Here is a 65559-nt window from a genome sequence, read left to right on the forward strand (position 1 = left end):
CAATAAACAAATGCAAAAGAAAAAGGTTTGAATTTTTCTGGGCTCTCTTATACAGATAACAGCAGTAACACATACCGGGTGTTACAGAGAAGACTAAGTCATCATCAAAATTAAGCTTTCTCGGATTAGCTCAGCTAACAAAGCGAAAGTCGTCGGCGTTCATTGTGTTCATTGGTGTTGGCGTTGACAACTTTCTTGGTGATTTCGTGGAAATGAAGGGCGCATATAACTGGCCACCTGTGTAAGTGGGCGCCTCAATAGCGCTTTGAGGTACGTGATGGTGGTGAGAGAAAGATGTGGGCTGCATGCATTAGCGCTGACAACGTTGTGGCAGACACGCGGCACTGCAGCAATAGGCCGCAGCCTGACCAACCTCTCGCGATCAGCCATTAATTCAAATGCCACCTGCCAGGGCGGCAGGTTGGGCGCACTGCTCATCCAGTGTGCGGAACGCACTCAACGCTACAGACGCTAAGCCGCGTCTGCTTGCACGATACATCACAGCTCTCGCTCTCTAACAAGGTTCAGCAGTAGTTGAGCAACAGCTAATATTTTTTTATCCAGCTGATACTCGGCTAGATAACGTGGTCAGGCAGCAGCCGCTGCACGGCTGCGGAGCCCCTGCGCAGAGACGGCGAAGACTAGGCTTGGCGGCGCGGCGAAGTCACTTGCTGGGTTGCTATGGCAGCGGCGCAGCAAGGACGTTCAAGATCAAACGTGAGGTGACGGCGAAATCGCTCCGACGAAAGCAGGAAAAGCTTTCGCTTTTAAAATATGGATTTTTCGGCATAGTATACCAGTGCCCGCAAACTGTAGCTAACCGGTAGTTACCCAGTAGTTAACAGGCAGTAAAACGGGAGGAAGCTGGTTTACTAATTCTGATATTAACTTTTAACTATTAGTTAGGCGCCTAGTTGCAGTTAGAGGTAGGTTACTAATATCCGTATCAGTTTTTAGAATTTCGAAAACGCGATTACCCCCATCGCAGTGGCTCGACAAAATTTGGCTACATCATGCGATGGCTCAGTGGTTAAGGTGCTCATCTGCTGAGCCGGAGTACCCGGGTTGGCACTCAACCGCAGCGGCTGCGCTTCTATGGAGGCGAAACGCAAAAGGCACCCATGCGCTGTGCAATATCACTGCACTTTGAAGATCCCTAGTTGGTCGAAATTATTCTGGAGCCCTCCACAACGGCACCTATTTGTTCCTTTCTTCTTTAACTCCCTCCTTCATCTCTTCCCTTACGGTGCAATTCGGGTGCCCGCCGAGATAGGCGGGACAGTTACTGTGTCATTTCCTCTCCTCAAAAGCCAATTTTCAAGAACCAGTTAGCGCCAAAATGCATGCGCTTTCGAAAGCATGCAAGCAAAGAAACCTTTCCAGTGCGCGTAACTAGTCGAAACAGCCAAATTTTGTCGATCCATATGGCCAAAGGTAACCATGTTTTGGAAATTCTAAAAACTTATATGGCTATTACAAACTACCGACTACAAATCTAAAATACGACTAAGCGCCTAACTGCAATTGTTAAAAGTTAATTATTAAAATCTAGTTAACCAGCTGAATAGTTAAAACGATTCACCGGAACCAATTCACACTGGTAATACTGTGCCGTAAAAGCCATATTTTAAAGCCAAAACGCATATTTTTGAAACGTCTTCCAGGTAACACCTGGTATTCAGAGTCGCTCAGCTAATGCTAAGGAAAGCTTGAAGAAACAAATGCGCGCGCTGCAAATATTCTGCACTTGCAAGGTTTAGGTTGTCATCTGTTCTATCCAAACATATTGTTGTGCGCTTATTTTTATTCCTCGAGATGAGAAAGCGAACCAGCTGCAGGTTTTTTTTTTATGTGTCAAATCTTGCCGCTTCACTCCTCTGTCAGTAGGTATGCTATACCGTTTTACATCGCCCACGAGCGATTCCTCTTTAATTCGCTCGCCTTGCATGCTTTGCATCATGTCTACTTGTGAATGACAACGTATCCGGTAACACTGGCATGCGTACATTAGTAAATAAAGTCCTCACTTGGTCTACATTTATGTTGAAAATGTTGAGCTAAAGTTATGAATAACAAGAAAGATAGCGCTACTTGTTAATTACGTACTTCAGAAATATTATGTCCAGCAGAAGGCGCCTGCTGTATTTCTGCATTATTCGGACCTTTGCATGTTATCTCTTTAAGCTTCGCTAAATTATCTGCAGTGCCTTGCATATCCTTTGGAATAATAATACATTTGCTCCGACCTCTCCCTGTACTGCTTTTTTCTGGCCAAATGTTGTAATTTTACCTAATAAAATGTGAGAGCACTACGTAAACCGCAATTAGCACCATGTAAGCGAGGGCCTTAAGCTGTTTGCATGCTATAAACATGAACGACCGGTCGTTGTGTACATTTTTTATGGTCGTTGTTTTATGAGGGTTTAACGCCCCAAACCGACTCAGGCTATGAGAGACGCCGTAGTGAAGGGCTTGGGAAATTTCGACTACCTGGGGTTCTTTAACATGCATCGACAACGCATAGTACACGGGGCTCTCGAATTTCACCTGCATCGAAATCCGACCGCCGAGGCCGGGATCGAACCCGCATCTTTCGGGCCAGCAGCCGAGCGCCATAACCACTCAGTCACCGCGGCGGCGTGTCACGTGTCGCCTGTGCAATGTTGAATGCTAACTGTGATGGGTGGCAATTCTATGTAGTAGTAGTAGCGGTGATTTTATCCAAATAATAAAAAGAAAAGAAGGGAAAGATTTTTCCTGCTGCGAGCACCTGAGCTGGGGCAGCGCAAATAAAGGGATATCACGCAGATTAGAGAAATGAAATAACTATAGCCATAAACTATAGGAGGGAGAGTGGTCAGGAACTATGTACAAGTATTATCTTTACAAATTCGCAGTTATATGTCAGAAAAAAAACGAAGAAATTTTGAGGACACTGAAGACTGCTTGTGAAATCATGGAATGCGAAAGAATTAATGTTTAATCGTGGCCCTCGTGGATAGCTCCAAACGAAGACGCGTCCTTTGTTTGTTCTTGTTCCCAGATCATTACCCGCCGCGGTGGCTCAGTGGTTAGGGCGCTCGACTACTGAGCCGGAGTTCCCGGGTTCGAACCCGACCGCGGCGGCTGCGTTTTTATGGAGGAAAAACGCTAAGGCGCCCGTGTGCTGTGCGATGTCAGCGCACGTTAAAGATCCCCAGGTGGTCGAAATTATTCCGGAGCCCTCCACTACGGCACCTCTTTCTTCCTTTCTTCTTTCACTCCCCCCTTTATCCCTTCCCTTACGGCGCGGTTCAGGTGTCCGCCGATATGCGAGACAGATACTGCGCCATTTCCTTTCCCCAAAACACCAAAGCGTGCTTGTGGCCTCGAGCGCGTTTGGTTCGCAACCTAGTGGTTGTGTCGAATTCTACCTAAGCCTCTTATCTTCTTTAATCGAAACGATGACCCCACACTGAATTTCCGTGACAATCCTTCCACACAAACCAAATCCACAGTGACTGCACACGCATGTAAGCTCTACGCTTGTCATGCTGTAAGAATAAAAAAAAAGTTACCAACAAGCTCTACAGACCGCCCTGAATTGTGTAATCAGGACATGCAAACAAACACAAAACGTAACATGGACCGAGGTGCTTAAAGAAATGGCTTGGGAAGGTTGTTACCGTTTTGGCAATGACTCTCTCGACCAGGTGGTACATCAAAACTTCAGCAGAAGAAAGTCAATGGACGCAGGGAACTGGCTAACCAGATGCAGCTGATGACAGACAGTAGCGAGACAGCCAGGTCCTGAGGAGCTTAAAGGATGCGGGAGACGAGGGCAAGGTGTATGGGGGGCGATGGCGGTTACATGGAACTGGCTAAGGGAAAATCTTCCTTCATTGGCACCGCCGAAGATGCAAGGGATCTAAATCTAGCTCAGAACGATCTCCCATGGCTCCGGACCCTGGTTTTAAAGACCTAGAAACCCGGCCCACCTCTTGCATCGCCCAATCAACAGCAAACTAACCCATCATTGGTTTACAAACTTCATTGCACGCCCTCCAATTTCGGCAAGGTTCAAACCCTCTCCCTGAAATACACAGCACATCTAAATTGCTATAAGAAAATGTAATTCCGGGAATGAACCCTCGAAATGCTTGGGCCAACAGGTTTACGTGCCACGCCCCATTCTTCCACAGTATTACTCAAACTCTCTCCCTTAAAAAGTAAAAAGAGAAACATATGAAAATACATCAAAACATTCCCATGCGGCTCCCAGCTTTACGCCAATTACCGATATTCAACCGATCGCTACCGCTGCGAGTAGTAGACTACTCGTCTTCGGGACGACTGTTGACAGGCGTCCCCGCAAAATCTGGAAAGAGGCGCCAGCCTGTCGTTGCTGCCTCTGAACACGCTTCAGCGTTTCGTTAAGCAGGCCCGCTTCTCGGGACCCGTTGGTATGCCCCATCCTCTGACTTCGACGCCGTCGCGGCTTAGACGCGGCGTCTGCTTGCCGCGTCCGCGCTGACCATGCGCTATGCTACGCTATCACTGCGGTGGTTTCCTTAGACGGGCGAAGGGGGGCGGGCGGTTTCGGGAAAACGTCTTGGCTCCTTTCCTCTGGCTCGGTCTTTGCCTTCGCCGGTCTACGCCCGCTTGCCTCGCCATGCACGCTTCCTGCTGACGGGGATTAACAGGGAAATCGCCGCATCTCGGCGCCGGGCTGTCGACAAACCCTCGGATGGTTCGAACCTCGGCTTTTTAAGCCCTCGTGTTGAAGACATCCGGGTCAGTGGCTGCAAACCATGGATGTAAGAAGCGGGAAGTGTCCCCAGGGAGCGATTAACATTCTTCCCTGTCTGTTGGATGTGCCACGACTCAAGTAGAAGCCTCCTGTGCGGGTTAGCTTCGGTTTCCTGTACATTAGTGCCGTCAACGTCCATTCGGTGGTCGCATGTCTCGCAGTGTTCGGCCGCAGCGCTGCGGTCACGGTTCATTTGTCAGACGTCCGCTTTGTGTTGCCTCATTATTTCGGCGAAGTTCTTCGTTTCCCCTATGTACGATTCCGGGAAGACCGAGCAGGACATTTGGGTGACGGCCGTTTGGGGGGGGGGGGGGGGGAGAAGGCGTCCGATGGTGGTAGTCGTAAAGCCACTCAATAGACTGTGCGTTGTTAGCACCCTTCTTTACCGAGAATGCGTGCCACCGTCTCGCTCACGCCTTTCACGTATGGAATGCAAAACGTTTCCACTTCTGGCGTGTGTTTCTTCCATGCACATGCACATGTGTTCGCCCCGGCTAAACCATTCTTATTTTCTGAGAATTGAAAATTGTCCACCCACCCCTTCCACCAATGCAGACACCTTTGCTGCGCCTTCGAAGCTGATTTCCCGGACTTGGCCGAATCACCTTTGACTAGGGAACAGTAGCACAGTTAGTGCGTGCCTTTCAGTGTCACTTTGTACAGCGCCCAGAAAAAAGCCTAACCAAGCCTGTCCTAGCACAGAAATCCTTCAGTGGTTTTGAAAGCCGCAGTCGTGATAACGTTTGCCGTAAATGAGAGGTTTTTTTTTTAGTTTTAAATGTCTTTCATTGGGCCGCAGCCAAATTTGCGTTGGTTTTTGTCTTTTGCTAACTGATAGTATGTCTGTGTATTTTCAAACAACTATATTGACGGGATCATAGCATGCAGCGTGCCCTTGCCATCCGCACTTTCGTACGCGCTGTTTTTGTGAAGATGTTTAGGATCACCAAATAATTCTACACATGCTGGAAATATATCTTCCAGTCCTACAGCATCGCCATCGTGGAGAGACATGCTGCAGCGAAGACTACACCACACACATGCAGCACCAACTTCCTTTTATTACAAGAGTGCCGTATAGACATTAGGCTTTTCCATAAAAATCATGGGAGTCATGGACGATTAACAGAAAATCAACAGCTCAGCAGATACAAATCAACATAAAGACAAACTTTCGGTTAAAGTTATGCACACATGAGAAGACCCGTAACCGTCACAGCTAAGTACACTTAGCCTGTGAATATGCAGCATTAAGAAGACAAAAAGAAATAGTTACGAACAATAAACGACTCAAACAAAGCATGCTCCTAGCAAACGCCCGGGAAGATGCCCGGCGCGCCAAAGAAAAGCGCGGTGATAAAGTAGAAGCTTCAAGGCACAGCCGTGCCATAAAACTAAGAGAAACACGCAATAACAAATACCAAGCCCAAATAATGCATAAAATAGAACCGAAGCGGAAAACGTAAGAACCAAAAAACGTTACTGGTTACATGTCTTTCTGGTCGGTGCTTACGGTTTAGTATACGCGTACATTCCTACTAAATCTGAAAGAAGCGAAAAACGCTTTCTTTTATTGGTTTCCTTCCCAGTACCCACCTGTGATCAAAACGGTTACTATGAACTATTTCAATATCTTTAAATGGCTTGCTTGCTGATGCTAACTGGAGATGTAATTCTTCCCCAAGGGCCTACCACCCGCTCCGAGTCTTCACTCTTACAGATGAAATCATTTCAACTGCAACAGGTAATTTTAGTCGGCTCTTGATCAAATAAAATTCACGTCGTGATAACATAGTTTTCCTTGACTCTCTGAGTCGAAACATTCCTGCAAGAAACTCAAATATACTGAAAGCTCTAATAATTTGTTTTTCCCTTTTTCCGCTGAACACATTCAGGTTGTCAGGGCTCAGATGCAACCACGTCCTAATGAACTACGCTCAGTAATAGGTAAATTATAGAACTTTAAAATAAGAAAAATGCCACCGCTACGTCAGCAGTTCATTTCGATAGCATCATACGTGACGACAACTCATCCGCGAATCGTTCAGCTCGAAAAGAAACTAACTTCGCTTGCTTCGTTTTCAGCCTCGTCAAAACTAGATTTACAACAAGCCTCGTTACACCTAGCCTCGTTACAACTAGGAATACAGCATATATATCTATCGTTCATAAGGATCAGGGAATTAAGTTACGTTGTTAGGAGAGCGTGAGGGGCGATGGCCGCTCAAACCATCCGCTTCTTCCTTTTCACCACCGCTAGCAGCATGCTCTATCAATGCAGCTCTAATCATTCATGCTATAGATACGTTCTCACCTCAAGTCGTAGCCATGCCCGGTACGCGAATTTCTACAAATGCTTTCTTTGAGCTGTCCTTCGGGCTGTCTAAAATTATTCCATCGGCAGCTATAAGTGCGCAAGCACTAATCCGGAGGTTGAGAGCCTAGAAAAATCATCTCTTGCCTATGTATGTCCACTCCGTCCCGAGCATAGAAAAAAAGAGGCAGAAAAGGCAATCACAAATATCCACGAATGGGAGTCGAACCCGCGGAGACGCGAACAAAGGCATTTTTCATTGCGGCACTGAGGCTTCAATTTTGGATTTCGACGTGGCCTCTTTGTATGTCTGAAATTTACTTGACCTGAAATAAAATAATCGAAAATGTTTTACGGCCGCGAGTGAGTTTCGAACCCGAGGCGGCGAGAACGCATACGTTTTGCTGGTTACTGCGTTAAGCGTGGCCCGCATGGAGCGTTTTTCCGGGCGATTCGCCGGCGTCGGCGGCAGCGGAGCGCTTTTTTGCCGCCGTCGACTGCCATACCGCCGCAGCCGAACATTCTGCGTTATAAAATACCAGTCTCTTGCGCTGTATTTTGGATATCGTCGTCTTCATCAGCTGCATCTATGCGCAACGTAACCGAACACTGAAACAACACTGAAAACCGAAGTGCTAGCACTCCTAGTTGCAACTGGCGTAACCACGCTAACTCGTTCGAAATTGATTTTGGTGGCACTGTCTACCTGTGCCATGCGCTGTGCTTTTAACAAGGCTGGTGGAATTCCTTAGTTTGGCGGAAGGCAGTAAAGAATCTTCTGCAGAAATTCTGATGTCTTTTTTGGGAGATTTTTGTCTGCGTGTGGAGAAACCCTTTGCCAGGACTGACACATTAGCGGTTGTAAGTTTTTTTTTTTTTGTGACAGCCTGGAGGCAAGAGTGCGTCCATGACCTTTCCGGGCCGTTTTCGCAGAGGCGCCGACTGTGTCGTGCAGCTCGTGCTTCGCACCATAGGGAACAGAAACATAGCGCATCCAAAAAGCAACCATGGACTGCGCTCCACGATTCGAGGAAAAGTAAAAGGAGAAAAAACAAGAAAGGCAGGCAAAGGCACAGCAGGAGACCCCTCCCCACTGTCCTTTTCTTCCTCCCTCTTACCACCCTGCTACCGGCTGCCCGTGTAGCTCTTGAAAAAGAATTTCTCCGTACCTATGCACCTGCTCCAATCATCCTTGGCCCTTTCCGTTACCGCCTCTCCACGTTCTTCATCCGTTTGATGCTGCGTGTTGTGCGTCTTGTTCCCGTAGCCTTTTTGGGAGGAACCGTGCTGAAAATTGTGCCCTATGGGTAGGGTGGAATTCAAGCAAGTTTTGGTTAAGACGATTCCCAATTCTTGCATATTTGTTTTAAAATCAGCGACAACAGCAATGACACATCGCTTTGAGCATGCGGCTCGAGGACGGTGTGTGATTCGTTCCGCAGTGTCGCCGTGTACCCACTGATTTCCAATGGGTAGAAGTTTTCTCGAAGCCTGGCGCTTGGTTTCTTTGAGTTGAAGTGCTCGGAAAATGGTCTTCCACCTAACATTGTGTTGAAGAAAACACTTCAACCCATTGCGCTTGGTGCGAGGTTGCCAGTGCGCCATTAAAACTCATCATCAGCAAAAGAAAACATTTCTAGGCAATGGATACCCAAGATTCTTCACTCGATGTATCATCTAAAACTGAAAAGGATGCAACGAAAACAACTCGATATGCTTATGCTGAGGACACGCTGGTGGCAAAAACGCGTATGCAGTTAGTACGTAAAGGGTGTCTGCGAAACCTTGGCCAGTGTTCTCAGAAAGGAAGGGATGCAAACTACACACAAGCCGCACATCATTATCGGAGGCCTCTTGTGCCACTTCAAAGACAGTCATCCCACCCCAAAAAAGGCCTAGAGGCGCCAACTCGAATGGCCCTTCCTGGGCGTACGCGCTCAGCGTCCGCGCTCTTAGCGTAAGCCGAAACCGGTCTGCGCATGCGCACTGCAGGAGACGCCAGCAAGCCTAGGTGAGGCGTCCGTGCTAGATGTCGGCATCAGCGCGCGGGCGCTCGTGTACGCGTTGGAAGGGGGGTCCGGTTTATAACAATGGAAGGATCGCCGGGCTCTCGGTGGCTCTTTTCTTCATGGCTTGAAGCTATTTCAGGTTCCCCGAACTTTTCTTCGCGGTTTAAGTTGTTCTTTCATCGCCCCCCAACCCCTTCTCTCCACGGCTTGAAATTCTCTCCGTCCGCTCAACAGGGGAAGGGAGCCAGCACCAGGAACATGGAGATGCATGGCACATTTAAAAGTCGCTGGATCGTTCCGTGGAAACGGCTCCCTCTTCTGACTCCCGCGGTTTGTGCGCTTAAAAAGCCGCGCTAACTCCCCGGGAGTCACACATCCAAGAAGTAGTAGTTTGCCAACAGCTTCAGAGGCAACAACAAGTGACGAGAATACAAAAAGGAAGCTAAAAATGTTGCCGGCCCAGCGATTGCTATCTAATCCCTCAAGCACTGGAACTGCAACCGGTGGAATTAAAAGCAAAGAGAGAGGATAGCGAAAAGTAGATAGGAGAGCGGCAGAAAAAAAACGAGGGTAGGTTGGAACTTATGCAAAAAAAAAAATATATGCTCGCGCCACTCGTGCGAAAGTGCTTATGGGTATTGTTGCACATATTCGCAACACGGTAGATTCACTGCATATTCAGGGCCGCGAGCATGTAGCATCCTGTCGCTAATGAATCACGCTAGCGGCGCATTGCACAAACGGGTTGGGTGGAGCGCCGAGTCACCGTACTGGAGAAAACCAGTAATCTTTTAAACATCGTGTTATCCGACAATAACTTCTGTTCATTTCTTAGCAGATTTAAATTATAATCAAGAACATTTAACTAGAGTTTGACTCTTGATTGCTGCTCTGGGTAACGGCGTAGTTACTGGCTTGCCGAACTGATGGCACACTCTTCAGAATAGTTCCCAGCATGCCACTCTATGAAGTCTTCGTTAGCGGTTCATCCTTCACGTACATCTTTGACAGAATTGCCGAAACTAGCATCGATTACAGCAATGGTAAACCCCTTCTCGACGGCGAACGATCGAATCGTGAGAAGCACTTTACCAACCTAGACAAAAATGTGAACTGCCACACTACTAATTGCTACATTGGACAAATAACCTACTGGCATAAAACGCAGCATCAGATTTGCCGCCTTTTATGTGCAACACATGCAACATTCACTTCAACGCATCCTTGCTGCACTTGCACCACATCGACAAAAGATTGGAAGAGCTTTCTGCTATTGAGGCTAATAACATGAGTGTTGAAATGTAGACATTAAGACACGATTTTACAATTTTGAATGCACAGTGCAAGAACCATATACAAGTATCGGTGAGTGAGCTCTAAGTATGAGCGTCCGGGAATTACAAATTTCACTGCTTGAACGAAAGTACCTAGAAGCTTCATTGCTTAGCACTGTTATTGCGTACGCAATTCCACTATCACCTATGCCGGTGTGGTCACTGTACGCGCTTAATGAAAAATGTACCTGTCAAGCAAAAGAGTCTTCTTATAATTTCCTCTATATACCTCATAGAAGGCACACGCTTTCTTGTAGCATTTTATGTAGCAGCCCATGGCCATAGCCTCCCTCCGGTGGGGGCACTTTTGATAAAACTGCGCATTCGTACGGCAGGCTCAACCTCCCAAAGCAACCTACCAAAGCAGGGACACTGTAGCAGGGCACGGCCGGAATCGAGCCGCCACCGCTACTCGAGCCCGGCCGCGAGCAGGGACGTGTGCCTTTCCAACGCACCGAGAGGGCGCCACACGTTTCATGAAAAAGCTGATGATGCATGATCAATAGTGAAATAGCGCAGGAAGACTTTTACGCCATTGAAATGTAAAATACCTTATACTTCCTTAAAGGTAGGACATTACCCTACGTGAACCTGCTAGAGCTTGTCGATATATTTTAAAATAGGGCTGTAGTGAGCGATAAATTGAAGTCAAGTGGGGTATTTTTCAGGACCTCGCCATAGGCTCCATGCTGTCATAGATCATTGCTCATGGCAAACGCAATATGTAAGCTACATCGATGAAACTCGACTAAATGAAACTTTAAGATGCATTTAACATCTAGGCGAGAGAGCTAATTTCTAACTGTTATGCGCGATGAAATATCAATTTTTATTTTTCGTCGCCATTGAGTTACGCGCCGCCGCGCCGCCGGCTGTCGCGATATGGCGCGACCGGTTTTTCGAGGCGCATGGTCCAGAATCCTGGGGATGTTATGCATTCCCACTTCCTTTAGTTCGATAATGAATCGTAACCTAATAGCCCAGCTTGCTACACTTCTTGAGTCGAGCTGTGCTCTCGCGCCACTCAGCCTCCATGGCGCAATCGGCTAGCGCGTTCGGCTGTTAACCGGAAGGTTGGAGGTTCGAGCCCTCCCGGAGGCGATCTTGTGTTTTTGTTTTTCATTTCATCCCCTCGCTCTCTTTTTAGTTTTCTTCTTTAGCGCTTCTCCGCACCTTATGTTTCGCTGTTCTTATATGCTTCTTCTCTGCCTTGTTCGTCTCTATAAAAAATGAGCAAGCTCTGTTACGCTGCTTCTGAATTTTATGCATCATCACTTCCTTAGTTCGATAATGAATCTTAACCTAATCGCCCAGCTTGCTACACTTCATGAGTCGAGCTGTGCTCTCGTGCCACTCAGCCTCCGTGGCGCAATCGGCTAGCGCGTTCGGCTGTTAACCGGAAGGTTGGAGGTTCGAGCCCTCCCGGAGGCGATCTTATATTTTTGTTTTTCATTTCATCCCCTCCATCTCTTTTTAGTTTTCATCGTTGGCACTTGTCCGCACCTTATGTTTAGCTGTTCGTATATGCTTCTTCTCTGCCGTGTTCATCTCTATAAAAATGAGCAAGCTCTGTTACGCTGCTTCTGCATTTTATGCATCCCCACTTCCTTTAGTTCGATTATGAATCGTAACCTAGTTGCCTAGCTTGCTACACTTCTTGAGTCGAGCTGTGCTGTCGTGCCATTCAGCTTTCGCGGCGCAATCGGCATTCTGTTTCCGGCAGCCGAGCTGATCGGATCGCAGTATCATGGGCTCCAGCGGAGCGCCGACAGCGGCCTTCGACGGCCGCGGAAACAGGATTGAAGACTGTGAAGATAAGGATTACCAATCAATTTTCCGACACTGCCAACAGGACGTGTTGTTTTCAATACGGTTCTTCTTCACGGAGACATGTGAGCGAGGCCGTTTCGGGTCGAGGATTTCTGTGACGCCCTGGCCGAGACCGGTACGCTCCCCGACCTGGTCGCGTTGGGGGCTACCAAATCAACCATGTGTGGGCGGTTACCCTGCGGAGCACGGAGGCAGCAAATAAGTTGCTCGCCTTCAATGAGCTGCAAGTTAAGAGACGCCGCTGCCTCATCATCGACCCGGAAGACCAGCAGGTAAAGCTGCGGCTACACTGGATGCTTCATGGAGTGGCCGACGACGACATCCGGACGGCATTAGCGCCATTTGGCAAAGTGACCGACATTACGCGAGAGCGGTGGCGGATCCAAGGCGTCAATGACAATAGCTCAACGACAAGAACTGTCCTAGTGAAGTTGAAGCCCGGTCGGAAAGTGGAAGACCTACCACACCAGGTACGCGTCGCCGGAGATTTGGCTCTTGTCGAGGCGCCTGGACGTCCAATGCAGTGCCTGCGCTGCCATGGTAAGGCCACGTGCGGCGTGAATGCAAAGTTCTCCGCTGTACGAAACGTCGGCGGTACGGTCACGCGGATACCGACTTTGTCCGCACTTACGCGGTTGCTACGGGCGCTATGTCGAAAGAGGACTCTGCGGAACTCCTGATGGACGTAGCTGAGGCCGAAGAATCTGCACAAGGCATAGGGGAACCCGAAAAGCACGCAGGCGCGACTGACTCTTCGGGACCCTCTAGCAGCGATGGTGTGCGGATGCCTGAAGGGGCAGAATCTTCGACAAATGGGATGGAGGCGTCGAGTGATGAAATACGCGTGTCGGCGCTCCAAGAAACCGACCCAGCGCTCCAAGAAACCAAGCTAGCGACTCCGAACGAGAACCATGACAAGAGCGGCGCCTTCACTACCAGTGGTCCTGCCCCAGCGAAGAGACCACATGCCCAGACCGGAGCCGATGGAGACAAGGCGGCAGCCCCCAGTGTCGAGGAGCCACCGGCAAAAACGACCCAAGGACGGCGGCCATCCATCCGGCCACGACCTAATGTGTCGACGGAGAGGAGAACCCTCCACAAACCGCCCCCGCAGCCAGGCCTTGAACCAGCACCTGATGGCTCCGGTGTCAAAGACGTCTAGCCACGCGCTAGACTGGAAGGGTAAGCACCATGTTCCCGGCCTCTTTCTTCTTTACGAAAATGGGTCCTGCGTCCCCCGTAAAAGTCGGTACACTTAATGTCAGGGGACTGGCAAGCAAGAAGAAGCAGAGCCAGGTATACCGCATTTTAACTGAGCATGACACTGACGTCCTGGCAGTGCAGGAAACGAAAATTGACGGGGAAGATGAGACCGGGAACATGGTGCGACGTTTCACGTCAAGGTTTTTGCACTAGTGTCCCACGCTATAGGCACGTCTGCGGGCTGTGCCATTTTTGTTAAGAATGTACCGGGACTTGAGGTTCAGAGATATATGGCGTGTAAATCGGGTAGGTGTGTTTTGGTTGACTTCGTGTACAACAAAACATATTGGCGCATAATTTGTGTGTACGCTCCAAATGCGGTGGATGAAAGGAGAATCTTTTTTTCAAAACCTACAAAAGTAATTAATTAGTGAGAAATCCCTGATCGTCATGGGTGACTTCAATTGCGTCCTGAGAGGTTGTGATAAAACCAGTGCACGGGCGTTTAGGGACAGAAGCACTGAGGCACTCTCAGAAGTTATAGCGACGTGCAACCTCGATGATGTGGCGGAATGTTTAGAAGGCGAGCGTTGTGTGAGGTTCACACATTTTCAGCGGTCAAGCCATGCACGGCTAGATCGCATTTATGTGTCGCCGGACGTTATTTCAAAATGCAGTACCTACAGTGTAGTACCGGTATCATTTTCTGATCATTGTTTAGTGAATAGTGTGGTATAGGGACAAAGAAAAGAGGACATCAATTTTCTTTTGAGATGTGGAAATTAAATAATAGGCTCATTACAGACGACATCTTTAGCAGGAAAGTAATTGAAGAAATAGGCAAATTAGAGACGAGCGGCGAACTGAAAGTATGGCAGCAGTGGGAACTTTGCAAACAACAAATAAAGGTAGCAGCGATCGAAAGGTCAAGGTGTATACGACAAGCGGAGAAGCGTGAGGAAGAAAATTTAAGATATTTACTGGCTAAACTTGTCGAAAAAGAAAGCGAAGAGCCTGGAAAATGGATGGACGACATTAGAAAAATAAAACACAAAATTGAACTCTTCGAAGAAGAACGCTATCATGGCACGCTTGTGCGGGCTAGGGCGCAAGATGTAGCAGCTGGGGAGACACCGTCAAAACGAGCGCTTGGAATTGAAAAAACCCATGCTCAGCGAAACATCATTGAAAAGATTGATTGGGGTGGGGCGTTATCTGGAGAAAGCGGTCATATCCAGCAGGCATTTCTTTAATATTATCAGGTGCTTTTTGCAAAGCAAGAAGTGGGTGTGAGCGCATTCAAGGAAAAGTTTCTTGGCGCTTTACCGCGATTAGATGACGAACAGAAAGAAAGGTTGGAGCTGTCGATAACAGCGTCAGAGGTCCAGCATGCGATAGAAAATTTGAACCTTGGAAAATCTCCTGGACCTGATGGATTAAGTGCGGCTTTTTACAAAGCATATAAACACGAAATAGTGCCAGTACTGACAGCAGTGTATAATGAAGCCTACAAAGTAAATGAATTGCCTCCGTCTTACGGTAAATCCCACACATTGTTAATTCCTAAATATGATGAAGCAGAAAAGTTACAACAGGTCACAGCATATCGCCCTATAGCACTCACAAACGTAGATTATAAAGTTTTCGTGAAGATTTTAGCCCGTAGACTACAGTCAGTTATTCAAGATATAGTCGGTCCTCACCAGACGTGTGGGATCAAGGGACGCTCTATTGTTCCCAATATTCATAGAGCGAGGTGTGTGCTTGAATGTTGTAATCATACAAATAGCGGTGTAGCCATACTTCAGCTAGATCTTGAGAAAGCATTTGATTGTGTTCCGCATGAAATCCTGTTCTGCATACTCGACCATGTAAACGCAGGGTCCATTATTCGCGAGGGAGTGGCCTTGGCGTACCGGAGCTGGACGACAAGATTAATTGTGAATAACAGTTTAAGGGCCCCCCATCGTCCTGCAGCGTTCGGTGCACCAGGGTTGTCCCCTTAGCCCCCTTCTATTCTGCATTTACATCGAAGCGTTTTGTGTGAATATCATGAAAAATGAAAAAAATTCGTGGCTTCCAGCTTCAAGCGGCAGAATTTAAGCTGCTGACCTATGCGGATGATGTCGCAGTGTTCACAGTGAATCGGGAAGGTGTAACCGAGGCCGTGGCATGTGTAAAAGAATTCACCAAAGTCACAGGCAATAAAGTGAATTGGTCAAAGTCCCTAGGGCTTTGACGCGGAGAATGGCCAACGAAGCCCGACAATTTTGCGAGCATGTCCTGGGTGACGACCCCAGTAAAGTACTTGGGCGTCCCACGGTTATCGCGATAGCGAACCGTACTGGAGAGAACAGACGCAAGCCATGCGTGAAAAGGTGGAGAGGTGGAAAGGGCAACATCTGTCAATTTTCGCAAGGGCCACAGTGTGTAATCTGTTTTTTATGCCTAGGTTGTGGTACGTGATGCAAGTGTTGCATTGTTCAAGGATGAACGTACAGAGACTGCACCGGATGTTTGCCGTTTTTGTATGGGCTGCTGGCTGGGAACGATGCAGCCGGACGAATCTGTTTATGCGGGTCAAGGACGGTGGCCTGAGTCTGGGGCACTTATTTCTGCGGCAGATCGTAAGCAGATTTTTTTTGTGCGTGATGTAAGTGATCCGTTCTTGCGCACTGTGTGCCAATTAAGGCTTGGAAATGCACTGCGGATTTTGTTGTCTCAACCGAACGTTTATCGGGACGTTTTTTTGGATACTTTAGAGAGGTTGTCGCGAGTGTTCGATTACTGCCTGTTCGGTTTTGGTATGAGCATTTGTCTTCTGTGAGCAGGAAGAAGTTGTATAGAGACTTTTGCGATGTAGTTCTTCCACAACCTATATACAGGGCCATATACAGTGGAGGCCTGGGACGCGACGTACTTAAGCGTGTGAAGGCGATGCTGGCGCCGCCAAGTGCAAAAACATTCTTTAAGTTACATACCGGAACACTACCAGTAAAGACATTTTTGGAGGGGAAGCATTTATCTCTACCTTGGGGATCACATTGTTTAATCTGTAAACAACCGGAGACAATAGACCACGTTTTTTGCATTGTTGGGAGGGGGTATACTTCTGGGACATCTTGCAAAGGACTTTAAAAAAGGAATTTCCGCTAGACTCTCATGGAATACGGCACTTGCCTGTAGAGAGTGAGGATGGGACACCATTCGAGCTTATGCTAATGGGCCTCCACTGTATTTGGCGCTCCAGAATGGCATGATATCATTGCGATACTGATGCACGGCCAGCAAGGATCTATTTTCAGGAGTGTATGTATAAGCATACTGAAATTCAGAAACTCGCTCCTGAAGCTCCCGAGTGGCTCGAAAGAGTAGAGCCTTTGGTGGCGCTTAAAGATTTTTGAGTTTTAATATGTAGAAGCCACAACCCACCAGGCGGATAGAGTTAAGTATTGTTCATTGCGCCGTGTAAGTGTATTTGTGTATTGTAGTTCTTGCCGAAGCCAGGCAATAAAGAAAAAAAATCCGTGGCGAAATAGGCTAGCGCGTTCGGCTGTTCACCGGAAGGTTGGAGGTTCGAGTCCTCCCGGAGGCAATCTCATATTTTGGTTTTTCATTTCATTTCCTCTCTCTCTTTTTAGTTTTCATCGTTATCGCTTGTCCGCACCTTATGTTTCGCTGTTATTATATGCTTCTTCTCTGCCTCCTTCATCTCTATTAAAATGAGCAAGCTCTGTTACCCTGCTTCTGCCATTTTATGCATCCCCCCTTCCTTTAGTTTGACAATGAATCGTAACCTAGTCGCCCAGCTTGCTACACTTCTTGATTCGACTCTGCTCTCGTGCCACTCAGCCTCCGTAGCACAATGATACGACTTCCGGCCACCGAGCGGGACGGACGTGCGATGACGGGCTCCGTTGGAGCAGCTACAGCGGCCATGTCTGGCCGCGGTAACAGGGCTTTTGCTTCGAATGAAGAATATCAGGTGATTCTGCCTACCCTTCCTTCAGAGCGTGTTGTGTTAAACAGTTTTTTTTTTGCAGGCTGAAGTGCGGACCCGTCCTTATCGGGTCGAAGATTTCAGGGATGCGCTGGCTCAGCTGATGCTGCTCCCCGAGGTTATCGCCTTGGGGGCGTATCGCATGAACCATGTATGGGCTGTTACTTTCGCGAGTGCTGAGGCGGTGACGAAAATTCTTTCTGCCGGCGAACTGGAAGTCAAGGAGCGCCGCTGTCTGGTCATCGACCCGGCAAACCACGACGTCCGCGTCAAGCTGCACTGGCTGCTGCACAACGTGCCCGACGAAGACGTGAGGGTAGCCTTTGCACCGTACGGCAAGGTGAGCGAAGTCACCAAGGAGCGGTGGCGCATCCAGGGTGTCGCCAGCAAGGGGTCGACGACACGCTTGGTTTCACTGAAAATGAACCCTGGCGTGAAGCTGGAAGACCTCCCTCACGAAGTCAGGGTTGGCGGTGAGTTGGCTCTCGTGATTGTACCGGGCAGAGCTCCGCTGTCTCTGCTCTGCCACGGTACTGGGCACATTCGCCGTGAGTGCAAGGTTCCACGATGCGGCGCCTGTCACCGGTACGGGCACGAAGAAAGCAGCTGCGTACGCACGTACGCCAGTGCTGCCGTCCCATTCAATACTGACATTTCGTCCGAACTTGTCATGGACGAGGCTGACGCTGAAGACGCTGCAGCAGAGGCAGGAAACAGTGCGTAGAAGTTGAAATCCTCAGCTGTGTCCCCTCCGGAAACAGCCACAAGCGTAGAGGAGCCCTGCAGTAAGCGGCAGCAACAGGTAGCGCAGCCTGCAGAAGTTAAGGCGCCAGCGGACAAAGTCTTGAGCAGTGGGGCGTCAGCTCCCGTCGTTCCCCAGCATGGTGACAGCATGTAAGTGTCAAATGCGTCAACCAGCAACCAAGCAGGAAAGCGACCGCTCGAGCACAGTGCGGATGGAGAGCCCATAGTGAGCGAAGGCGACAAGCCACCGCAGAAGACTGTTGGTGTCAGGCGACCGACGTTGAAACCGCGGCCGAATGTACAGGCCGATCAACGAGCGGCGGCTAAGCCGCCGCCTTAGTTGAGTGAGTGCGCTGTGAGTGGTTTCTGTGGGCGTGAGATGGCCTTTTTTGGTGACGGACTGCATGGGCTGATTTTCCACTCCATACGCAAGAGGTACTTGTGCAAAAGACGTTGGATTACCGCCACCGCACCCATCGAACACCTTAGACTAGGCAAGTCACCCGCACCGTCGCCTTGTGTCCCGAGGTATGCACCATATGGCTCCTGTACCTAAACTAGATGGCTTCTACACCTCTTAGAGCGTTGCGTATTGCAACAATTAGTGTCAGGGGACTGGCTTCCAAGAAGCGTCAGTACCAACTAAGCCGGCTGTTCGTTGATAATGACCTAGACATAATAGCCGTACAGGAAACGAAAGTCGAAAGACAGTAACAGGCGGACCGTAAGGTGCAGCCTTTTACGGCACGCTACAATGTTTGCGTGTGCCATTCTCCTGCCACATCAGGCGGTTGTGCTGTATTTATTAGGAATTCTCTGGGAATTGTCGAGCAGAATTTACCTGTGTCAAACTGGCCGTTTGGTTGTAGTTGATTTTTCTTATTGCAATTTGCTATGGAGGGTCATATGCGTGTATGCCCCTAACAGAGAGAACGAGCGCAATGAATTTTTTGAGCGCCTTGACAAATGTGTGCTGTGAGCGGTTAATTGTGCTTTTGGGTGACTTTAACTGCGTTTGTAAAGCAGAGGATAGAATTACAAAAAGACTCCTTCGTGACAAAAGTGCGGAATTGTTGAATTCGATTGTGCAAGAAAATGGTTTAGATGATGTTGCTCAAGTTCTTTCGGTAGCGCCGCATTTTACTCACTTCCAGGGTGAAAGTCACGCCAGACTTGACAGAGTACATGTGTCGCTTGATCTGATTCCGTTGTGCAATAGCTACGAGGGGAAACACATGTCATTTACCGACCACAGCTGAGTTACGTTTACCCTGGGGAATAAAGACAAGAAATCTCGTTTCTCGTGGGACCTGTGGAAGTTTAACGCACAGTTACTCGAGGATGAACGCTTTGGCATTAAAGTTAATGAATGCATTAAAGCATTGCTATCATCAGAGCCTGGGAACTGGGTAATTAGGTGGAAAGATTTCAAACAGCAAGTGAAAATAAACGCGATTGAAAGGGCAAGCATTATATCCCACGATAAACGTGTTAAAGAAAAAGAACTACATTGCCAATTTGACTTGCTCGTAAGCCTGGAAAGTTCCCAGCCGGGAAGATAATTTAACACCTGCTGACGGGCTAGATGGTGCATTGCAGATTGAGGGAATAATAAGCGCACAGGACAACACACACAAGAGCAGAGGAAGACACGGACTGGCGCTAACTCACATCTGATTTATTTTCAGCCACAGCAGAAAATATATAAAAGGGGGGAAGACATGCGCAGTACACAAGATAAAAAGAACACAAGGTGACAAGGCAACCATATCACATCAAACCACACGTTCAAGAAACCCGATTTCTGCTTTGTAGAGTTTAACCGACGTATCACTGACACATTTGTCGCCCAATTTCCTGATATGAAAGGCTTCTAGTAACTCGCGCGCGGTTTTATCTCGACCTTTACATAGAATCTTTATAGCGCTCAGTCGTGGTTCACACCCTGTGCATTGGCGCAGTGAATAGCGAAATTCGTTCCACCTCCCCTAATAGCCCTCAAATGATAACCCCGCGCGATCATTAATGCAACGCCCCGTCTGGCCTATGTAAGCCATCCCACATGTCAACGGGATCTCATACACGACTTCGGTGGAGCAGTTTACAAACTGCTTGGCATGCTTTTTTCTGCATCCGCTCGCATTACCATCTCGCGAAATGCGTGAGCACAGCTGGGCGAGCTTCTTCGGAGCAGAGAATACCATTGGCACACCATGTCGGTTCGCCACTTTCTTCATGTGGTGGGCCACCTTGTGTACATACGGTACCACAACAGGATTAACAGGGAACTTCTCCCGTGCAATCTCCTTCCCAAACATGGCACGCTTGGTTTTTTGTAAAAGGCCTTCCGTCACAGACACAATGACCTCGCAGGGGTAGCCAGCAGACATTAGCCGATTTACTTGCTTGTCAAAACTAGACTGCACAGAGTGTGGGCATGACTTCTTGAGGGCAGATTCCAAGCATTGGAAAGCGATAGCTCTCTTCACTGTTTTTGAATGTGCCGACAGGTAGGGTAAAAGTTCCTTCTGTGCCCGCGGTACGTACTCCCAACATACGTGCCCATTATTTAAGGTAATGCTAATATCTAAAAACTGCAACGAATTCTGAGAAGGCAGTTCATGCGTGAACACTAAACCCTTCCCATTTCTTTTAAAGTCGTTAATAGCGCTACCCACCGAGTTAGTGTACGTCAAAACATGCAATTTATTAGGAACAATAAGATAATTATCCACGTATCTGAACACCTTCAGCACTCCCATCCCACTAAAACTTCGCTCATGGGACCGGTCCAGAAAAGATAAAAACACATCACAAAGAATCGGCGCAACGCAGGATCCTATACAGATCCCTTTTCTTTGAAGATAAAATTTGTTCTCAAAAGAGATAAAGGTAACATTGAGATAAACCTCCAGTAAACGCATAAAATCGTTCAGCGACAGACCGCAGGAGTTCTGAAAATCTAAAACACCGTTCCCTTCAATGGCATCTCTCACCGCATTAAACAGGGCTTCATGGGGCACAGAATAAAACAAATCCTCTACATCTACAGAAAACATGTAGCCAATCGACTCTTGACTATCAAGAAAACTCACCACTTGAGTTTAGTTCCTTGTTCTAAAGGGGTCATGAATCATAAGAGATTTTAGGTGTTTCTTAAGGTACTTGCTCAGCGCATGTTGCCAAGCACCATTCTCACTAACTACGCATCTAAAAGGAATATTTTGCTTATGGGTTTTGGCCGTGAAAAACACAGACAGAGCACTGCACCTAGTATCCATAATAGCATTAGATAACCTGTCTAGCTGCAACTCTTTGCACATAGCAACCACCTTGCACTTTACTCTGGTGGCGCTGGATTTTACTTGAATGAAATTCTTGGCGATCGCCTCCTTTGCGCTCTTGTGGAAATCATCCTCAGTCAGCACCACGAAGCCTCCTTCTTTGTCAGAAATAAGGAGTCGTAGATTATTGGCTTGGAAGAACGTCACAACTTTTCTTAACGCATCCTTAGAGCGGCGGTCTGTAATTCTTGTGGTCTTCATCAGTGCATCCACCCCGTCAAGCAGGCATCTTTCTTGGTTTTCTCCTGGCGCTTTCCTAGCAATTTTACGGTTCAGCGCAAGCATCTCATGTCCCGCAACACTTGGTTCTTGACAGAACTTAGGACCCTTGTTTAAAATGTTGGTGACGTCCCCTGGCACGACCACATCTCTAATCACAGTCAAATCCTTCTTACGTTGACACCTGCTTTGCCTTGCCTTAGTCGAGTGCAAGGCATTGTTTAGAGTGTGGACCCAAAGGGATTCCGTCAAATTAGCTGCAAGGCGACTAATGGAACGTAGCTTGATACCGGCCAGCCATCCGGGATCCAGCGCATAACACAGTATCCGCAAATAGTCAGAACATCTTTGTACCTGGCGCCGCAGCTCTGCCCTCAACAACTTGCAGAAGCGTTTCAAAAAACCAGAAGGTGGCTTGAAAATTCCCAGAACAGTGCTTACATCCAGCGGCACAAGACCCTTTCGTAGGCAGAAACCGATGTATCTTGCACGGCAGGTTAATCCGACAATAATAGACACACACATGTTGACTTGCGACGGGGAAGCAGAAGGTGCACATAAAAAGGAGCCCACATTGTCTGAAAGATAGTTTAACAACACCTGCTGACGGGCTACATTGTGCATTGCAGATTAACGGAATAATAAGCGCACAGGACAACACACAAGAGCAGAGGAAGACACGGACTGGCGCTAGTCCGTGTCTTCCTCTGCTCTTGTGTATGTTGTCCTGTGCGCTTATTATTCCGTCAATCCGGGAAGATATAAGAAATACGAGATACAAAAAGTAAACTTGAGATTATCGAAAAAGACAAGTATACAGCTGCCATGATACGGGCCCGTGCTGAACGTCTCTGGCTTGACCAAGTACCTACTAAACGCTCGCTTAGTGACGAAAAGAAGTACGCGACTCAGAATGAAGTAAGACAAATCAGGTACAAAAACGAGGTAACGAATGATAACAGAGTGATTCAGTTGGCGTTTGTTGAGCAGTATCGGGAATTGCTTGGGCGGCGACGGCTTGAAGAGGGGTTTGCAAACACGTTCTTGTCCCGTATGCCAAAACTAGGAGAAGAAATAAAACAAGGGCTGGAGGTACCAATCAGCGTAAGCGAAGTGGGAAGAGCAATCGAAGAGCTGAGTGCCGGAAAATCTCCCGATCCTAACGGCCTAGGTAGTGATTTTTATAAGAAGTTCAAAGCCGAACTCACCCAAGCTCTTCACTGCGTCTTCACCGAAATTTATGAAACAAAGAAAATGCCACCATCATTCAAAACAGCCCACGTGGTTTTAATACCCAAGAGTGAGGATCAGGCTAAACTGCTGTCCGTTGGGGCTTATCGGCCGATAAGCCTAACCAACGTTGACTATGAAGTGTTTATGAAGATTCTTGCCAACAGACTGCAAAAGGTTATAAAGGACCTTGTAGGGTCCCACCAAACGTGCGGTATTAAAGGTCGCACCATTGGAACAAATTTGCACATTGCTAGAACTGTTCTTGAATGCTGCGATGCCTCCGGGGGCCGAGTTGCCATGAGGCAGCTTGACTTTGCAAAGGCCTTCCATCGAGTGTCGCGCGACATTCTTTTCGCCATTCTAGAATATGCCAACGTACGCTCTGTGATAATGCAAGGTGTACAGATGGCGTACAAAAACTGTGTTACCCGAATTATTTATTTATTTATTTATTTATTTCATAAATACTGCCGACTGCCCTTTGGCGGTCAAGGCAGGAGTGCACAAAGGAAAAAAATTTTAAAGTGGTAACAACAAAATAACAGCGACAAAGGGCGATTACAGTACGAGGACAAAATTCAATAAGACCAACGGGAAGCAAAAAAAAAGTACAGGCAAATCATCCGACGTCAAACAGACTAAGTGAACAGAATAAAAACAAGGAAACCGAAATACACTGTGTACTAGACACGCTACTGCGATACATGAGCCGAAACAGCAGACAAGAAGGATTCTGAAGATACCAGGTTGGTGATATCGCTTGGCAGTCGGTTCCATTCGGAAATGGTGCGTGGAAAGAAGGAACAAGAATATGCTTTTGTTCGGCATCGTGGCATCAAGATAGTCCTTTCGCGTTTGTTACGGGTGAGGCGTGTTGTGTTGTATTGCATGTAACTCTGAAAATTCAGTTTTGTTTTATTATGTATGATATTGAACAACATTTTTAGTCGGTGCTGCTTGCGACGGGATTCAAGAGTGGGAAGCCCAGATCTGTTGAGCAAATCAGACACCGAGACCTGCCGACCATAAGCGTGGTAAATAAACCGGAGTGCTTTCCTCTGGACGCCTTCAAGATTTTTTATATCCGTTTTTGTGTGCGGATCCCATACAGCGTCGGCGTATTCGAGCACTGGACGCACAAGTGATGTGTATGCTGTCAGTTTAGTTTTGCTCGTGCAATGCTTTAGGCGGTGCTTTAATAATCGAAGTTTTTTGGACGCTGCTGAGACAATGGACTGGATGTGTACGCTCCAGTTCAGGTTGGATGTCATGGTTACCCCAAGATATTTCACTTGAGTCACTGAGTTGATCGGAAGGCCATTGATTTTGTATGTGCATTGGAGCGGTTGTTTCTTTCGTGTTACTGTCATTTTTCCGCATTTTGAACTGTTTATACCCATTTGCCAAGTACAACACCAGCTGGAAACTGCTGTTAAGTATTCGGCTAGGAGTGTCTGGTCTTCGACTGATGTGATATTATGGTATATAACACAGTCGTCGGCGAAGAACCGACAGCGTATGTGTGAGTTGAAGGACAGGTCATTCAAATAAATAAGGAAGAGAAGCGGCCCAAGGACTGAGCCCTGGGGAACTCCTGAAAGTACCGGCGCTTTTGTGGAGTGAGATTCAGATATCTGAACAAACTGATGCCGCTGTGTAAGGTAGGAATCTAACCATTGTACTACTTGCCGATTATTTAACCACCACCTTATTTTTAACAAAAGATTGCCATGCGATACCCGGTCAAACGCTTTTTCGAAGTCAATGAGAATTAAATCTACCTGTCCATTATTGTCTAGTGACATCATAATTTCATTTGTGATATGAATAAGCTGCGTCACTGTCGACAAGCCTTGCCGAAACCCGTGCTGGCTTTCAATAAAAAAACCGCTTCCCTCTAGGAATGAACTTACGTGCTTGAAAATAAAATGTTCTAACACCTTACTGGACGTACATAACAAAGAAATTGGCCTGTAATTCTTCACGCAAAGCTTGTCTCCTGATTTGTGAATGGGTATCACCTTTGCTGTTTTCCAATCGTTTGGAATTTCTCCTGTCCTGAGACTTTCAGTAAAAATAATGAAAAGGTATTTAGCGCACCACTCAGCATATCTGTACAGAAAAGCGTTAGGAATATCGTCTGGTCCAGAGGATTTTTTCTGTGTTCAACTGCAATAGAGGCGAAACAATACCCTCCTCGTTAATAATTAGGGCTGGCAGATTGAAATGGCTAGTTCGAGATTCGGAGACTGAGTTGCTGTTACTCAGGAATACAGAAGAAAAGTGCTCATTGAAGGCAGTCGCTAAGCAGAGGGAGTCGGTAACAACTGTGCTGTTAAGGAGAAGTTTGTTAACCGGGTCTTTTTTCTGTGACAGATGCCTCCAGAACTTTTGGGGGTCAGTTTTTAGAAAATTGTGCATCTTGACATTAAAAAAGGGGTACCGTGAAGATTTTATTTTTGAACGCAGTTCAGCCCGAAGAGCCGGCAAAGCACCACCAACTTTATTGCTTGACCTTGATAAGCGCTTCACACGACGTTTTAACTGTATGATCTCGCGTGTTATCCAGGGACACGCCATTTTCAGCTTCTTATGTTTAGCGGCACGTACTTGTTGATACATTGATGAACCGTACTTTTGAATTCTAACCACAAGTCGTTCACACTTGTACGCCCATCAGTGTATTTTTTAGCAAAGGATTCATACGTCAGTTCAAGCTGATCTAGAACGCTTTCATCCTGAGCATTGTTAAAGTCGCGAAACGCTTTTCCTTCCTGATGAACAATTACTGGTCGCATCAATTCGCTTTTAAAGAGCACCGCTTCATGGTCTGATATTCCGGGAAAGACATCTGTCGAAAAGCCCAATTGACTAACAGGGTCTGATATAAATACCAGGTCACGAAGAGAACTCGTATTTGCTGTAATGCGCGTAGGTTTCTGAACAACCTGGTTTAAGTTATAATTAAAAGCTATGCTGAGCAAAGCATCCGAGTTAGCACACAAAGTTTGAGCGCACAGAGAATCCCAGTTGATGTTTGGCAAGTTAAAATCGCCGCATACGATAACATGGCTATAGCGCTTTGTATGTTCATTTAAAAAGTCGTGCAAGTTGTCCAGTACAGAAGTATCAGCATTCGGTGGTCGATAAATAACACCTATTAAAAGACTAAGCTGAAAAAGACTGAGAACAACCCAGACCATTTCAGTGTTGGTGTGATGCGGTATCAGCGTATAGTCGATGCCTTTCTTTATCAGAATAGCGACACCGCCCCCTCTTGAAGTGCGGTCGCGACGAACGATTTCGTATTGCTCGGATGTGATAACTGCATCATTCGGAATTGCATCATGAAGCCATGTTTCTGTTAGAACAGCGGCGTCAGGATCGTGTGTGAAGAGGAGGCTTTCAAGTTCGTCGATTTTATTTACTATGCTTCTAGTATTAATATTAAGCATTGAAAAGGAATTCAAAGATGGCTGTGCTCTTAGTGCTCCTGAGCTCTGTGTGTTACTCTGTGCGGACACGGGTTTGGAAACAGACCATCACTTTGAAGCGCAGGGAACTCTTTCATTGCAGGCGTCGTCCCATCGATACAGTTTGCCATTTATTTTAATTTTGTCAAACTTGAGCATGACCTTCTCTTCTTTCAACCTTTGCTCTTTCGCACTTTCCCAAAGCTTCTTTCGTATTGATTGAACGCGAGGGGAGAAGTCCTCGGATATACTATAGCCTGTGTTTTTCAGATTTTTACAGCTTTTGAGAATTCTCTCCTTGACCCTCCCGTCAACTAGCTTAAAGATAACCGGTCTGCATTTGTCCTCAGCCGGCTTTCCTATTCTGTGGATACGTTCAATAGCCACATCCGAAATTTTCAACCGGTTCAGAAGAACATCCTTGCAGACCGTGTTCTCAAGGTCTTGGGGCGTTTCGTCCTCAGTTTCTTTAACGCCAAACACAATTAGGTTGTTCCGCCTGCTTCTATTTTCTAGGTCGTCTACTTTCATAAGTAGACTGTCGACAGTTTTTTCCAGTGATTCTACTTTAGAGGTGTAGTCAGTAACCGTTGCGGAAATATCGTCTAGCTTCTTTTCGATAGCAGACAGTCTGGTGTTAGTAGAGCTTGCATTTTGTTTCAGCTGTTTAAGATATTCCATTATTGTTTGCAGCATTTCCTGTGTAGAAGGACCTGGGTTTGGTTCTACGTCACCACACATAACAAGCACGTCAACAAAACAATGATACATTGCTGTAAAGAGCGTAACTAACGACCGTGGGCAAGGCAAAAGCAGTGGGCACACATTGTCACTGCGGTAAGAGTAAACAGGTTGTTTGTCTCTTACCTGGACAAAAAACAGGAACGGATTTGTTAACCGCATGGTTCCAACGCCTCCGCCGTGCCCACTGGTCGCGAACCGGGCAGAAGCTTCTCTTTTATGCGCTGTGACTGGTGACGTAGTCGATGGTGGCATGCGATGCGCAGGCAGTAGTGGTGTCCAGTTGCGCAGTCCTATCACTTTGGTCTTCGCGATGCATTCCGATGAAGAAATCACGCCGGAAACACGATGGTCGGTCCAATTTCCAGGGCTGTCGTAGTACGCCCCCTGTGATGTGGGTTCCACGTTCACGAAAAACACGGCCTGAACAAAAAACAGGAACGGATTTGTTAACCGCATGGTTCCAACGCCTCCGCCGTGCCCAAACAGCTGACTGAACCTGTGCCTGTGTGTTCTTCGGTCAGGCAGGGTTGCCCGCTCTCGCCTCTGCTCTTTGCGATCTACCTTGAGCCTTTTCTGTTATCACTGTTACACAATGATGAGATCTGCGGTTTCACTCTTCTGTCGGCGCAAGTAAAAGTGCTTGCTTACGCTGATGATATTGCTGTTTTTTGCGCGGATCAAGAAAGCGTTAAAGAAGTTGTGAAAGTTGCGGGGGAATATTGCAAAAAGACTGGGTTCAAAATTAACTGGGGTAAGTGCATAGGTTTTTGGCAAGGTGATTGGGACAGCACACCTGCCGTGTTTGCTAACATGAAATGGACGACCTCTCCTGCGAAGTACTTGGGGGTACCCTTGGAGCACTATAAAAGCAGTACGGAGCTGTGGGGTGAGATAACGCAGAGTGCAAGGAAAAAAACGAATGGATAGAAAGGACGTGACCTTTTTGTGTTCACGCGCGCACGTGTGTGCAATGTATTTTTAATACCCAGAATTTGGTATTTATTGCAGTTCGTGCTCATTACCCGAGCAAACCTGCAGAAGCTGCATAGAGTGTTTGCTGTCTTTATTTGGGAGCTTAAATTGGGAGCGAACAAGTCGAGTTAATCTGTTCTTTCCGGTCAAAAGGGGCGGCCTTGGTCTTTCTAATTTGTTTCTGAAACATGTTGTCTCAAGATTTTTGTTTCTACGTGATCACACCTATCCTTTGTTGCGCACAATATTGCAGGTGCGCTTAGGCAACTGTTGCCGGAATTTGTTGTGTCCAGTTACGCGGCCACGAATCGTGCTGTAACAAGTTTTTTGCGTGAAGTTGTGGCAGCCTTTCGCACTTTGAGCGCTCACATTTCTACACAGTATCTATGGGCTGTACCTAGGAACAAACTGTACAAAGATTTGCTAGACATCTTTATACCTGCTCCCTTATACCGTTCCTTTTACTGCGGAGGCCCAGGCAAAGATGTGCTAAAGCGAGTTAAAAAGATGCCAGTAAGACAGACTGTAAAATCCTTTTTCTTTAAACTTCATACTGGTACCATTCCGATGAAAACATGGCTAAACGTTAAAGGCATTTTTGTGCCATGGGCCATCGACTGCATACTCAGCAAAAAACCAGAGACCATCGAACATGTTTATCGACTGCTGGGACTCGATTTTTCACTGGGACATCTTGCAAAGAACATTAAAAAAAGAACTACCTGTAATTCCTTATGGCATCCGGTTTCTACCAATAGAAAGTGAGGAAGTTCATTACGACATGTTTATGCTACTGGGCCTCCACAGCATCTGGAAAACGAGAATGGCGGCCAGGCACGCCAACGCAAATGTGCGACCAGTGAGGGAAAACTTTATAGAAAGTGCAGTTTTCCTGAGCGATGTTCTCCGCAGTCAACCCCAGCCGCCGGACTGGGGGGCAGTTATGGATGAACTGATTGATATGAAAATGTTCTAACCCATTGTCTCGGCCAATGTGTGGCTAGAGATTTTTATTCCTGCGTATGTATTGTTCACCGGCAATAAAGAAAAAAAGCCTCCGTGGCGCAATCGGCTTGCGCGTTCGGCTGTTCACCGGAAGGTTGGAGGTTCGAGCCCTCCCGGAGGCGATCTATTTTTTTTTTTCATTTCATCCCTTCCCTCTCTTTTTAGTTTTCATCGTTAAGGCTTGTCCGCACCTTATATTTCGCTGTTCTTATATGCTTCTTCTGTGCCTTGGTGATCTCTATAAAAATGAGAGAGCTCTGTTACGCTGCTTCTTCTGCCATTTTATGCATCCCCACTTCTTTTATTTCGATAGTGAATCGTTACATAGTCGCCCAGATTGCTAAACTTCTTGAGTGGAGCTCTGCTCTCGTGCCACTTAGCCTCTGTGGCGCAACATTTTACTTCCGGCCTTCCGAGCGTGACGGACGCAGGATCATGATCTCCGGCGGAGCGGCGACAGCGGCCCTTGCTGGCCGCGGAAACAGGATCGAGGGAAACGACGATACGGATTATCAGGTGATCTTGCCACAGCTTCCTACCGGAGGTGTGGTTTTAAACACACTTTTTCTGCACGGTGATGTTCGTGTTAGGCCCTTTCGGGTCGAGGATTTTCGTGATGCGCTGGCCCAGGCTGGTACGCTCCCTGACGTGGTGGTTTTGGGGGCGTACCAAATCAACCACGTTTGGGCTGTGACTTTCAAGACCGCTGAAGGAGCCAAGAGGCTTCTCGCCTTCAAGGAACTCAAAGTGAAAGGACGGCGATGTCTTATCATCGATCCGGAAGACCAACAATTCAAGCTACGGCTCCACTGGATGCTGGAAGGCGTGGCCGACGAAGACATCCGGACGGCTTTTGCTGCGTTCGGGAAGGTAACCGAAGTTACCCGGGAACGGTGGCGCGTCCAAGGCGTCCACGACAAGGGATCTACAACACGAACTGTGCTCCTAAAACTGAAACCTGGTTTGAAGGTCGACGATCTGCCTCACCAGTTACGTGTCGCCGGGGAGTTGGCCCTTGTTGTGGCGCCTGGGCGACCGATGCAGTGCTTGCGCTGTCATGGCACGGGCCACGTTCGGCGAGAGTGTAAAGTGCCCCGGTGTTCGAAATGCAGGCGTTACGGCCACGCCGACAGCGACTGCATCCGCACATACGCAGTGGCAACCGGGCTGGCTATGGGAGTCGACACGACGGAGCACATTATGGGCGTCGCCGAGACAGAAGAGGCGGAAAAGGGAACCGACGTGACGACGAAACCGGCGGTGACGACGGAGTCTTCGGGGCACCCGAGCGGCGACGGAAACACGACCAGTGGCGGTGGGAAGGAACCGGGGACAGAAATTGCTGCTGGGACAAATGAAGGGTCATCCAGCGACGGGACCAGTAATCCGGCTAAAAATGTCGACCAACCACCGACCAGCGAGGAACAGATGGACCAGAGCGGCGCCCGTGTGACGACCGTCGCCGCCCCAGCCAAGCGACCTCACGACCTGACCGACAACGAAGGGGACAAGCCCGCAGCTGGCGGCGTTGAGGAGCCGCCAGCAAAAACAGCCCAGTCCAGGCGATCAACACTCAGGCCAACGCCCAACCTTGCGGCAGGCAAGCGGATCGCCGAGAAGGCGCTTCCACTGCCTCCGCAGCAAAACCAGGCATCTGCTCCTGACGGCTCCGGTGGTGGCAACGGCGTCTAGCTTCGTGCTAGACGTGCAGGGTGAGCACGGTGCTCTCGGCGTCTTCACACGTTCTAAATATGGCTTCTGCAACCTCCTTGACTTTTGCAACGCTCAATGTCAGAGGTTTTGCCGCTAAGAGGAAGCAGAGCCAAGTGCACCGCATGTTAACAGATCATAATATCGATCTGCTTGCTATTCAGGAAACGAAAGTGGAAGGGGAACAAGACACCGAGAGCATTGTGCAACGTTTTACGTCAAGATTCTATGCGGTCGTGAGCCATGCCGTCGGCACATCTGCCAGATGCATTGTGTTTATAAAAAAGCTGCCTAGCCTCGAGGTGCAGGCGTACACATTGTGCCCTTCGGGTCGTTGTGTAGTAGTGGATTCTGCTTTCGCCTGCTCTGAATGGCGACTAATTTGCGTTTACGCACCTAACGTGGGCGAGGATAGGGTAGCTTTTTTGAGAGCATTCAGCGTTTCTTAAGCACAGAAAAACACCTGATACTCTTAGATTTTAATTGTGTCTTGGAGCGCGGCTGGCAAAACAAGCACGCGGTCCCACCGCGATGAAAGCACCGAACTTCTCCGTCGCTTGATCGATAAGTTTGCATTGGAGGACGTGACTGAATGTGTGGTATACAAGCGTGGCATGATGTTAACGCACTTCCAACGAAGTAGCCATGCCCGCCTTGATAGAATATGTGTATCGGTCGACCTGTCGCCAAAGTGTCACAGCTACGATGTTGTTCCTGCAACATTCTCGGACCACTGCTTGGTGGAATGTAGTATAGGCGCGATAAAACGTAAAAACTCTTTCCAGTGGGACCTCTGGAAATTCAACAATAAGCTTCTGAAAGACGAAATTTGCACCGGGTTTGCAGCACAGGAAATTAATAAAATAACCGTTAATGACAACCGGGCAGCTGGAGAAGAATGGGAAAGTTGCAAACAGCAGATAAAAGTGTATGCAATAGAAAAGGCCAGCTGCATACATTTTCAAGAAAAGTTAAGCGAGGCACATTTGAACTACTTACTGGACAAGTTATTAGCTCCGGATTGCAAGGCACAGGGTGTTTTCAGTGAAGACGTCATAAAAACCAAAGAAAATCTAGAAACGATAGAGGAAGAGCGATATCGCGGCGCACTTGTGCGCGCGAGAGCTGAGCAATTCGCCGCGAGCGAAACACCCACAAAACGGGCGTTAGGAATGGAAAGGGCGCACGCTCGGCGAAACCATGTCGCGGAAATTCAATGGGGCGGTGCCACTGCATCTGACGATGACAGCATAGCAATGGCTTTTTTTTATTACTATCAAGCGCTTTTCGCTTCGAGGCATGTTGACATGGGAAGATTTAAGGAGATAATTTTAGGGGCCACGCCACGTATTGACAACGCAGACAGAATAACATTAGAGCTTCCAATTAGCGAACAAGAAGTGGAACAAGGTATTGATAAATTAAACTCAGGAAAGTCGCCGGGGCCTGACGGCCTGAGCGCGGCTTTTTATAAAGCTTTCAAGAAGGAACTAGCACCGCTCCTCTCAGTGGTATTTAATGAAGCGTATGTGTTGCATGCTCTGCCTACATCATATGCATCCTCGCATACTGTGCTTATACCAAAAACCGATCAAACAGAAAAACTCAGACAGGTAACATCGTACAGGCCCATAGCCCTCACAAATGTAGACTACAAAATTTATATGAAGGTTCTTGCAGGCAGGCTACAGACCGTAATGCATAAAATAGTCGGACCTCACCAAACGTGTGGGATCAAGGGGCGTTCCATTGTTGAGAATATTCACAAGGCTAGGTGCGTGCTTGAGTGTAGTGACGCAATATATGCTCGGGTCGCAGTTCTTCAGATTGACCTTGAGAAGGCGTTTGACTGTGTGGCGCACGAAATGCTGCTTTGCATTCTACATTACATTACCGTTGGTTCTGTTATCAGAGAGGGTGTGGCCATGGCTTACGGTAACTGCACTTCGAGGTTAATAGTAAAAAAGACCTTGGGGGGCCCCCAGTAGTGTGCAGAGATTGGTACGCCAGGGCTGTCCCCTCAGCCCCCTGCTGTTTTGTATTTATATAGAAACCCTCTGCCTAAACATTATAGGAAATGAGGCTATTCATGGTTTTCGTGTACAGGCATCAGAAGTGAAGCTCTTAGCATACGCAGATGACGTTGCTGTTTTCTGCGTTAACCAAGACAGCATAAGCAGAACAATCGAAGCAGTAAAGGGTTTCAGTGAGGTCACCGGAAGTTTGGTGAATTGGGGCAAATGCCTGGGATTCTGGCACGGAGAATGGCCGTCAACTCCAGCTGTTTTTGCCAGCGTTTCTTGGGTGACAACACCCGTGAAATACCTAGGTGTGCCACTCGAATTTTACCCGGACACTGAGCCTTTTTGGAAAACACAGGTTGAAGAAACGCGTGAGAAATCCGAAAAATGGAAAAGTGCTAATTTGTCTGTATTTACAAGAGCAGCTGTGTGCAATTTGTTTTTGATAAGCAAGCTCTAGTACGTGATGCAAGTACTCCACTGCTCACGGTTAAATGTGCAAAAGCTGCACCGTATTTTCGCTGTCTTTATATGGGCCTCAAAATGGGAGAGGTGCAGCCGGACAAATTTGTTCAGGAGCGTCAAGATAGGGGCACTTGGTCTGGGGCACTTGTTCATACGGCAGATAGTAAACAGATTTTTGTTTCTCCGAGACGTTAAAGATCCCTTTCTACGTACCGTATGCCAAGTCAGGCTCGGGCGTGCTGTGCCAGATTTCATTGTTGGAACGGAGACTGTGACTGGAGGTTGGGTTTCTTAAAAAGGATGTGTTTAGCGTCAGGCTTTTGCCGGCGAGATTTTCAAAAAATTATTTAAGTGATGTTCAGCAGAAAACATTGTACAAGGATGTATGTGACGTGTTATTGCCGGAACCAATGTACAGGGCAATATGCTCCGGAGGCCCAGGCAGAGATGTCCTGAAACGGGTGAAAAAAATGCAGGTACCACCGGGAACAAAAACATCTTCTTCAAGCTTCACACCGGGACTCTGTCTGTAAAATCTTTCCAAGAAAAAAAGGCGTTTTACCTAACTTGGGGATCCCACTGCCTTATATGTAAACAACCAGAAACAATCGACCACGTTTTCTTGCACTGTTGGGAAGGGGTATATATTTGGGATGTCCTTCAAAGGACCATCAAAAAAGAATTACCATTAGATCCGTATGGAATCCGATTCCTGCCTACAGCAAAAGAAGATGGCATGCCGTTTGATTTAGTAATGCTCGCGGGCCTCCATAACATATGGCGGTCCCGAATGGCAGGCTTTCATGGTGACCCGGATGCGCGGCCTGCGCGATTGTATTTCCGTGAGACAATGCGCAAGTTCATCGAGGTGCTGAAAACACAAGCATCTCCCCCTGAGTGGCTTTCAACGCTCGAACCTTTGACGGAACTCAGGGAATTTTAAACTGACAAGGCCTGCCCCTCTGGGGTCTGTAGGCTACCTTTTTGTAGTTTGGGTGTCTACCCGTATATGTTTTTTGTTGTATTCTGTCGAAGCCCGGCAATAAATAAAAAAAGCCTCCGTGGCGCAATCGGCTAGCGCGTTCGGCTGTTATCCGGAAGGTTGGAGGTTCGAGTCCTCCCGGAGGCAATCTCATATTTTGGTTTTTCATTTCATTCCCTCCCTCTCTTTTTAGTTTTCATCGTTAGCGCTTGTCCGCACCTTATGTTTAGCTGTTCTTATATGCTTCTTCTCTGCCTTGTTCATCTCTATAAAAATGAGCAAGCTCTGTTACGCTGCTTCTGCCGTTTTATGCGTCCCCCTTCCTTTAGTTCGACAATGAATCGTAACCTAGTCGCCCTGCTTGCTACACTTCTGGAGTCGAGCTCTGCTCTTGTGCCACTCAACCTCCGTGGCGCAATCGGCTAGCGCGTTCGGCTGTTAACCGGAAGGTTGGAGGTTCGAGCCCTCCTGGAGGCGATCTTATATTTTTGTTTTTCATTTCATCCCCTCCCTCTCTTTTTAGTTTTCATCGTTAGCGCTTGTCCGCACCTTATGTTTCGCTGTTCTTATATGCTTCTCTGCCTTGTTCATCTCTATAAAAATGAGCAAGCTCTGTTACGCTGCTTCTGCCATTTTATGCAGCCCCATTTCCTTTAGTTCGACAATGAACCGTAACCTAGTCGCCCTGCTTGCTACACTTCTTGAGACGAGCTGTGGTCTCGTGCCACTCAGCCTCCGTTGCGCGGGATTCCACTTCCGGATGCCGAAGCGAACGGACGTGCTATCATGTGCTCGGACGGAGCGGTGTCAGCGGCCGTTGCTGGCCGTGGAAACAGGTTTTTTGCTGCTTCGGAAGAAGATTACCAGGTCATCTTGCCAACGCTGCCAACAGGAAAATTGTTTTGAATACTATCTTTATGCACGCTGATCCGAAGAACAGGCCTTAACGTGTCGAAGATTTCCGAGATGCGCTGGTTCGTCTAGGTTTGCTCCCCGAAGTTCTGGCTTTGGGGGCGTATCAGATGAGCCATGTGTGGGCTGTCACCATGAAGAGCGCCGAAGCGACGAAGAAGCTTTTGACTGCCAGCAATGTTAAAGTGAAAAACAGCCAGTGTATACTCGTGGATCCGAACAACCAATACCTTCGGCTTAAGATTCACTGGGTTCTGTACGGCGTCGCTGACGAGGATGCGCACGAGGCCCTGTCCCCTTACGGAAAGGTGACGAACGTGACGAAGGAAAGGTGGCGGGCTCAAGGCGTGGTGGACAAAGGAACCACAACGCGTACCGTCACCTTGAAGCTGAAGGCCGGAGTCAAGACTGACGACATTCCACACCAGCTGAGAATCTCAGGTGAGCTCGCACTTATTGTTGTGCCGGGAAGGCCGCCGCTTTGCTTGCGGTGCAAGTCGACCGGGCACATTCGACGGGATTGCCAGGTGCCACGCTGTAGCCTGTGCCGTCGCTTCGGGCATAACGAGGGGTTGTGTGTGAAAACGTACTAAAGTGCGGCGGGGCCTGGAATAGGTGAAGGTTTCACGGAGCACTGAATGGATGAGGCGGATGCCGAAGAGGCGTCGGGAAACCAACGGAGTCCCGCATAAACAGATGCGGTGGCCAGCTCGTCTCATTCTTCTGAGCAGGTGCCTGAAAACCGTGAGAACACTGTTCAGGCACCACCCACCGTACAACATGAACATGCTCCTGCACGGGAAACGAGCGAACGAGAGAATTACTTAGGCGACGGTTTGGGGGACGTTGCCAGGGATGACACAGGCCCCATGGACGCGAGTGAGGACGTGTGCAGCAGCGGTGCGGCGAAGCGTACTCGTGAGGATGACGGCATCTTGACAGGTGCTACAGAGAACGCCGAGAATGAGGAACCGTTCCCAAAGACGGTCCTGACTAGGCGCCCAAGCTTCAAGCCAAAGCCTACCATCCCACCGGAACGGAGACCTGCGGGACCTACGCCCCCGTCATGACGGGGAAAAGTGTTTTGTTACCAGCGTGGAACTAAGAGGTGTCTGTGGCGTCGGTGACGGAGCCGAGACACCTAAGCAGTTGCCGAGGCGCCAACCACTAGACCTTCGGAGCGATGCTATGGCAAAGGGAACGTCTTTATTCGCGTACGAGCTAAAGATGAGACCATGCGGCTCTTTTCTTTATTTGCGAACATGGCAGCAAATTCCATCACAGCACTGCGTGTGCCAACTTTTGACGTGCGAGGGCTGTCTGCGCGGCGTAAGCAGTATCAAGTGAGACGTGTTTTTTTCAGAAAATAACTTAGATTTAATTGCAGTGCAGGAGACGAAGGTTGAAAGCGAAGAGCAGACGAACCGCATGGTCGAGCCTTTTAGAGAAAGATACGACGTATGTGTGTGCCATGCTGTTGGGGCTTCGGGAGGTTGTGCATTGTTTGTTCGCAAATCCTTGGCTGTTCTTTTTGAAGAATTGACTGTGTGTGAAAACGGTAGATTCATTGTATGTGATTTTTCTTTGTCAAATGTTGAGTGGCGTACTATCTGCGTTTATGCGCCAAATAGGGAAGAAGAACGTAGATTGTTTTTTGCAAACGTAGGGCCTTATCTTAAATGTGACAGATACGTTATTTTTCTTGGAGACTTCAACTGTGTATGCAGAGCTGAAGACAGAGTTAGTAGGCAAGCCGTACGAGGTAAGAGTGTACACTTTTTGAGCGAACTAACCCTTGGAAATGACTTGGAGGACATTGGATATGCTTTATCGAGTGGTGATATACCAGATTTCACGCACTTCCAGTGGACAAGCCATGCGAGACTCGATAGACTGTATGTGTCCGCTGATCTTTTGCCAGTGTGCTCGCGCTATGAAGTCAAACATGTATCTTTGAGCGATCACAGTATAGTAAGCGCCGCAAAAGGATTAAAGCAAACAAAGTCGCTGTTCAACTGAGAGTTATGGAAATTGAATGTTAAACTGCTACAAGACGAAGTTTTCAAACATCAAGCTAAGGAAAGTATTCAGCTTCTACTGGAAGCTCACCCAGAAAGAGCAATCGAAATGTGGCAACAGTTTAAAGAACAAATAAAGATAAAAGCCATTGAAAGAAGTAGCCTCCTACGGCACAATCAAAGGAAAAAAGAAAAAAAATTGCAATGCGACCTAAAATTTTCCCTGAGTTTGGAAAGTGCGCATCCAGGCAGGTATACGAAGGAAATCAAGGAACTCAAAAATAAATTAGAAGCTATCGCCCAAGAAAAGTACATGGGAGCCGTTGTGCGGGCACGTGCCGAGAGACTGCTTTTAGGGGAGGCACCAACGAAGCGGTCGCTATCAGACGAGGAGGAGGAGGAAAAAAATTTATTCAGAGCATAAAAACTGGGTGGGTTCAGTACGAGAACCTATTGGTCGCCATCATAATCCGGCCCCTCTCAACCAGCGATTTCTGGTCGAGGGGGCTGTGGCTATGAAGGGTTGCCTCCCAGCGCTCATAAGTCGGATCGGGATTGGTGTCTAAGTCTGGGTTTTCTTGGCATTCCCAAACCGCGTGAAAGAGTGTGCCAAGTGCTCCACAGAAAGGGCAGGACGAATCGTAGGTGTTTGGGTACCATTTACTCATTAGGTAAGGATTGGGCAGAGTATTAATTTGTAGTCGCCTGATTATGTGCTCTTCATATTTACTTAGGGTTTTGTGAGGAAGAGGATATTTCCTTGTTGTGATCTTATAGTACTCCGTAATTTCTGCGTAGGTTAGTAAGGGTGAGGGGTTGTCAACTGTGAAAGAGATAGGCTGCGTGCCAGATGCTCGGAGGAGAGAGCTCGAGCAGCTGTGTTGGCCGCCTCATTGCCCGTCGTTGAGAGGTGCCCTGGCGTCCAGAAGATCTGGATGTTGAAAGGATTAGACCTTTCCAAAATTTCCCAACACGGAGCGCCAACGCGGCCTCGTAGGTAATTGCGTACCGCTGCTTGTGAGTCGGACATAACCGTTGCCTCGCTGTTCTTTGATATCGCTAGTGCGATAGCTGCTTCTTCATCCGATGTGGTATCCACCGCTTGGATAAGGCTGCTTGCAATGATATCTCCCCCGGTGTGAAACTGCTGGAATTGCCGCGACTCTGTTAACGGGTCCAGCCGCATCGACGTAGATCGTGTCCTTGGTTTCATCCCAGCGCTTAGAGAGGTGTCTAGCTCTGGCTAGTCTCCGTCCTCTGTTGTATTCCTCATCCATGTGTTTTGGTATGGGGTGAGTCGTGATGTGTGATCTCATCTGCATGGGCATGTCGATCTTGTCAGCGACTTCCCGGGGTGGACTGATTCTCAGCTTCTGTTATATTTTCCTGCCAGGCATAGATGTTGAGAGCCTGACAATTTGATTTACACGATGGGCCTCTATTAGTTCATCGATGGTGTTATGGATCCCCAGCTGTAATAAGCGCTTAATGGATGTGCATAAAGGGAGTACAAGCACCGTCTTAACTGCTTTTCGAATAATAACATCTAGTTGGTCTTTCTCCTTTTTGCTATGCCGTAAGTACGGGGTGGCGTATGTTAGTTTAGAGAGAATGAAAGCCTGAACTAATCTTACTGCCTCATTCTCTCTTAGCCTATATCTTTTCTTGATTACCCGGCGTATCATTCTAGAGACTTGTTCGGAATAGGCTTGGAGCTGTCTGATTGTAGTGATGTTAGTGTTACCGCTGGGTATGATGGCTCCTAGGATCTTGATCTCTTTCTTGTTCGGAATGCTCATACCCTAGACCGTATTGGCGACAGAGGCAAAAGCCCCGTATTCTGCTTCTTGCCACGGTCGATCAGGAGTAACTCTGATTTCTCGGGAGAGCACGTTAACCCATGCCTCGCCGCATGCTGGCACACGACATTCGCTGCTTCCTGAAGCCGGTCTTGAATTTCCCCTTCATTACCGCTGCAACACCAGATCGTAATCTCGTCGGCGTATATAGCATGCTCAATGCCTTGGATGCGGTCTAGCTTCTCTGGTAGCCCACGCATGGCCAGGTTGAAGAGAAGCGGAGACAATACCGCTCCCTGCGGGGTGCCCTTGGAACCTAGATTGAACGGAGAGGAGGTCCTATCATCAATACTTATTGACGCTTTTCTATTTTAGAGAAAGTCCCTCACGTAATTATATGTGCGGTCACCACAGTTGATGCTGTTAAGCTTATCCAGTATTCCCTGGTCGTTGACATTGCCAAATGCCCCTTTTAAATCGAGCGCAAGGATGGCCTTGACCTGACATCTGCCGGGGTTGTCCAGAATATCCTCTCTGATACGGAGGAGAATATCCTGTGTAGACAGCTTTTCTCTAAATCCGTACAGCGTGTCAGGGAGGATATCAGTCTTCCTCAGGAGTCGTTTCAGTCGGGCGTTCACGACCCTCTCGAACAGTTTACCGAGACACGACGTCAGGGATATCGGTCGTAAATGATCAATATCGCATAGCTTTTTTGGGTTTGGGAATAAATCGCACTAAAGCCAATTTCCAGGAGTCTGGGATCTGGCCCATGTTCAAGCACTGCGAGTTGAAGTATTTCACTAATTTTCTTAAAGAGATGTCATCCATAATAAAGAGCATCTTGGTGTTTATCTGGTCCGGTCCAGGAGCCGTGTTCTTACGCATGACGTCAAGCTCCGCCCTCAGTTCCTCAGCCGTTACGTCTTGGTCCATCTCTTCATTGGGTGCACCGGTGTACGCAGGGAGAGGGTACGAGGATCCCAGATCGAGGATTTTTCGTGCAAGTTCTGCAATGAGGGCTTCGTTGTCCCCTTTATAGCTGTTCAAGGCGTTACAGAGCGTGTCTGTTTGCTCTTTCCGGTTTGAGTTCGGCTCGATAAGGGATCTGAGGAGTCGCCGTGCTTTAGCCGTGCCCATTCTACCGTTGAGCTCATCACACAGCTTGAGCCAGTTTTGGTTAGCGAGGTTATGTGCGTAGTCATCCGCTTCTTTGGTGAGTTCTGCAATCTTGGTCTTCAGCTTACGATTTAACTTTTGCCTTTCCCACCTCCTTGTCAGAGATCTCCTGGCTTCCGACAGATGTAACAGGTTATGGTCAACTGCCGGAGTTTCCTCCGTGGTGTTCGCTGTCGTAGAGTGCATGGCGACGGTTTTCATCTGCAACGCTGTCCATGCCTCAATATCTGTGATATCTTCGTGCGGGAGAGGTGCGATTTCCTCTCTCCACTTGTCCCAGTTCACAATCTTAGCCTTTCTAAATGGTTTCCGACATTTAACTCCCTGAACAGTGCAGGAGACGATGAAGTGATCACTGCCCAGGGGCTCGCCAGTGTTAGACCAGGTGGCCTGCAGGCAGTTTTTCACAAGCGTGAGATCTGGACAGGTGTCTCTGCTGACGCTATTACCCGCTCTGGTGGGTTGCAGGGGATCCGTTAAGATTGTGAGCCCTTCTCTGTTAGCGATCTAAAGGATCCTGTTACCTTTCGGGCTGTTAAAGTGATATCCCCATGCTTGATGGGGCGCATTAAAATCCACGGCTATGACGAGGGGGTCTTTACCTGCCCTCTTGATAAAATTATTAAATAGCGTCTCTATCGGACGACATGAGTCCCTTGGGCGACTGTACACGTTCAGTATGTGTAAAGTGCGTTTTCCCCTGTGTTTGTGAAGAATTTCAATGTAAGCATGTTCGATATTTTCGGCTAGCGGTTCTTGCAGCGTTGCGGTAAACTCCTTCTGAACAAGTATTTTTAGGCTATGCTCGTCTTGGAAAGTTTTGTACCCTTTCATGCTGATGACCGTATTTGCTTCTTGAAGTACTATTACAGCAGGTGGCGCCTCCGACGTGTCGATGAAAAATTGAAGGCTTGCTTTTTTTAAAATCCCCGACAGTTCCATTGCCAAATTATTGTTTCCTGTCTCCTATGTGCCATGGTCCTCATTCGTCCTCTTCTCGAAGGGGGTGCCTGTCGGCATATTTGGATTTCCTATTTCGGAAGTTGCACTCGTTGAGTTTAGATTTGAATTCGTCTCGGACTGTGGCAATGGCGGAGTTTATGTATTTCCTTGTTTTCGCTGACTAGTTTGCGAGCTCGTTTTTGACCATCTGAATAGCTTGTAGGAAATTTTTATCCTGCTCCTCTCTGTCAGCCCTCAGCTCTGCAATGATGCGCTCATAAACTGACTGAGTTTGGCCGGGATTCGGGTGTTTTGTCGGGAGTTGTTTGTGACTGCAGCCTGACCAATTTAAGTTCAGCTCACAACGCCTCGTTCTGTTTTTTTAGCTGAATAATTTCTGCTTTCAGGTCCTTAAGAGATACATCGTTACAAGACACATCGTAAAGGTGGGCTATGCTGGGTTGCCTCCATCCCTCCCCGGAAACGCGATATCTAAGGAGTTTAGGTATCAGACGAAAAGAGATACGCAGCAAAGGATGAAATCAAGCAGATAAGACAAGGGGACTCTGTGACCAGCGACCAAGATTTAATCCGGCAAGCTTTTGTAGATTACTACAGTGATTTACTCGGTCGAAAGAGAAATGCAGACGACGGATTTGAACACGAATTTCTAAGTCTCATGTCGAAGTTAGATCAGGGAGTGACGTCTGTGCTAGAAGAGCCAATCATGATGGAAGAGATAAGGACAGCAATTGGTGAACACTTCCTTGGCAAAACGCCTGGACCAGACGGCATAGGCGCGGTGTTTTATAAGTCGTTCAAGGACGAACTAGCAGCTGCACTGCATCGCGTACTGAAGCAGACTTATGACGAAAAGCGACTGCCCCTGTATTTTCGGAGAACGCACGTTGTGCTTATTCCTAAAACAGACGACCACGTGAAACAGCTCTCAGTAACATCGTATCGCCCCATCAGCCTGACAAACGTGGATTATAAAATTTTCATGAAGGCTTTGGCGAAAAGACTCCAGCGAGTGATGAAACAAATATTTGGACCCCACCAGACATGCGGCATTAAAGTAAGATCAATTTTTACCAACATACATGTGGCCAGAAGCATCATGGAGTGTTGTGATGCATGGGGGGAACGGGTCGCCATGATGCAGATTGATTTGCAAAAGGCCTTTGATCGCGTCGTGCATGAAATTCTCTTCAGCATATTAGAACCCGTAAATGTAGGTTCGGTGATATTGAAAGGCGTTAAAATGTCATATGCTGAGAGTTTCACAAGCCTTATTGTCAACAAGTGTGTCACAACACCATTTAAAGCGATGACATCAGTGAGGCAAGGATGCCCACTATCTCCTCTCTTGTTTGCGATATACTTGGAACCGTTTTGTTTCAAGGTTATTCAAAATGAACAAGTGAGGGGTTTGCGCCTAATGGCGAGTGAGGTTAAACTCTTAGCTTACGCTGATGATATAGCAGTTTTTTTGTGCAGACAGGGACAGCATCAACGAAACAGGGAGCATTGTAAAAAATTTTTGTAGAATGTCAGGAAGCAATTTGAACTGATGTAAATGCTTCGGTTTTTGGCACGGGAGCTGGGAGACCAAACTTTTATCGTTCCAAAACATGCAATGGACTGAATCACTAGGAAACTATTTAGGGGTACCTCTTGAACATTACAAGGACGCCACTGAATATTGGATTCGAGAAACTGACAGAGCCAGCGAGAGAACACTAAATTGGGGAGGGCGAGAGTTGTCAGTGTTTGCTCGGGCAACAGTATGCAACTTGTTTAGAGTGGCGAAAATTTGGTATGTGCTTCATGTTATGTGCATGAGGCGTGTAAATGTTCAGAAACTGCACAGAGTTCTCGCGGTTTTTGTGTGGGGCTCTACATGGGAGCGAACGAGTCGGACCAATTTGTTCCAGTCGGTGAGAGAGGCAGGTGTAGGGCTATCCTATTTGTTTTTGAGACAGGTCTTCTCCAGCTTTATGCTTCTGCGGGACCAAAGTGACCCTTTCTTAAGCGTTATACAAGTTACGCTACGTGAACTCCTTCCCAATTTCGTTGAGTTGACGAGTGACGTAAGAAGCACTTGCTTTCGCGGTTTCCTATTTTAGGTTGTTGCTGCTTTCCAGATGCTGAAAGCTCGTTTTTCTTTAGAGTTTTTGTGTACTGTTTCTAAGAAGCAACTGTACAAGGATATATGTGATTTAATGATGCCCGTGCCTTTGTATCGTTCCATATACAGTGCAAGTCCAGGAGGAGACGTCCTAAAAAGAGTTAAAAAGATGCCAATTTGTTATTCAGCCAAAAGATTCTTCTTTCACCTCCACAGCAATACACTGCCGGTAAAACCCTCGCTTGAAGCTAAGAGAATCTTTGTTCCGTGGTCTACAAACTGTCTACTGTGTAGAAGGCCAGAGACCACAGAACATATCTTCCTCGAGTGTTGGGATGCCGTATTCCTGTGGGATATCCTTCAAAGAACCTTAAAAAATGACCTCCCGTTGTAACCTCATGGCATCCGTTTTCTACGTGTCAAAAATCTTGGTAGCATACCTCTAGATATCGTCATGCTACTGGGCCTGCAGTCTCTGGAAAGTGCGCATGGCAGCACGGAATGCAGACATTGATATTCGTCCTGCGAGGCAGTACTTGATTGAGAGCATTTTATATGTCAGAGATGCACTAAAGTCCCAAAATGACCCCCTGAATGGATTTGTATAATGAACGAACTTGCAAACTTTAACGTTTTTAATTAACGCTCCGCCCAATCTGGGAGGACGTTTTTTAACATTTCATGTATAGTAATCTTGATTTTCGCCAAGCCGGCAATAAAGAAAAAAGCCTGCGTGGCGCAATCGGCTAGCGCGTTCGGCTGTTAACCGGAAGGTTTGAGGTTCGAGCCCTCCCGGAGGCGATCTTATATTTTAGTTTTTCATTTCATCCTCTCCCTCTCTTTTTAGTTTTCATCGTTAGCGCTTGTCCGCACCTTATGTTTCGCTGTTCTTATATGCTTCTTCTCTGCCTCGTTCATCTCGCTCAAAATTAGCAAGCTCTGTTACGCTGCTTTGCCATTTTATGCATCCCCACTTCCTTTAGTTCGACAATGAATCGTAACCTAGTCGCCCAGCTTGCTACACTTCTTGAGTCGACTCTGCTCTCGTGCCACTCAGCCTCCGTGGCGCAATCAATATTTCGACTTCCGGCCACCGAGCGTGACGGACATGCGATGACGGGCTCCGTTGGAGCAGCTACAGCCGCCATGTCGGGCCGCGGAAATAGGATTTTTGCATCTGACAGTGATTATCAGGTCGTACTGCCGAGTTTGCCTACAGGGCGTTTTGTCGAGAACATTGTTTTTTTGCACGGCGATATCAGGGCCCGTCCATTCATGGTTGAAGATTTCCGCGACGCCCTCGCTCCGCTTTCGCTCATGCCTGACGTTATCGCCCTGGGGGCGTACCGCATGAACCATGTGTGGGCCGTGACATTTAAGGACGCCGACGCTGTGAAGAAAATCGTCAGCGCGGGTGACCTGCAAGTGAAAAACGCCCGGTGTCTTGTCATTGATCCTGCCAATCGAGATGTCCGGATGAAGCTTCACTGGATCCTTTACAGTGTATCGGACGACGATGTGCGGCTCGCCTTCGCAGCATTTGGGAAGGTGACCGACATTTCAAGGGAGCGTTGGCGAGCACTGGGCGTCTCCGACAAGAGCTCAACAGCGAGGCTTGTGACCCTTAAGTTGAATGCTGGTGTCCAGCTTGATGACCTTCCGCACCAGGTTAGCGGTAGCGGCGAGTTGGCTCTTGTGGTTGTGCCTGGCAGGGCTCCGCTTTGCCTGCGCTGCGGCGGCACAGGTCATATTAGGCGTGAGTGTCGCATTCCTCGCTGCGGAACCTGCCGACGGTTCGGTCACGAGGAAGGCCAGTGTCCTCGCACTTATGCCAGTGTAACCAGCCCTGGGAATGGTGACAGGTCGTCCGAGCTAGAGATGGATGAGGCTGATGCAGTAGAGGCCTCGCAGGCAGAAAACCCGCTGCGGTACTCACGAAACCCACGCTTGATGTTCAGGTAGCAGCAGAGCCCTGCCCCAGTGTCAGCACAACCCCAAGAGAGAGAGGGTTTATTGATAGAAAAGGCAGAGAGGTTGGCCTGAAAAATAAATATCTGGCCTGCTACTCTGCTCTGGGGGACGGGAAGAGGAGATAAAAGAAGGTCACGATGGGGGGCGATGATGATGGGAGGAGGCAGATGAAAAACTATTTTAAAAAAAAACAAGGCACACTTTCTGACATCACAAACGCGAGACAAGGTCCGTGTCGCTCAAAGAGCGTGAGAGCGCTCGCGTTGGCTTTACAGTTTTAAAACTATCTGGCCAAGCGCCGAGGATCAAATCCTCAGAGAGGAGCGATGTGTCCATAGGCTTCAGAGCAGATGCGAGTATCAGTCTTTCACGTGCATACGCTGGACACGCCACTAAAACATGTTCTATAGTCTCTAGCACGCCACATGTGGTACATTCCGGGGAGTCCGCTTGTCCTATTAAGTGCAAGTATTTGCGCGTGAATGCCACGTTTAAACGTAGTCTACGGATAACGCATGCAATAGGGCGAGGTATTCCGCGAGGAACTGAAAAGGTCATCGTCGGATCTAGCCGTTTAAGGCGGATATGGCGGGTGTCTGGCAGGGCCCAGTACCTAGCCGTCGCCCTCCTCATCAATTCCGAAAGGAGACAAGTTGTGTCCACTATAGTGAACGGTACAGCTCTACGCAGGCCACTGCTGAAGGCGATCCTTGCTTCAGCGTCGGCGGTCGCATTTCCATCGAGTCCGCAGTGTCCGGGGATCCACTGAAACACTATACGGTGGCCGTTTCCCTGAGCAAATGATACGAGACTAATGATATCAAGAGCCAGAGCTTGGTAGGCTGTGTGGCGTAGGAAGCATCCTAAAATGTGTAGCGCAGGTTTACAGTCGGTGAAAATGCACCACTCCTGAGGCGGTTCTCCGCAGATGTGGCGAATCGATTCCCGAAGGCCCACAAGCTCTGCAGCGGTTGAAGTAGACTTGTGTCCCAAAATGAATCTGCGGGTTGTCTGTTGTGCAGGGATTGCGAAAGCTGCTGTTGATGCATTTGGAGACGCAGATCCATCCGTGTAGTCGTGCACACATTTGTGGTATTCTGACCAGATGTAGGCAAGTGCGAGTTGCTTCAGTCCGCTAACCGGCATCGCAGACTTCTTGATTATGCCAGGGACATGCAGGCTGACTGAATGCTGAGCCATTACTCATGGGGAGCACAACCCCAAGTTTGAAGATAGATGCTGGGCAAAAAGAGAGTGCGGCGTTGCAAGACGTCTCGAAGGAGCTCACGACGGACGACTTGAACTCCGTGCCTACAGAGGTCGACTCAATGGATATTTTTCGGGGAGAAGCTGGCGTTGGTGCCTGCCTGACAGGAAACCGCTCGCGCGAGAAAAAAGATGCCGAAGAAGAGAAGCCTGACGCCAGTGCCAGCGAGGAACCACCGTCGAAAACGGCCGGTATGAGACGACAAACTTTCAAACCTCGTCCGAACCTCCTGAGTGAGCCGAGGCAGGCGGCAAAACCACCTCCATAGCAGTGCGGTTCCCGTGTCGGGTTGTGGGGGGGTCGGGGGGGGGGGGAGGCGGGGCCTACAAGAGGAAGACGACGGTGATGACAGTGTGTGTGCTTGTTGCCCTGAGACGTGCAGACAGCTGGTTGACTTTCAAGACACCTGCGGATGGCTGAATGAAAGAGCACTACATGGGCACTTCAGGCGCTGTGAGTTCAGGGGCACCTTTGGCCCCTTACAAACATTTCTTGCGGTGCCTGCTCCAGTAGATCATGGTGGTCAAACTTGATGCAGCGTTTTGTTTAGCGTCACTAAATGTTCGTGGAATAGGGGCACGAAGGAAACAAAGGCAGCTCTATCGCCTTTTTGTTGAAAACGATCTTGATTTAATTCCCATCCAAGAAACTAAGATCGAGAGCGCGGAGCAAACTGATCGCATGGTGTCCTCATTTTGTTCTTTGCACGACATATGTGTTTTTCATTTTGCCGGCACGTCGGGAGGATGCGCTCTTTATATTCGGAAAAGGATAGGTATTAATGTTGTTTCTATTGCTGCTTTCGAAAGTGGTCGCCTACTTGTTGATTTTTGGTTTTCGAATCTATTTTGGCGTGTTGTCTGTGTTTATGCTCCGAATACCGAGACTGAGCGCTGAACCTTTTTTGAAGGCCTTGAACCGCATCTAAATTGCGACAAGATTTTAATCCTGCTAGGTGACTTCAATTGCGTTTGTTTTGCTCAGGACCACGCAAAAGCTTCGCGGGTGAGGGATAAAAGCGCTCAGCTCCTTAATTTTTTTGTCGGTGACTGTAACCTTGAAGACATGGGTAATTTTTACGCTTGCAATTCTCGCCCCAGATATACTCTTTTTCAAGGTGATAGTCACGCCAGACTGGACCGAATGTATATCTCACTTGGACTTGTTCCACTGTGCTCTGGGTATGACGTTAAGTCCTTAAGTTTCAGTGACCATTGTTCAGTTATTGCAAATTTCGGCACCAAACAAAGGAGGTGACAATTTAACTGGCATGTGTGGAAGTTCAACGCGAAACGTTTAGAAAACAAAATTTTTGTAAAAGTGACCACGAAAGAACTTCAAAAACTACTTTCAGCGCAGCCCTCCAGTAATGCAGTTGAATGGGAGGAGCTGAAGCAGCGAGTAAAAATTATGGCGATCGAAAATGCCTGTACACTTCGCTATGCTGAGAAGCAAAAGGAGAAAGAAATGCACAAAGAACTCCATTTTTTCTTTAGCATGGATAGCTTTCATCCAGAAATGTACACGAGAGAAATAAAAGACGTGAAACGGCAGATTGAATGCCTTGACTCTGATAGGTACAAGGCAGCACTGATATGGGCGAGGTCTGAAAAACTCTGGGCGGGAGAGACGCCAAGAAAACGAGCGCTGTCCGACGAGAAAAGATACTCGAATCAAAAAGAAATACGGCAAATTAATAACAGAGGCATCGTCACTAGTGAACCCGCTGAGATAAAAAACGTGATTGTAGAACACTACAAGGAATTGCTTGGCCTCAGGCGCGAAGTGAAAGACGACTTCCTGACTGACTTTTTGCACCGAATGCCAAAACTCGATGGTGAAGTCATAACACGCCTCGAGCAACCCATTACATTGGCTTAAATTGAACAAGCAATAGACGGACTGCCAATATAAAAGTCGCCAGGACCTGATGGCCTAGGCACTACATTCTACAAAGAATTTAAGCTCCCGGTCGCCCACATTCTGCTCAGAGTGCTAGTCGAAGCGTATGAGCGTAAGCAAGTTCCTCTGTCATTTACCAGCTCGCACATCGTTTTAATTCCAAAGTTGGAGGATCCAGAAAAACGCTTGTTGGTGGGGTCCTATCGCCCGATAAGCCTCACCAACGTGGATTACAAAATATTCATGAAAGTACTGGCCAAAAGGCTACAGAGTGTGATAGCAAATCTAGTTGGGCGACACCAGACATGCGGCATTAAAGGCCGCAGCATCGCAACAAATGTACACGTTGTACGGACAGTTTTTGAATGCTGTGACGTGCTTGGTGCCCATGTGGCAATGGTGCAACTGGACCTCGCCAAAGCCTTCGACCGAGTTTCGCATGACGCCCTGTTTCTGTCATTGGAACACTCAAACGTTGGCCGCGTCATTTTGGAGGGCGTTAGAATGGCGTATGCGAACTGCACGACGAGAATTATTGTTAATGGGGAGCTAATTGATAGTATTTGCGTGAGATCGTCAGTAAGACAAGGCTGCCCTCTGTCATCCTTATTGTTTGCAGCCTATATTGAGCCTCTCTGTTTGGCGATCATAAATAACGACCGTATAAGTAGTGGTTTTAGGCTACAGTCAGAGCATGTGAAAATACTAGCGTACGCAGATTACATTTCGGTGTTTTGTTCGAACAGAGAAAGTGTTCAGGAAACTACCACCGTTGTGGAAAAATTCTGTCAACAGACAGGCTGCAAAGTGAACTGGGAAAGGAGTCATGGGTATTGTCATGGCGACTGGGACGTCACCCCTGAGCACTTTTCACGTTTGAAATGGTCGAACTTAATAATAATAATAGGGTTTTTTTTGGAGGGGCGAAGGAAATGGCGCAGTATCTGTCTCATATATCGTTGGACACCTGAACCGCGCCGTAAGGGAAGGAATAAAGGAGGGACTGAAAGAAGAAAGGAATAGGTGCCGTATTGGAGGGCTCCGGAATAAGTTCGACCACCTGGGGATCTTTAACGTGCACTGACATCGCACAGCACACGGGCGCGTTAGCGTTTTTCCTCCATAAAAACGCAGCCGCCTGGTCGAACTTACGACTCAGTATCTGGGCGTGCCACTCGATGCATACCGTGATCCCACCCACTACTGGGGCGACGAAGCGGAGAGGGCGAAAAAGAAGGCAAATGGGTGGCAAGGCCAGCCACTGTCAATGTTTTCGCGTGTTTATGTGTGTAATGTGTTCCTTGTTGCCAAGATATGGTATGTCATGAATGTGCTTTCCGCTGCCCGGGTTAGCATCCAGAAAATCAACTGCGTCTTTGCAGTTTTCATCTGGTCATCAACGTGGAAAAAATGTCGCAGAACAAATTTGTTTCTTCCTGTAAAGGCTGGTGGGTTGGGGCTTGTGCATTTATTTTTTCGACAGGTTGTTTCACGCTATTTTCTTCTTCGCGACCAGGGAGACGCCTTCTTGCGGACAGTCATCCAGACACGACTGCGAAAAATGCTCCCTCAGTTTGTGGTCTCGTTAAGTGAGAATATGGGTGGCGCAGTGACAGGTTACATGCGCGAAGTTGTCCTGTCGTACAGAATGTTTCACGCGCGTTTTTCAATGGACTACTTGAGCAATGTGTGTAAACGGAAACTCTAAGGATCTTGTGGATGTGATGATTAAATTGTCAATGAACCGTTCACCGCAACGCGGAGGCCCTGGACAAGATGTCTTAAAACGTGTGAATAGGATGCCAGTTAGACCCTCCGTTAAAACTTTCTTCTTTAAGTTACATTCCAACACACTACCAGTTAAAACTTGGTCGCATGAAAACGGTATTTTCGCTCCTTGAACAACAAACGGCCTCCTTTGCAAGAAGTCTGAAACAATAGAGCACGCCTTTCTGGACGTTTGGGACCCAATTTTTCATTGGGACGTCCTCCAGAGAACACTGAAAAAATAACTTCCTTTAGACCCATATGGGATACGGTTTCTACCAGTTGAGAGTGAGGGAATTCCTTTGGATTTAGTCATGCACCTGGGCCTCCACAGCCTGTGGAAAACGAGGATGCAAGTTCGACATGCAGATCTCAATACACGTCCTGTGCGCGAAAACTTCATTGAAACTGTGGTGTTCCTTACAGAAGTATGCAAGGCACTGCCCGATCCAACTGAGTGGGTTACCTCACTGGACGAACTTGTGTGTTTGAATAGATTTTAAACCTTTCGTGATAGCCAACGTTTCGCTGTCACGGTTTTTACATTTATGTGAAAATTGTTTTGTTTCTATCTCAAATTAGGCAATAAAGTAAAAAAAGCCTCCGTGGCGCAATCGGCTAGCGCGTTCGGCTGTTAACCGGAAGGTTGGAGGTTCGAGCCCTCCCGGAGGCGATCTTGTATTTTTGTTTTTCATTTCATCCCCTCCCTCCATTTTTAGTTTTCATCGTTAGCGCTTGTCCGCACATTATGTTTCGCTGTTCTTATATGCTTCTTCTCTGCCTTGGTGATCTCTATAAAAATGAGAGAGCTCTGTTACTCGGCTTCTTCTGCCATTTTATGCATTCCCACTTCCTTTAGTTCGACAATCAATCGTAACCTAGTCGCCCAGCTTGCTACACTTCTTGAGTCGAGCTCTGCTCTCGCCACTAAGGCTCCGTGGCGCAATAGGCTAGCGCGTTCGGCCATTAACCCCTGAACAGCTTTCAGGCCTGCGCGTCACGTGACGCAACGTCAACGACGTCACTGCGCGCCGGCTGAGGGCCGCGAGCGATTGCCGCGCGCTCGCCTCGCGGGAACTGATGCCACAGACAGGCTCGTCGACCGCCAGGTCCGCGCGATTTATCAGGACAAAGACAAATAATTAAGATTACGGACAGAATCATACATATTAATTTATCACAGCAGGCTCTGTATGCATATTTACAGATATTTACGACTACACATCGTTCGCGGCCAAAATACATGACAGACAGAAAACGATATTGCGCTGTAATGTAGGCGGATGTCGCCTTTTATACTGCATGCTAAATCGTAAACAACTGACAGCCGAAACAAGTTGCAACGATAAGAGGTACACAAAGTTACAATACCAATCTGTATATTAAAGTAGGCCCTGTGACACGGTACGAGATTCAGATGAATGAGAGGAAGCACAACATAGGACACTGCAATGCCATACTCGCATCTTAACTGTAGGTTAGAAGAAAATAGTATTTTATCCATTTTCAGAGTAGGCGGCGGCGGCCCTTCAATAGCATAAAAAACACAACATATTGCTTCGTAGAGTCGAAGACATGCAAAGAAACCACAGTGCATTAAACACACTTGTGACTATACTGTGGACTAGGTTATAATAAATAAGTGACATAAAGAACCACTTATTTCACTCCTGCCGGTACAGGAATGCGCAAGGAATCCACTGCACAAACTTCATTGCACAATAATATAGGCATTAATACAATACTGCATAATAGACATTGCAACAACAGTACAACCATAAGCACTGCACAAGAAGAGCACACACAGACAAAAGGTGTGACAAATAAGTCATTCACCTACCACAGCAGGCACTGTCTGAGGTTCAGCTCAGTAAAAAAACAACAACATTGCACTTAATTGCCAAAAACATTAAAATTTCAGATTAAAAACAAAGAACTGCCATTTAAACTCTGGGCTAGAAAGCCTGCATGATGCAAACAAAAGAAGGCTCCTTGCACTACAACAGGCAGAAGTTCGCCAAAGAAATCACATGAGGAAACTGAAATAAGTTACCTGCAGCGCAATTTAAAGTAATTAAATGTGCGGTGTACAATTTATGGAAAATTACTTTTCAAGAAAGATTTGGGCTTTTCTGTTTTTTGCCTTCTGTTCTTTTATAATATGAAGTTGATCATTCCTTTGTTTGCATAAGTTGTTAAGCATTAAGTTTGCTGCACAGTTTGCCACAAGTGTGACAAGGAGCTCGTAGGCATGCCCATTTGCACATGCATCTATGTCCTCAAGCCTCGGTAGAGAGTTGAGCGTCAGTTGCCGAACGAGATTCCTTTGGTTGGTCCCATGAAGAAATCGTTTGCAGGCACTTTGTGTCACAAGCTTTGTAACTACAACCTCCGTGTACATGACTATTGTAATCACAAGGGCAGAGGGAAACTTGAGTTCACCTCCGTCCAGTTGTGCGATTAAGGAATAGGTGTCTTCTTCCATTTCCGTCTCACTTCCGGTAACAACCAAGTGTCCCTGGCAGCTTTAACACTTTAAAACTTTCATTGTAGCATGCGCACAATATCCGCCAAAATAACCAATAACTGTCAATCGTTCTCTCAGTGCATCAAGGTCAGCGTCTACAACTTGAACTCTAGAGGACGTTCCTACATCTCTGACACAGTGTCTTTGATGTTTCTGAAGTTATCAGTGCTTATCTTTGGCAGGGCATTTTGAAGGCGAATCCTGCCATCTGTCTCACAAAGCTGTCGAACAGATATGTGGTACTGCCCACCAGCCATTTCCCGGTACTGTCCAAAACGACTCTCGAGAGGATCCGTTTGAACATTTCCTAGTAGGACGTACCTAAAATGAAGTGCACTTCTGCAGTACTTTGCCAATGCCAGTAAGGATTGAGCATATAGCCTAAGGGCACTCAATGTGTCTTGGGTAAGGACCCCAGCGTCATGCCCATAAAATTCCCAGACATCAAGTCAGGTAATAAAACCATTCAGAAATGCTACTTTTGGGTCATCTGTACTGCAAGACATGGGTTCTTCGTAAACAGTACGATGATGGAAGCCTTTATTTGGCATTTTTACATTGACAATATCTCCACCAGCGAAGAATGATTTTGACGAAGTCTGTTGTTGCTGCCTCATGTTTAAAATCAGCTTCACCACTGCGAGCTGCCAGGGCTGTGGCTACGTGCGGATTAAAAACCTGCAGTACCAGCTTCATATTTTGCCGTTCCAAGTTGCTCGGAGTAAGTGCCTTGAATGTCAAGCCATACCCAGACTTTATCAGTAGAGATGACTCCTCTTTATGTAAATCCCTCAAATTCTTAAATGAGGCAGTCATTTTGCATTCAGGACGAACATCATAGTTTGAAAGCTCAAAGCGTGGGTAGAAAAAGCAAGTCCCTGCATTTTGCTGATTCAGCCAATTGTTTCTGATACACTTCAAAAGATGCACAGCATCTACCACATGAAATAATGGCCGATCTGGGTCTGCCGGATGTAGATAAACATGACGAAGCATTGTCTTTAGCAGAAACATCTTCATTACCTTTCTGTTTAGAAAGCTATTGTCACAAACAACGGCTATGACCATGTACCAAGTCTCTTCTAAGTGTATGATCATCTTCTTCAGTATGACATGAAGTTGGTCGCCCTGTATGGTTTTTACCAGAAGAATGTGTGCTACCTCCTTGAATGAGCTCAGCAGACTTTGTATCATAAACACGTGTACAGATGTGGCTGCCTCGCTGTAATTCACTGCAGCACCACATATGTTGCCCCCTTATAATCAAAACAAGGCTTCATATGAAGTTCGTCAAGCATCAACGTCACTGTCTTTTCACGTGGCTGCAGATGTGTAAATCTCTGTGAAATATATTGAAGAAAAGTTGAATCACAAGAATCAATTTCTGGGCACATTTGTACAGATGAGCACATTTTCCTAATAGTGCCCGGATGGGGCAAGGCTAGTGTACTTGCTTTTCTCAAATACTTGTAGGCATGCGGCGATATTGTGTGGAGAATGCATACAAGCACCATTACCTATGTGCTGTACTGAATACGCTCAGCAGAGAGCAGTGTAAGCGGTTCCTTTAAAGAATTGACAGCCCCTTTCTTGTTTTCATTAATGCTTGCTTCCAATTTGTCTAGAAGGGAATTTACTGCAAGCGACAGGTGGCGAGAACTACAACGCTCGGCAGACTCGTCAGACAGCATGCACACGTTGTTCAAAATTACCAACAAGGAGCGTACTTTGCAAACCGAGTCTGGTACAACAGCGCTACCAAGATTCTTGATCGCGGATTCTTGGTAACAGGCTGAGACTTGGAGGTTTTCGAACACTGTCAATGACAAATTCAACTAAGGTTCACGATCGTCGGTGATGTTCAAAAACATCGTACACTTTTCTTCATGAATCACAGTCCACTGCACTGGCACTCAGGCCACTTGCAAGCGCGTCTTTAGTTCTTCGAGTGACGAAAATTGGTCTCTCTCCTGCTCTGCTTCATATGACGCCAGTGATCCTCTGACCGGACGGGCGAATTGGGAGGCTTCTAGTCGGTTCCTCTTCTCTGCTGTTGTCTGGTGCTGAAAGGTGTGAAGGGCAGTTGGGAAATACGGTAGGCACCGATCCACGGCGCAACCGCGGTACTGGCAATCACACTGTAAGAACATTTCCTGTTCTTGGATCCGTGTACGATGTCGTCGTCTAGATGCATGAAGCGTCGAAATGATCTGCGCGAACCTGCACAAACGTACAAACGTTTCGTAAACATCTCAGAATCCACTTATTAAAATAGTCTAATGCTAGCCCATTTGTCGATAAGCGTGTTTGCAGCGAAGAAATGTGGCCACAATCAATCTATCTGGGCTTCGGAAGTATCACAATAAACGTGCTGATTAAGTAAAAGCAACCAGGAGCACATAACAGTACCATAAACATTACTTACCTTAGTGTACAAAGTGGGCACGAAGTCCTTCCTTGGAATGGCGCGTAACCACTTCTTGAAAGTGTCGTCATGTTTTGGGAAAGAAAACACTTGTATCTTCCTGCCCGTATCGTAATTTCCGGTGCACCCCGGCACACAACACTTGTTCGGCATTTTAGTATCCACTGCACATCCCACACGGAAATAAAATTGCCGCAAAACAACGACGAGAGACGACAAACGCTGCCACGCCGCTGCAACCAACCGGCCCGCGCGGCGCAGTGAGCGTGAAAGAAAGAACAGCAGGTACTAAAATCATGTCGCTGGCGATGCGGCTTCTGCAAGTGTCAGTTCAGTTCAGTTCAAAAAAACTTTATTTCCGGTAGATGGTGGTCTTCCTACCCCCTCTCAGGCTCGGCCGAAGCCTAAGCCCGATTAGGAGAAGAGGCCGTCGGCTGAGGACGGTGTAGCTGATGCTTCACGGCCTCAGCCGCCACGCGGGTGGCTTTGCGCTGCGCGTTGGGGTCCTCGCTCCGCAGCAGGGCCTCCCAGGCTTCAAAACTATTTATTTCTTCCTTAGCCCCTTGTGAGCTAAGACATTCCCAAGTAAAGTGGTTTAGTGTACCCCTTTCCCCACAGTCGATACATTTTTCGTCACCTGGGTTCTTAGCAATTTTGACTGGCGATATGTATACCCCTGCTTGGATCCTCCGCCAGATATACGCCTCTTTGTGAGTAAGGGATACGTCTGGAGGAAGGTATATTCTTCTTCCTAATTTGTAACCATCCGTAATTTCCTTGTACGTGATTGGGGCATCCTTAAGATTTGTGCAGACCGGTTGATCTGCTGCTGCCTGGATGTAGGTTACTCGGGCTAGCAGGTGAGCGGCCTCGTTACCAGCCATTTCTTCATGTGCTGGTATCCAGAATAGTGCAGCAGACCTATGTTTTGGCATGCTTTCCAGAATGCGTTTGGCTTCCCAAGAGACCAAGCCCTTACTAAAATTTCTGACAGTGGATTTACTGTCGCAAAGAATGTACCCTGCATTAGATCCTGCCAGGGCGAGCGCCACCGCCACTTCTTCAGCAGTTTCCGTGTTCGGGGTTCTGACTGAGGCTGTGATCAGGGGTTTTCACTGACCGTCTACAACGACCGAAACCGCAGCCCCCTCCAGACCCCCAGCAGCGTCTACGTATGCTACCTCCTCAGCAGGCAGCTCTCTGAACTTTTTTGCCATAGCTTTGGCCCTATGTTTTCGTCTATCTTTGTTGAACTGAGGGTGCATGTTTTTCGGTATGGGAGGAATTTTTATTTTGGACCTGATGTCGAGAGGTATATCTACCTTGCCTTCTATTTTGCTGTCAGGCTGTACCCCCACCCATTCCATAGTTTTCCTGCCTGTCTGGGTTTTGCTAAGTCGTTCAAGCTGTGAAATTCTAACTGCTTCCTTAAGCTCCGCCCATGTGTTATGAACCCCCATTTTTTCTAGTTCTTCAGTGGATGTATTTACAGGTAAACTTTGGGCTCTGTTTGCACTTTTCCTAATGATTATATTCAGTCTGTCTACCTCCCCTTTGTTAAGTTCCATGAAGGGGGTGGCGTTGCAGATCCTGCTTGTGATGAAAGCCTGCGTGAGCCTGAGCAGGTTCCGCTCCTTCAACCCCCTTCCTTTGGTAGCTATTCTTCTAATTAACCCTGCTATCTTATCTGTATACTGTTCTAGTTTCTTTATTGTGCTAGCGTTCTTGCCTTTGGAATTGATGAAGAAACCAAGGATTCTGATTTCCTCAACTCTGGGAACCTTGCGGCCCTCAACTATGATGTTGATGTCTGGCTTAGGTCCGTATATTCCTTTGGCGTACACTAGAACCTCTGATTTTTGAGGAGAGCAGGCCAGCCCTCTCTCTTTGGCATATTTAACAATGATGTCCGCAGCCTGTTGTAGTTTATCTCTGGCTTCGAACGTACCAGGTTCGCTGATCCAAAGATTTATATCATCGGCGTACAATCTGAATTTGAGGTTGCTAATTCTGCTGAGCAGGGGTGGGAGTCCTCTTATTGCTATATTGAAAAGAAATGGGGATAGTACTGCCCCTTGTGGCGTGCCGAACCCCCCTATCTTAATTGGTTCCGACTTTGCATCATGAAACCTCAGTATCGCTTCTCTGTTTGCGAGAAAGTCCTTTATGTAGTTGTATGTTCTTAGGCCCAGGTTTGCTTCCTGTATGCCTCTAAGTATAGCTTCATGCCTAACATTATCGAATGCCTTAGTTAGGTCTAGGCCTAATATAACCTTCAACTCATGTGAACGGTTCCTGATTATATCCTGCTCTAGTCTTAGCATTATATCCTGAGTGCTTAACCCTGGTCTGAAGCAAACCATCTCGTGTGGCCATTTGTTATTGTCCTCCATATGCCTGGAAAGTCTGTTGAGCACTACATGCTCCATTACCTTTCCTACACAGGATGTAAGTGAGATTGGTCGCAAACTATTGAGTTCCTCGGGTTTCCCCGGTTTTGGTATAAATACTACTTCTGCCTGTTTCCAGGCTTTGGGAATCTTTCCGGTTTCCCATACTTTCCCAATGTAGGCCGTGAGGTTGGCGACGGATACATCATCAAGGTTTTTAAGTACCTTGTTGCCAATGCCATCTGAGCCGGGTGCCGACTTAGTTTTTAGATTGCATAACGCAGCACGCACCTCCGCTTCCATGATTGATGCATCCAGCTCCGGGTTGTCCTCACCACCATATTCTGGTAGAGGCCCAGCCGGTTCCTGGTTGATATATACTTCTGCCAGACGCTCGCCTAGTTATTCATCTGTGCCGTTGAAACTGTGCCTGACTTTCGTTTGTCTAACTCTTGCCTCTGATTTGGTTTTATCTGGGTCCGATAAGTGTCTGATTATATTCCACGTCTTTTTCAGACTCATTCCCTTTTCCATCTGGTCGCAAGCGCTTAGCCAATTTTGCTCGCATACCTGAAAGGCATGCTTTTCTATTTCCCTGTTGAGTTTGCTTAGGTCCCTCGTTATCCGCCTGTCGGTCTTATTTTTCTTTTTCCTTTCCTCGAGGGTCGTTTTCTGCCGAAAAAGACTGAGAAGCCTGCTGTCCACGTTTTGTGGGACGTCCTTGTCCTCTACCTCAACTGTAGTGTCCTCTACGTGTTTTTTCAGCAGGGTGGTCCGCTCGCATATGTCGGTTATGCTGCCCATGTGTTCTGCTTCTCTTATGGCCCTAAATTTATCCCACTCCGTGATGGTTGGCTTCTTATATTTTCTCACCGCGATGCCCTTTCCTAAAGTGAGGGATATGATGATGTGGTCGCTACCTAGGTTCTGCCCTGTGGTGGCCCAGGTTGCCTTAGTAATGTTTCTGCTGAGGGTGAGGTCCGGAGAAGTATCCACCTTTCCTCCTGATCCTTCTCTCGTTGGCGTGCAGGGATCGTTATGCAGTGTGATTCCTAGGTCTTGAATGCATTCTAGCAATTCCCGACCCTTGGAATTTGCCTGCTTGCAGCCCCACTCCGGATGGGCCGTGTAGAAATCACCCATAATAACTAAGGGACATCTGCCTGCGATTTTGATTGCCTCCTTAAAGGTGGCTTCTAAGTTGAATTTCTGCCTTGGGTTGCTGTAAACGTTAAGAAGAAAAATGCTGTTAGATTCCCTCCTTCCGGTGATTATTTCAACAAAGACGGAGTCTGGTCCTTCGGACTCTATGTCATGTTTTATGACGGCCAGATTCTTTTTAACCAAAGTTGCCACCCTGGAGTCCGTCTTCCCGTTCCCGTAAAACTTATAGCCGGCTATTGTCGCCCCTGTTTTCGATGTTTCCTGCAGGGCCACGGCTATGGGTTCGACACCGCACATCGTTATGTGCTGTTGCAGTAGCGCTCGTTTTCTGGCAAAGCCTCTGCAGTTCCACTGCCACAGAGCTTTAAGCTCCGGGCTTTCCTTGGGATTACTGTGATTGGGTTTCCCTGCCATTTTGTTCGTTTAAAAATTCCTCTATTCGGACAATTTTGGCCCCGAGGCTTGTCCCGATACTGTTGAGCGCAGCCGAGAATGCTTGCATTTTTTCGGTTATGTCTTTTATCGGTTCCTGAAAAATCTTAAAATATCCCTCGTATTCCTTATTTTTGTTTGCCTGATCTCTGACTTGTTTTTATAATGGGTCCAAGTCTCCACTTTTCCTTTTTGGCGGTGGGGGTCTGGCCTCGTCTTGTCCCATGCAATCAGCTGACTCTGTTTGTACCAGGCCTGTCGTAGTGTTTTCCTCCACTGCTGGTCTCTTATCTGTCGCCGCGGCATCCTGGAGAGCCTGGCCGTTTGAGATCTGAGCTTTAAGCACCTTAATTTCCTGAGTTAAGGATGTTATGAGCTCCCTCTGTGTTGCATTTGCTTTCTTTAGCTCCTCTAGTTCTTGATTTATAGCCTGGGAGGCGCTGCTAGCAAAGCTCACCCGTTTGGCTTCTGCTCCATTCTGCTGGCCCCAGGGGTTTGTCGGGTCCCTGGACGGCAGCCCAGGACCTTTCCGTGTCGCCGCCAGGCTCTGCCCACTTCCTGTGGTGGTCACCTCTGCATCCGCCGCAGCGTTGTCCCTGGTTGCAGATTTGGACCGGGATCTCGATGCGGTCCTGGATCCTTGCCTCGAACTCGACCTGGACTCCGAGTTGGATCTCTCCCTGTGGCCTGGGTTTGTTCTAGACTTGGGGCGGCTCCTGTCGAAGCTGCCAGTTGCTTCCTCTTCTTTTTGGTGCTGTTGTTGTTGTATTTCTGTTTTCTCCCATATCCTTTTCTTCGTGAGGTAAGGGATCCTATAGATGTTCTTGCCCCTGTTGTCTCCCAACAGTTGTGGTTTTCCGAAAAGTTGGCACTCAGGATGACAATCGTGCTCTTTCTCTGGGTTTTCTTGGCCGCATCCACGGCACGTCCTCTCATTTGGGTTTGGGCACACGTCTGCCCTGTGTCCCAGTTTGCCACACTCGTAACAGACCTCATATTTCTTTCGGTACAAGTAGCACCTCATACTCATTCCCAACATAAAAATCCGCATGGGAACTCGCCAGTCCACAAAAAGGACCATGATGGTCTGTCCCTTGCCGAATCTTCTCACCCCCAGGATGGGCGGGTTGCGTTCATCCATTCTGATGATTTCTTTCAGCTGTTCACTGGTGCGTGCGGTGTCTATCCCATGGATAACACCTTTCCCGCAGTTTTCTGGGGCGACCTCGTAGGCCGTGACGTCTACGACGGAGTCAATGCTCGTGGCCAGGCCCTTGATCCTCAAGTATTTACATGCCCTATCTTAATTCGTGGTAGCGATCAAGATGCACTGCTGCTTTTTTATGTTCAGGATAACCGTGTCCTTCGCCGCTTCCATCAGGTCGACTCCAACTGCCTGGGCGATCACGATGGCTAAGTTGAGGCTTCCAATCTTATGGAGGATGGTTCCCACTCCTCCGCTTGGTCTCAGCACTATCTTCAAAGCTTCGCTTGGCAGACTGATCGGTAGTTTTTCAACCTACCTCTCCGCTAGTCTTCTGCCGCGTAGCGGCCGGTATCCCTTCATCCTCGCGGGCTCCTCTCCACCGCCGACGCTGGCCAGCACTGGCACATCCCGCTTTTTCTTCCTCTCGAACCAATTTCCTTCCCGTAATTCTTCTTCCGTAGCTGTTCGTTCATCTACGGTAACCATGTTGAAGCTCGTAGCGACCACTTCCGCTGCCGGGGCCGGCGAAGACCCGGCGTGCATGGCTAGGCAGCAAAGGCTGCCCTTCTGCCTCAACACGTGGTCGAACTTAAAATGGTCGTAAAACCTTAAAAATTCGGCCTACCTTCAAAATAATGGTATCCGTAGGCAGGGCTTGTACATCCAGAGCCAAATCCAGCGATATTTTCTATCGATGGTGCTCCTAGTTTTCATACGCAGCGGATTTCTACGGAGCAAACGGACGCACGTCCGAGCAGTGCCGCGTCCATCGCTGTCTCCTTCTGCAAGTGTCAGCCTACCGGACGTGACGTCAAAATTTTGGGCGCAGGCCTGAAAGCTGTTCAGGGAGTAATGGTTCGGCTGTTAACCGGAAGGTTGGATGTTCGAGCCCTCCCGGAGGCGATCTTATGTTTTTGCTTTTCATTTCATCCCCTCCCTGTCTTTTTCGTTTTAATCGTTAGCACTTGTCCGCGCTTCATGTTTCGCTGTTCATATAGTCTTCGCCTCTGCCTTGGTGATCTCTATAAAAATGAGAGACCTCTGTTACGCTGCTTCTTCTGCCATTTTATGCATCCCCACTTCCCTTAGTTCCATAATGAATCGTAACCTAGTTGCCCTGCTTGCTATACTTCTTGAGTCGAGCTTTGCTCTCGTGCCACTTAGCCTACGTGGCGGGATTCAGCTTCCGGCCACGCTTGTGAAGGGACGTATGATGACGGACTCCGAAGAAGCGGCTTCGGCGGCCATGTCTGGTCGCGGTAACAAAACTGCGGAAAAGGAAAATGACTACCAGGTTGTTCTACCAGGCTTGCCTACTGGGCGTTTCGTTTTAAATAGTTTTTTTGCATGCTGATGTCGCGGCCCGTCCGTACCGTGTGGAAGATTTCCGCGACGCATTGGCGGAACATTCGCTGCTCCCGGACGTTATCGGCCTGGGGGCGTATCGCATGAGTCACGTCTGGGCCATCACTTTAAAGGATGCCGAGGCGGTTAAGCGGATTACAGGCATCGGAGAACTATATGTGAAAAAGCGTCGCTGCCTGGTGATTGACCCGGCGAACCAAGACGTGCGCCTGAAGCTGCACTGGCTTCTACACAGCGTGCCCGACGAGGTGGTGCGAGCAGCCTTCGCACCGTATGGAAAAGTTTCGGAAACTACCCGGGAGCGCTGGCGGGTGCATGACATGACAGAAAAGGGCTCAACGACACGGTTGGTCACCCTAAAGATGAAAGCCGGCGTGAAACTCGACGACCAGCCATACCAGCTGAACGTCGGCGGTGAGTTGACCCTTGTCGTCGTTCATACGAGGCATCTCTTGTGACTCGGCTGTCGGAGTACCGGCCACATCCGTAAAGAGTGCCCGTTTCCACGTTGTGGAGTCTGTCGACGGTTCGGCCATGAAGATGGCCAGTGTGCTCGCACTTACGCGAGAATTGCTGGTCCCGGGACAAGTGAAAACTCATCTGAGCTTCTAATGGACGAGGCGGATGCGGAGGAAGCAGCTGGTTCCACAGGGCTGTAAGTGAAACAGGGTGCGCCTTCCTTGACGCTTCTAATGAAGCAGAAAGTTACGGCAGCCAGCGATGATAAGACTAGTGAGAAAGTCGTGGATGCTCCCTGCGAAGACGACCACGATTCACCGAAAGAAAGGACGAAAGTTTGCGTCGAAACACCTGAAGGCGGGGAGTCTCCGAGGACTGACGCCATGGACGTCAGCCAAGAAACGGAGGGCTCAATGGCTGGGAAACGCCCACATGAAGAGAGCGTCGGTAAGAAGCAGCAGTCTGGCGATGGCAGCGATGAGCCGCCGCCGAAAACACGTGGGATACGACGTTCAACGTTAAAACTACGGCCGAATTTATCGGCTGAAACACGGCAGGCGGGGTAACCGCCTCCGTAGCTGTGTGGTGCTCTGGAAGATCTGTGTGTCGGTTTTCAGCTGACTAACTTCAAGCGGCCTCAGCAACCAAGCTGGGAATGTGCGCGAAATAGGTTGCAGTGGCAGGACATGCTTGCGAATGTATCCCAGCGGTTGGCTGGTAGGATGTGTGCGCTCCGGATCTTCAAACGTCGAAGGCTATGTGACTGCGAAGGTGGGCAAGTACGTCTACTGGTGACGCTTTTAACGCATGGCGTATAAGCTAAAGACACCACTTCGCGTAGCTTTTTTGAATGTCAGTGGGCTAGGAGCTAGAAGGCGACAATGCCAGCTTAATCGGCTCTTTCTGTATAACAACATAGATAAAGCAGCTTTGCAAGAGTCAAAGATGGGGACTCAGGAGCACACCGAACGCATGGTGTCTTCTTTTCAAAAAAACTTTGATGTGTGTGTATGTCATTCCGTTGGTGCATCGGGTGGATGCTTGCTATTTATTCGTAATTAGTTAGGAATAAGCGTCGAGTCAGTGTTCGCCTGTCAAAACGGTCGTCTTTTGGTAACTGATTTCACTTTCTCGAATTTATGTTGGCATGTTGTATATTCGTATGCTCCTAAGCTAGAAAGCGAGCATCAATTTTTTTTTTGTCTCTGGAGCCATGGTTGCAGAGCGACAAGATTTTGCTTGTACTCGGTGGCTAAAACTGTGTGTGCGCAGCTGCCGACACAGTGAAACGCAGATCGCGAAGAGGCAGAATCTCCGAACTCCTGAAGACATTAGTGCATGATTACGGTCTTGAGGATGTTGGCAGCGTGTTCTCCACTGGAAAACAGCCAGAATTCACGTACTTTCACCGGGATAGTCACGCTAGGCTCGACAGGATATACGTAGCTGTCGATCTTGTGCCCCTCTGCTTTGCGTACAATGTGAAACCTGTGTCTTTCAGTGACCACTGCCTAGTGAGTGCGACTTTTGGGATGAAGAAAAAAAATCTAGCTTTAACTGGCATCTATGGAAACTGAATGCAAACATTCTTCACGATGAGGAGTTTCTTGCGGAATTTACAACCGAGATTAAAAAGCGGCTTGCTGCGCACCCAACCACTTTTACAGCTGAATGGGATGACTTCAAAGAATGGGTGAAGATAAAAACAATAGAAAAAAGTGCTGTGATTCGTGGCAAAGAGAAAGAAAAAGAATGAGAACTGAATGCACAACTTGAGTGTTTACTGAGCATGGAAAGTAGTGAGCCGGGAAACTTTGCTACAGAAATACGGGACTTGAAAAGTCAGCTTGAAAGAATAAATACCGACATGTACAGAGCGGCGGTTATACGGTCAAGGTCTGGAATATTGTGGGCCGGCGAAGCGCCGACAAAGAGAGCGCTATCAGACGAAAAAAGATACGCTTTCCAGAAAGAAATTAGAAGCATCAGATATGAAGGCCGCATCGCGGAAGATGCCAACGAAATTCAACGCGCTGTAGAAGACCACTTCGAACGGCAGCTTAGCAATAAGCTTGACACTAGACGGCTTTCAGCAGGATTTTTTAAGTCTGGTGCCAAGACTGGATGACGAAACTAAAGAGCGTATAGAATTCCCTATTGCTTTGCAAGAGATGGAAAACGCAATCGAGGACCTACCATCTGGGAAAGCTCCTGGGCCGGATGGACAAAATGCTGTTTTCTTTCAAACGTTCAAACAACACGTGGCCCAGTTTTTTCTCCATGTGATTACGGAAGCCAATGAACGAAAAAAAGTTCCGTTGTCCTTATCTACCTCCCACATTGTTTTAATCCTCAAGACTGATGACCCGGAGAAACGAATGTTGGTTGGCTCATATCGACCGATTAGTCCCACCAACGTGAGCTGTAAAGTGTACATGAAGATTTTAGCAAAAGGAATGCAGACCTTAATCACCAAAACTAGTTGGGCCTCATCAGACATGTGGCATCAAAGGTCGCAGCATTTGCCACAAATACGGATGTTGCAAGAAACATATTAGAATGTGTTGACGTGGTTGATTGTCAGATAGCTATGATGCAGTTGGACTTGGCGAAGGCCTTTGACCTGGTTTCCCCTGAAATTCTTTTTGCTTTGCTCGGTCGCCGTAACCTTGGTAGTGTGATGGAGGAGGGTGTTAAAATGGCTTACAGAAACTGCAAGACCAGAATTATAGTTAATGGAGATCTCACTGATAGCATCGCAGTACGTTCATCGGTTAGGCAGGGCTGCCCGCTTTCACCCCTGCTTTTTGCAATTTATTTAGAGCCACTTTGCTTATCGATCATAAACAACGACCACATCACGGGTTACAAGCTGCAGTCAGCACATGTTAAAATGCTGGCATATGCTAATGATATAGCAGTGTTTTTCTCAAATAGGGAGAGCATCTGTGAAGTGACGACTGTCGTGCAAATATTCTGTGATCAAACAGGATGTAAGATAAATTGGGATAAGAGCTCTGGGTTTTGGCACGGTGGATGGGACGGTGCACCAGAATTATTCTGTAGGCTCCGATGGTCCACCTTGCCAACACAGTTCCTTGACTTGCCGATAGATTGCTATCGGGATCCCAGTCTGCACTGTATAGAAGAAACTTCCAGAGCAAAAGAGAAAGCCGATGCGTGGCAAGGAAGGCAACTATCAATGTTTTCGCGTGCTTCTATTTGCAATGTTTTTTTTTTCTGATCTCAAAGCTGTGGTACCTTATGAATGTATTCTGTGCATCGCGGACAGCTATTCAAAAAATACACCG

The 65559-nt window shown here is 47.8% G+C and overlaps 1 protein-coding gene, 7 non-coding genes and 1 pseudogene across 8 annotated transcripts; all 9 read left to right on the plus strand.

Annotated features, from left to right (window-relative positions):
- Window positions 1-11473: 11473 nt before the first annotated feature.
- Window positions 11474-11547, plus strand: TRNAN-GUU (transfer RNA asparagine (anticodon GUU)). Its single transcript has one exon. It is a non-coding gene; the product is annotated as a tRNA-Asn (tRNA).
- Window positions 11548-11803: 256 nt separating this feature from the next.
- TRNAN-GUU (transfer RNA asparagine (anticodon GUU)) lies at window positions 11804-11877 on the plus strand. Its single transcript has one exon. It is a non-coding gene; the product is annotated as a tRNA-Asn (tRNA).
- An 8503-nt stretch (window positions 11878-20380) lies between these two features.
- On the plus strand, window positions 20381-30905 carry LOC144104866 (uncharacterized). Its single transcript, XM_077638123.1, has 2 exons — window positions 20381-20463; window positions 29594-30905. Exons 1-2 carry the CDS (start codon window positions 20381-20383, stop codon window positions 30903-30905), a joined length of 1395 nt encoding a protein of 464 aa, XP_077494249.1.
- On the plus strand, window positions 29262-29335 carry TRNAN-GUU (transfer RNA asparagine (anticodon GUU)). Its single transcript has one exon. It is a non-coding gene; the product is annotated as a tRNA-Asn (tRNA).
- Window positions 30906-34464: 3559 nt separating the features above from the next.
- TRNAN-GUU (transfer RNA asparagine (anticodon GUU)) lies at window positions 34465-34538 on the plus strand. The gene has a single exon. It is a non-coding gene; the product is annotated as a tRNA-Asn (tRNA).
- Window positions 34539-34794: 256 nt separating this feature from the next.
- On the plus strand, window positions 34795-34868 carry TRNAN-GUU (transfer RNA asparagine (anticodon GUU)). Its single transcript has one exon. It is a non-coding gene; the product is annotated as a tRNA-Asn (tRNA).
- Window positions 34869-35177: 309 nt separating this feature from the next.
- LOC144104950 (uncharacterized) lies at window positions 35178-35995 on the plus strand (annotated as a pseudogene).
- Window positions 35996-44099: 8104 nt separating this feature from the next.
- On the plus strand, window positions 44100-44173 carry TRNAN-GUU (transfer RNA asparagine (anticodon GUU)). Its single transcript has one exon. It is a non-coding gene; the product is annotated as a tRNA-Asn (tRNA).
- Window positions 44174-50878: 6705 nt separating this feature from the next.
- TRNAN-GUU (transfer RNA asparagine (anticodon GUU)) lies at window positions 50879-50952 on the plus strand. Its single transcript has one exon. It is a non-coding gene; the product is annotated as a tRNA-Asn (tRNA).
- Window positions 50953-65559: the final 14607 nt, after the last annotated feature.

The sequence above is a fragment of the Amblyomma americanum genome, chromosome 1 (genome assembly GCF_052857255.1).
Source record: "Amblyomma americanum isolate KBUSLIRL-KWMA chromosome 1, ASM5285725v1, whole genome shotgun sequence".
Lineage (NCBI taxonomy): Eukaryota > Metazoa > Arthropoda > Arachnida > Ixodida > Ixodidae > Amblyomma > Amblyomma americanum.

Excerpts from the sequence above, each read along its gene's own strand:
- LOC144104866 (XM_077638123.1), top strand. The coding sequence starts at position 20,381 with ATGCGTGAGCACAGCTGGGCGAGCTTCTTCGGAGCAGAGAATACCATT. Across the intron at positions 20,464-29,593 it reads TTCGCCACTTTCTTCATGTG|CCTCTGTGGCGCAACATTTT; the intron begins GTGGGCCACCTT and ends CGTGCCACTTAG.